Genomic DNA, 70,850 nt, shown 5'->3' with positions numbered 1-70,850 from the left:
TCAATCCATCTAATTTTTATGCAGCTCAAAGTAAATTGCAGATATCAGTATACTTCCCCTAAATACTTTAGTATGCTTGTTATTACCTAGTATATATTTGTTCACAGTTTTTTCTTTTGTGGAAAAATTTGTATATATTGAAATGTACCTGTTTTAGACATATACTTTTTTTTTACTTTTAAACTTGCTTAAATCAGACTTTCATCCCCACCATTCCAACAATGACCTCCATGTTGCTAAATCCAATGGGCAATCCTTAGTCCTTGGTTTACTGATCTAACACAGGCAGCATTTGACCTGGTTGATTACGCCCTCCTTTCTTTACTTGACTCTCAATACTTACCTTTTTCTCTTATCTTACCAGTCACTTCTCAGTCTTTTTTGCTAATCTTTCTCATCAAGAGGTCTGGATCCTCTTCGCTTCTCATCTACACTCACTTCCTTGGGAATCTTTTTCATTTCTTGGTTACTACATCACCTTGATGCTACAACTCCCAAATTTATGTCTCCAGCCACGAAGCTCACTCCTGAGCTCCAAATTTGCATATCCAAGTGCTCACATCTCTCTTTGGATGTCTGATTGATAGCTCAATTTCTCCACATCCCAACCTGAACTCCTGTTCTCAACCTCTCCCTCTCAAACACCCAGTCTACCTGCAGCCTTCCCCCTTTTTCCCAGTTGATGGCAACTCTGTCATTCAAGTTGCTCAAATAAAAAAAAAAACATTGGAGTTGTCCTTGACTTTCCTCTTCTTTCACACTCACAGTCAATTGGTCAGAAATCTAATTTCCTCCGTCTTCAAACTCTATCCCGAATCTAACCACTTCTCACCATTGACACTTCCGCCACCTTGTCTGAGCTGCCGTCGTCTCTCGCCTGGGTTCTTGGTGCTAGCTTCCTGATAGGTCTTCCTGCTCCCATCCATGTTCTGCACATTCTCAACACACCAGCTACAGTTAAACTTTAGAAATGATTCTCATCTCATGTCTCTCCTCTACTCAAAACCCCGCAGTGACTCCCAGCTCACTCTGAATAAAAGCCAAAGTCCCTACAGTGGCCCACAAGGCTCTCCATGAGCAGCCCTGTTATCTCTCTGACCTTCTCCTATTGCTCTCTTCCCTCTCACCGCACTCGACACACTGACTCCCAATTCAGACCGAGGGCCTTTGCTCTACCTGTTCCTTCTGCGTGGAATTCTCTTCTCCCAGATACTGACTTGCCTTTCAAGTCTTTGCTGAAATATCATCTGCTCAATGACGTCTACCCTATCCTGTTCGTTACAACAAACTCTCTCCTCCATCTTGTACTTCTTATTCCATTTATCCTTTTCAACATACTATATAATGTGTGTATTTATTATGTTTATTGTCTTTTCCTCATTCTACTTGGATGTCTAATGACATCTCAAACTCAGCATGTCCTGAACTAAACTCCTGTCCCCCGACTCCAGCCACAAAGCCCATTCTGCCTGCAGCCTTCCCAGAGGGCAGGTATATCTTTGTCTCTTTGGTTCACTTCTGTATCCTAAGTGCCTAGAATAGAGCCGGGCCCATAGCAGGTGCTAAATATTTGTTTATGGACAGGTTTCTATAGCTCTGTGTGTCTCTGCGGTAGACCGTGTTTTTCTCTGGCTTTTGAACAGCCATGACCTTCCCTGTCCTTTTTGCTTGCTGGCAAAATGCTAAATTACGAAGGGTTAAACAGCACAGAAGTTGTGTTAATCCGCTAGGATTGCCATAATACAATACCACGATGGAGTGGCTCAAGCAACAGAAGTTCATTTGTTCAGAGCCCTGGTGGCTAGACGGCTAAGATCAAGGTGTCACTAAAGTTGGTTTCCTGATGAGGCCTCTCTTCCTGGCTTGTAGATGGCTGTCTTCTCACTGCATCCTCACATGTCCTTCCCTCTGTGCACGTGCAGGGAGAGAGGGCTCTGGTGTCTCTTCTTCTTCTCATAAGGACACCAGTCCTGTTGGATTAGGGACCTATTCCCATGACCTCATTTAGCTTTATTACCCCCCTTAAGGCCTTATCTCTAAATACATTCACATTGGGGTTAGGGCTTCAACATATGAATTCGGGACGTGCATAATTCAGTCCATAACAGAAACTTATTTTTCTGTCCCATGAAGTCTTGATTGCTGATCTGGGGATGGTATGACACTCCACAGTTCAAGGATGTCCTTCTTCTTCCTCTGTCTTTACTGGCCTCCATCTTCAAGTTCACCTTGTACTCCAAGTTGGCTTCTCAGGTTTGCATTTCATCCTACAGGAAGGAGGAAAAGGAAGACAGAGTGCACTGGTCCCGCCACTAAGGACACTTCCCAGAAGCTGCACTGACCAATTCTGCTTACATCTTATCGGCCAATCCCACAGCCACTCCTCTCTGTAAAGGAGGGTAGAACATTTAGTCTTTATATAAGAAGCCGAGTGCCCAGTTACAATCTCAGTTTTATTACTATCACTTACAGAAACCTGATCGAACGAATAAGGCCTTTACTTGCATGTAACCTTAAGAAAATTATTTAACCTCTTTTCTGAAAAATATAACAGAAACTAGTTTGTGACAGACACACGGTTTATTTATTTTTCCAGCAAATGTATATTGAGCATCAATTATGAAGCAGTCCAAGGGTGAAGTATTAAGGACACAGTGGTGAACAAGAAAGACACAGTCTGTGTTCTTGGAGACAGCAAATAGAGAAAAATGTCAGTGGTGAAGGTAATAAGGAGAATTAAAACAGGATGACATGGTTGTAAGTGACTGGGTGGCTATCTGGATTGGGTGGTCAGGAAGTGAAAGTTATATTGAGATCTGAAGAAATTGAAAGTGTTCAGTCAAATAGTAGCCATTGTTTTTTAGCTATTCCAATGAAGAAGGAACTGAATCACCACGAGTCAGTAGATCTAGGTCTGTTCCTGGCCCTGCCTTCGCTTGCTTTGTGTCCTTGAGCAAGCTACTTAGCTGGTCTGAGTGTTTATTTTCTTGTCTTAAAAAGAAAATTGTTACCCTCCACGTTCTTTTCTTGAACAGATTAGTTCCAAAATCACTGTGTAGGGGAAAGCAAGGTAGGTGTCTGCGCTGGAAGGAGGTGGGGTGGGAAGCTTCTATGACCTGGAGTCGGGTAGGAGGGGTGTCCACACACTGGTGCAGCCTGGCACAAAGAACCCAGAGGTCAGTAAAAGGAGAATATTTGTGTGAGGTATGACCCGGTGTGTGTTGTCAGAGCCCAGGCGGGGTGAGACGGATACTCTATCGTGGGGTATCAGAGCCTAGCGGGGTGAGGGGCATATCTGCACAGGGCCGACGTGGTGGCATGCTTGGGAGATTTGTGACATATGAAGACTGACCAAGTAAATAAATATTAATTAAAAGTTAAAAATTATGAGACCAAGTTGATGTCAGTGAAAATGTCAGAGTAAAGGCCGCTGAAATTCCTTCCCTTTATAAAAGTGAAGAGAAAACAGGCAAAAATAGTCAGAATCCATTCTTTTCAGAACTCTGGAAATTAACCAAAGGCTTTCAGCAGTGCAGGGAGCATTTACTCTAGAAAAATGGCTACATCTTGGTAAGAACAATCAGCTTTGTGGTATTTTAATGTGTGAGATTCCCACCAGTCTCTCCAGCTCTATGGCAGCCTTGAAAGTTAAGACAGTGAAAACCAGCAGCCAGGCAGCCAGTGGAGAGGCACAGTGGGGTTGGAGATCCCTCGAAGTATTGCCCTCAGAGAACTGTCATTATTTGACTTGTCTGATGGTTAACTGGAAGACTTCATTTGCAAGGCTATTTTTATTTGCCCTGACTTGCAGCTCACCCAGTTTGCAAAGCCTTTTTTTCCAAAGGCATTTGTCAGCAACGTTTAGAGGGAGTTGTTTAACGCTGAGGCTGCCTGAGGTAGTGGATAACATTTGGTGTAAACAAAAGGTTAACCAAAAAGCTTGAAAGGAGAAGTTGGAGAATCAAATATTCACAGGGTCTGTGAAAACCTCTGGCATATTCCTGGGAATCCTAGAAAATCACATGCATGTGAGGGCTGTGAGCATGTGGAGGGTTACACGTGTGCTCAGGAAAAACCTGGGAAGAGATATCACTTTGCATCCGCTAGAATGATTACAATTAAAACGAAAACCTGACAACTGTTTTAGGGGGGAAGATGTGGAGAAATCGGAACCCCTCTACATGGCTGGTGAGAAAGTAAAATTATACAGACACTTTGGAAAACACTTTGGCAGTTCCTCAAAACGGAAAACGTAGAATTACCAAATGATTCAGCAATTGTGCATCTAGGTAGATGCTCAAAAGAATCAAACGCATGTTCACCTAAAAACTGTAAATGAAGGATCATAGTAGCATTTTACTTATAACAGCTGAAAAAGTGAAAACAACCCAAATACCCATTTACTGGTAGGTTAATTTTTTAAAGATGGAGGTACTGGGGATTGAACCAAGGACCTCGTGCATGCTAAGTGTGTGCTCTACCACTGAGCTATTTCCCTCCCTGCCAAATTTCTATTTACTGGTGAGTAGATAGACAAAATGTGGAATATACATACGATGGTGTATTATCCACCTGCAACAGTGAACGAAGTAATGACACACTACAACACGGGTAATCCTGTGCTAAATTAAAGAAGGCAGGCAGAAAAGGTCACATAGTATTTGATCCCATTTATAGCATCCAAAATAAGCAAATATGTACAGTCAGAATGCAGGTTAGTGGTTGACAGAGGATAGAGAGATGAGGGGTTTGGGGAGCGACTGCTAATGGATTTGGAGTTTCTTTTTGGGGGGTGACGAACATATTCTAGTCCTAGATAATGATGATGGCTGCACAATCTTGCGAATATTCTAAAAGTCAATCAATTGCACATTTTAAACTGGTGAATTTTACAGTATATGATTTACATCTCAAAGAAAATAAGATCTAATTTTTCACTGTTAGAGGAGAAAGATACAAGTATGGAAAGGGAGAAAATTGGAATAAACTCTGAGGTTTTGGGTTGGAACTGGAGGTCCCATGTGAGCTCATGGCTTTCAGTACATACAGATGAAAAGATAAGAGACATAAATATAGGTCTCAGTGTGTGTGCATGTATGTGCGTGTACGCGTGTGTGTTTGCACGCACATTCCTTACCTCTGTCCAATCAAAGGGCCTGGGAGCAATGATGTTCTCGTAGCAATGAGCACAACTAGCCAACTCAGATCTTGGTTTCTAAATATCGTTCTCCACTAAGGACTTTGCTAAGGAGTCCAAGGGATAAGGACATGTTGAGAAATGGCTGATTCCAAGGCTGGAGTGGAAAGACTACAAGCTGAGCCTGGAACATCGTGTGCCAGGGAGGAAGGAGGTGCTCAAAGAAACAATGTCCCACTGTCCAAATCAGCGACAATTTAGCATTAAAATAAGCAGTGATAATAACAGATTCAAATCCGTGAAATAAAATAGGAAACCATGAGTCATCCAGGTCTAAATCCATCACAGAAGAGCTTGAAAATGTCCTGAGAAACAGGATATGGACATAACTTCAAAGTACCTCTCCATGCAATACTTACCAATTACAAAAGGGAAAAAGAATAACCCCATGGTGGGAAAGCCTGGCAGACACCACTTGAATCAAGGGATTAAAGTGAACATCAATAATGGATGGAAGTAAATGATGCTCCCCCAGTAGGGGATAGGATTGCAATGGGAAGAACTCAGCGCTGCTTCATTAGCTTTCCTGCCAATGATGAAAACCTAGATAGAATCACGAGGAAATATCAGTCAAATCCTTAGCGAGGAACACTCTGTGAAATAAATGGCTTGTAATCTTTAAAAATGTCAAAATTATTAAAGTCAAAGAAAAACTGAGGAACTGTTCCAGAGTTAAGGCGTTGAGAGAGACCTGCTGTCTCAATGCAACATGTGATTCTGAACTGGATCTTTTTTGGTCTAATTGTTGGGACAATTGGTGAAACTTTCATGGGGTCTTTGGATTACAGGGTGTTCATTTCCTGATTTTTATAGTTTTAATGGGGTTGTGTAAGGGAATGTCTGAGTTTGTGGGAAATATATCCTTAGTATTTGAGGGTGATGCATCAGATTGGCAACTTATTCTCAAATGGTTCAGGAAAAAAAGTTGTCAGTGGTGTGCTGGAGATCATATGCTTATATTTTTTCAACTCTGCATTCAGTAACATCATGCTGGTAGCTTGAAATTGACTGGTGCATTTACACCACAGAAATTAGCAAATGTTACAACACAGACCTTTTTTTGCCCCGGGGAGCCAATTGTTGAACATTTATCAGCATACCATTCTTTATAGCATCTTTCCAACTTTTTTTGGTGAATATTTTTATGGTTACAAAAATTATCAAATTAAAAAAAGAGAAAAGATTTAATAAGTTACTGTTTCAACCCCTCCTTTGAGCAAGACTTGCCATAAATATAGAAGGAGCATTTGTATAGTATTTTATAGTTAACAGAAGTCTATTTCTATACTTTCACTTAATATTCCTGACAACATTGTGAAGTAGAAATTGTCACACCCATTATAGAAACAAGTAAATTGAGACCTAGATTAGTTACGTCCTTAAACTTTAGGACAATGACTCTTTTTCTTCATCTATGTACACTCAGCGCCTGGCATATTCCTTTGCGTATAATAGTTGATCAATAAATGATGGCAGAACATCTCCAAGTAGAAAAGACAAGTCTGAAATCTGGAATTTGTAGCTCCAAATCTCAAGTACTTTTTCTGTTAAATTAAACTTTTAAACATGAAGTTTAATTACACAAGGATCGCATGAGTATATACCCGTCCTAAAACTTAATATACTACATGTAAGACCAACTTCTCCTTGGCCACTTTACTGTCCCCTCCGTGGCCCCCATCCTATCCCCTCTATAGGGGCAGCCTCTTATCAATTTGTTTCCCTCCCACAGACCTGTTTCAATACATTTGTGTCTCCTCTGAACCACACCGGATAGCAAATTCATGGCTATCTTTGACAATCCTGGAGCATTTATGTTTTCCCTGAGATTAAACTCTGCCTGCTTTTTCCATCTCTTTTTTCTGCTGAACTTGATTTTCTGTCTCTCTTTCATTAAAAAAAAAAAAAGCATTAAGTTATCTTGCCAGTAATCAAGCCACCCTCCTCTGTACAGAGGCCTCAGAAAAATGTATTTCCATCTCAGAGTAAAGTCCTGGTTTGTAGTCTTGGCCCCAGCACGTCATAGGAAAAATCACCAGGGTTATTCAGCTGTTCCTTGACAATGACCTTGTGTTCTAAAATAAATGGCTGTGATCCAAAAACAGGAAGAAGGAGAGACGGAATATTTTTCAAATGTAAGAGTATGAGGGTGAGAGGGGGCAAAGGGTGGGGGTTTGGAAAAAATCTCCTTTCTCTGTTTGCCTTCTGTGGGGAATGTCTTCACACTGGGATCAGTGTTGCCTATTCATCTTCAAGGAATTTAGCTGACTCCTAAAACAACTGAGCCAGCAGCTAGGGAGACCTTCGTCCAGTTGGTGTTGGGACTGAGGTCAGAGCACGTGGTCGGCAGTGTATGTTTTCTGCCAGTGGTGCAGTTTGCTTGATTACAAATGGATCTTTTATTGGAAATAAAGTGAAGCTCAATCAGAACAACTCATCTTAAATCCTTGTGTAAGGAGTATAAAGGATGTACTACTGGTGTGGACACGATCGCGCCTTCCTTTTCTGGGTCTGAGTCTCCGTCCTGTGCCTGACTCCCCTTGGTTGCTTCACACACAGTTCCTGGACTCTCCATCCATTTCCAAATAGGAAATAAGATAAAATTGAAAAAGGAATCTAGGCTGTATGCCCCTGAATCCCAGCTTGAATGTTAGTAACTGCCCTCTTTTAAAGTCACCCCAGGAGCAGATACTCAGTTTTGACTACCATCTTAGAAGCATCATTATAATAGAAGCTCTAATTCTTACAGCTCAGTGTCCCAAAGTGAATCCCGTGGGATGTTTTGCAAACAAGGGATTCTACTATCAAACAGCTTGGGAAACGGAGTGTTAAGCCAAGTTAAACAGAATTCGAGTCTGGTTTCTTTTATTATACAAACACATGTTTTTGAATTGTCAAGGGATGTACAGGTAGATGTATATGACATTGTCTCCCAAACTTATTTGATCATCAAACCACCCCTCTCTCTTTTAAGAACATCTTCCAGGACTAGGATTCAGCAGAATATGGTTTCAGAAACTTGGCTGAGGTTTCATTTAGTTGAAGACTAAATGTGCGCCCATGTGTGCCTGCAACCACCACCAAAGTGAACCTTGTCTCTGAAAATAGCAAAGGAAAACGGAGCCGATGTGCCTTCCCTCGCAGGAAAAGCCGCTTTCTTCACACGCAAAGATGATGGAGTTTCATACGCAAAGATGACAGGTCACTGTTGGACACTGCAGCTTCAGGGTTGTGAGTGATGATCGGAGCAACCTCTCATCTTACAGAAGGGAAAACTGAGCCCAGGAAGGGAAACCAACTTGTCCTCGATCACCCAGCCAAGACCACAGTCCCTGCAGTCCCGATGTCCAACATCAAGGGGTTAAACGGCATTGAGCTCCAGACACTTAACACACTTTGTCTTGTTTCACTTTTTTAAAAGGTATGTGCACAGAGTTCATACACTTTTCATTCACGGCACCAGTAACTGTTTGTAAAAGGTGGGATTGCCAGAGTAAATTCAGGACAACCAGTTAAGTCTGACCTTGAGATAAATAACAAATAATACTTGTAACAAAAAACCTGTTCATTATGTAACTGTATTTTTACTTGCTAAATCTTCCAATCTTGCATGAGTTCAAAGTCCTTAGGGAACTTTTAGCTAGTGCAGTGGGAAGCATGAAAAAGTTTTGATATTAGGTTCACATCCTAATTTGGCCCCTTACAGACTCTGTGACCTGGGGCAAGTTGCTTAACCTCTCTGAACTGCAAAGAGTTGTAGTAAGAGTTAATTGAAAAAAGCATTTGGGAAGGTTCCTAGTAGGGCCTGGCATGTAGTTGGCACTCAAAAATGGCAACTATTACTATTATTATCATTTGCTTAGAATAATGCCCTTTCTCAGGCTCTTGTCCTGGCCAAGAAAGCATAAATGTGGATGCTGGGGGATTTAGTTGGAAATGCATACTTGACTTGGACAACCTAGGCACTCACTTCACTTTATCACCCACTAAAACCAGAAAAATTCAAAGCAGAAGGCAGAATGTGGGTTTTGACATGTGTGGCAGGCACTGCGAGATGCCTGCCAGGGATAGATGCAAGTTTTGTGGAACCTGAAGTTTATGCAATTTGGGAGGTGTGCTGTTAAGAAAAAAGAATATAAAGCTAAATATATAAAATTAGGTATAGGGCACTAGAAGGGGAGCGACAAATGAGATACCATAAAACTTCAGCTACATTAGCTCTTCAGTAATCTATTCTGATGCCTACACAATCCCATTCTCTACTTCTTATTTTTTAACATAACTTAAATTTTGTTCAGGCAGTGCTATGGGCTGAAGGTTTACATTCCTCCAAAATTCATATGTTGACACTTGATCCCCAATGTGATGGTATTTGGAGATGGGCCATTGGCAGGTGATTAGGTCATGAGGGTGGAGTCCTCATGGATGAGATTAGTGCCCTTAGAGACCCCAGATTGCTTCCTAGTCCCTTCTGCCTTGTGAGGACATAGTGAGAAGATGGCCATCTGTGAACTAGGAGGCAGGCTCTCACCAGATACTGAATCTGTCCATGCCTTGATCTTGGACTTTCCAGCTTCCAGAACTGTGGGAAATAAATTTCTATTGTTTATAAGTCACCAGTCTATGGTACTTTGTCACAGCAGCCCCAACAGATGAAGACAGGTAGACATGGTCTCAGATGAAAAAATAACAGCTTCCTTTTCTAGATTCTCTTGCAGCAAGGCATGTCCATGGGACCTACTTCTTGCCAAGGAGATTTAACTTGTAGAAAAATAATTGTTTTCCTGATTAAAAGGCATAAATTTAAGTGACATACTCCTTAGCCTTTGCTCTTTCCCTTTTCCCTTCTACTCCTTGGAATGAGGACAGATTCTAGGAGGTGCAGCAGCCACGTTGCAACCATAAGGACAAAAGCCACACATTAATATGACTGATCAGAAGGATAGAAGACTCCTTCATCCTTGGTGGCACCATGGCACCACCACTCCTGTACTGGATGGTTTGTCTCTAGGATTCTTGGGATTCGAGAAAAATAAGCACCTTCAGCCACCATAGCCTGGCTTTTGTTATATGGAGTCAAATACAGTCTTAACTGGCACAGCATCCGACATACCTGAGTGGATTCAAATCATAATCCCAACATTTACTATTTGGGTGACTTTGGGCCATTTACCCAAATTATCATCATATTTTTAAAAACAAGGGTTATGGTGATAACTAAATATCAGAACAGAGAATTAGAAAACAGATTGTATATATGGGACATTGATATATGATAGACGTGTCTTCACAAATGAATGAAGAAAGAACAGATTATTTAGTAGGTGGTGTTGGGGAAATCAGCCCACTCTATGAAAAACGTTGCATCTCTGTTTCCTACAATATGAAAAAAAAAATTCTCCAGTGGATTTAATACCTACCTATGAAAGATAAAAATTATAAAGCTAATAGAAGAAAAGTGCCATTGTTTATCTTGGACATATTGGCGTGGGTATGGATTTCAAAAACAAGAGCATGAAACACACACTTTAGAAGGAAAAAAATGGATCCAGCTACATGTAAATTAAACATGTTAATGTTTTTTAAACAAAGGGCATCATAAACAAAGTTAATAGATGGATGAACCAGAAAAAGATGTTTTTAATCTTAAACCAACACAGAACTATGAAGTAGGGTCTAGAATCTAGGCTTGCACTGTTCAATATACCACTAGCCACATGTGGCTATTAAGCACTTTATATGTGGCTACTAGAAATTAAGATATATTATAAATGTAAAATACATACTGGATTTCAAAGACCTAGCATATTCAAAGGAATGCAATATATTTCAATAATATTTATGTTGAGTACATGCTGAAATGATATTTTAGATATATTAAAATAAGTATCTTACCAAAATTAATTTAATCTGTTCCTTTTTACTTGTTAGTATTAGAAAAATTTTAGTTACATATGTGGCTTACATTCTATTTCTATTGGACACAACTGTTCTAGACTGTATGAGAAACTCCTATATAGCTGCAGGAAAAAAGAGTGGAAACCCAAGAGAAAAATGAGTACAAGTTATGAACAAGCAATTTGTAAATTTACCCCCCAAATGGGGAGAAGGTATCAACAGGAATTTACAATGAAACCAAAATGGCTAAAAAGTGTATGAAGAAGTGTTCAGCCTTACTAATAACCAGAGAAAAACAAACAAGTGTAACAATGAGAGTAACTTGACGCCCATCAAATCAGCAAAAGTCAAAAGTTAAATAGTTTCAAATGGGGACAACATGTGAGAAAAAAAAAAAAAAAAAAAGAGGACTTCATGCACTGCTGGTGGGAATGTAGACTGGCAGAGCTGTTCCTGAGTAAGTCGAGTGGCCTGATGAAATTATGTTTGTGGCTATTCAAGGCAGATACTCAGTTCGTGGGCACCAAGACGGCTTACGGGCAGTGTCTGTTCTGAGTGACCACTAACTGCCTGCATCTTGATGGTTGTTAAATATTGAATATCACACATGTGTATAACCTATAAACCAGCTGTCCCACTCCTAATGAGCCCCAGAGAAACTCTCTCTTGCATGTCTGTAAGATAATCAGAGAAATACAAATAAATACAACAGGATTGACTTGACACCTATCAAATGTGCACACAGTTTGACTCAGAATTATTTGTGGAACAAGGAGGTAGAAGCTACCTAGGTGCCCACCACTGGGAGTCTGTTAGTTAAAACCTGGTCTATGCATTCAATGAAATACGATATAGAATCCAGAACTAATGATCCAGTGGTATATGTAGCAACATGGATAGATCTCAAGGAGAAAGTGTTGCGGAAACAAATAGGAATAGAGTAAGATTATAGTATAATTCCATTTGTATGAATTAAAAAATCGATAGGATACAACTGACTATAACTCAATAAAAAAAGAAAAAATCAAAAGGATACAGTTTCAAATTTATATTTATATCAAAATAAACATATGGAAGGTAAATTAGATGGATTTATCTTAAATAAAATCAATTTGGATGCCTATAGTGGGGAATAGAAGAAGAAATGGAAGATGAAGGGAAAAGGAAAAAATAGAGTAAAATTTAAAATGGGGGCTTTAACTAGGGTTGCTCCATATTTCACAAATGAAAGTACAGGACACCCAGTTAAATCTGAATTTCAGATAAAGAACAGATAACATTTTAATATAAACATGTCTCCATAATTAGACATATGAGTATATCTATAATGTTGACAGTGGTTAAATAAAAAGTTAAACTCAGATTCAACTGGACATCATGGGTTTTACCTGGTAGTTCTAGACTCAGTACATTGGTAGGTTCTCTCCTCTGCCTAGCTGAACCGTCCAGGCAATCATAAAAGTATATAATCAGATTAGAGTTCTTGGCAGCTTGGTTTCTGCTTCCCACAGTGGAAACCCTGGGTGGACCCTAGCACTGCCCACACCTTTCCGGTTGGATCACTGGATATCACAAAGCTATCTCCTTGGCAGAAAGGCAGAATGAATCAAGAGTCTCTGGCTGTTTATAGCAGTCACCATACGCTACACGGGTTTAACCCTTTTACTGTGTTAAACGCCTGTCTTTAGGACCCCCTGGGAACTTTCAGTCCATCACTCCTCACTCACATCCTATGGTGAAGAAAATCTGGGAAGACAGAGAGACGGAGAGACAGAGAGAGACAGAAAGAGATGAATGGGCAAAATCATAGGCATTACTGCCAGACTAACCTTGACTCAAATCCCAGCCCTGTCATTTAATTAGCTCTGTGATCTTAGGCAACTTACCTCCTGAGCCTCAGTGATTTCATCTGTAAAATGGAAGAATAAGTCAGATACCTCACAAAATTTTGTGAGAATTATAAGAAATAAGAGCGGGAATAATGATAATAAGAAAACATAAGTAAAGAATTTAGCACAACTGTTGGAAATATTTATGTATCATGTATAGAAAAAAAACTTGGAAGGAAATCAGAAATATGGGCAGTGGTTAGTTAAGTAAATGACTAAATGAGGCAGATCCTGTAAGGTGCTGAACACGTGACAGTCACTCAAAGAACTGTTAGTTATCATTTTCTTTTACTCTTTCTTGGTGATGGGCTCATGAATGGTGGTTATTTTTTCCCTTTATACTCTTCAGTCTTTTTTGCCTATTTTCTACAGTGAAAGCATAACAATGTTTGAAGCAACAAGTGTTTGCGGGGCACCCACCATGTCCTGGGCACTGTGTTGGTTGCTTGGCATAAATTCAGAACAGATGAGGTCTTAGTGGAAAATCCAGGCTGAGGTGACGGGATGGTATCTTTACTGTTGCTGTTCTCCCTCCTGCCCTTTTGTGTTGCACTGTTTGTAGACTAGATACAATGCATGGAAAAGCAACATAGCCTCACGGCCTTAGCATTTTCATTTAGGCTTTTGGATCACTCTTCACCATCACATACCCTCTTTCTTCTTCTCCCCCTACTTTTTTTTTTTTTCACTACTTTCCCATAGTAAAGTACTAGAAAAGGGCATTAAAAATCATCTAGCATTGCCCATTAACTTTACAGATGGAGCATCAACCTGCAGCTTCTCTCCTCTCTCACCATCTTTTCAATTTCTTCTGTTTTCTTTTCTTTTCTTCTCCTGCCACTCCATTTCCACTTTTCTCCTAGTTATACACATTCTTGATGAGCCTGTGGTGGTGTAAGATGTGTCTGGTTGGTGCTTGTTCCTCTTACTGGCTTGCTGTGTGCTCTGTCTCCCCAGGCTGCAGGGAATCTTGCGTGGAGGTGTCTACTACCTCTCCGTCAGTGTTCTTGCTCTTTAGGAGACAGAGTTGGGTGGTATTAAAATACTCTAGACCAAATACTAGGAGTCTCCAAGTTCAAGTCCCCACATACCAATAACACCAGCTGTAATACATCCTGCAATTGCTCTGTGCCAGGCTCTGTACTGAGCCCCTTTGATATGCCTTCTTGCTGATGCTGAGACACCCAGAAAGATGTCTGAAGAAAGACAGCTTCACAAAGTAGTTTATTCTAAAGAATGAATGAATACTAGCGAGGCCAATCACCTGAATTCACTGGTTTTAAAAACTGTTTAGGTAGACTGTTCTAGGAGAACATTTTTGAGATGTATGTCAGATAATGTTTTGCCTATATTTTCTTCTAGGAGGTTTATTGTATCTTGTCTTATGTTTAAGTCTTTGATCCATTTTGAGTTGATTTTTGTGTATGGTGTAAGGGAGTGTTCTAGTTTCATTATTTTACATGCTGCTGTCCAGTTTTCCCAACACCATTTGCTGAAGAGACTGTCTTTATTCCATTGTATATTCTTGCCTCCTTTGTCGAAGATTAGTTGACCAAAAGTTTGTAGGTTCATTTCTGGGCTCTCTATTCTGTTCCATTGGTCTATATGTCTGTTTTTGTACCAATACCATGCTGTTTTGATGACTGTAGCTCTATAGTGTTGTCTGAAGTCTAGGAGAGTTATTCCTCCAGCGTCTTTCTTTCTCATCAGTAATGCTTTGGCAATTCTAGGTCTTTGATGGTTCCATATAAATTTTATTATGATTTGTTCTAGTTCTGTGAAATATGTCCTGGGTAATTTGATAAGGATTGCATTAAATCTGTAGAGTGCCTTGAGAAGTGTGACCATTTTAACAATATTGATTCTTCCAATCCAAGAGCATGGGATATCTTTCCATTTTTTAAAGTCTTCTTTAATTTCCTTCATCAATGGTTTATAGTTTTCTGTGTATAATTCTTTCACCTCCTTGGTTAGATTTATTCCTAGATATTTTATTACTTTGGGTGCTATTTTAAAGGGGATTGTTTCTTTACTTTCTTTTTCTGTTGATTCATCGTTAGTGTAAAGAAATGCAACTGATTTTTGAATGTTAATCTTGTAACCTGCTACCTTGCTGAAATAAAAGCAAGAATAAACAAATGGGACCTAATGAAACTTACAAGCTTCTGCACAGCAAAGGAAACCATAAGTAAAACAAAAAGACAACCTACGGAATGGGAAAAAATTTTTGCAAATGAAACCGACAAAGGTTTGATCTCCAGAATATATAAGCAGGTCATACGACTTAATAAGAAAAAAATAAACAACCCAATCCAAAAATGGGCAGAAGACCTAAACAAGCAATTCTCCAAGGAAGACATACAAATGGTCAATAGGCACATGAAAAAATGCTCAATATCACTAGTTATCAGAGAAATGCAAATCAAAACTACAATGAGGTATCACCTCACACCAGTCAGAATGGCCATCATTCAAAAATCCACAAATGACAAATGCTGGAGAGGTGTGGAGAAAAGGGAACCCACCTTCACTGCTGGTGGGAATGCAGTTTGGTGCAGCCACTGTGGAAAACAGTATGAAGATTCCTCAAAAGACTAGGAAAAGGCTTACTGTATGACCCAGGAATCCCGCTCCTGGGCATATATCCAGAAGGAACCCTACTTCAGAATGACACCTGCACCCCAATGTTCATAGCAGCACTATTTACAATAGCCAAGACATGGAAACAGCCTAAATGTCCATCAACAGATGACTGGATAAAGAAGATGTGGTATATTTATACAATGGAATACTACTCAGCCATAAAAACCGACAACATAACACCATTTGCAGCAACATGGATGCTCCTGGAGAATGTCATTCTAAGTGAAGTAAGCCAGAAAGAGAAAGAAAAATACCATATGAGATTGCTCATATGTGGAATCTGAAAAAAAACAAACAAACAAAGCATAAATACTAAACAGAAATAGACTCACAGACATAGAATACAAACTTGTGGTTGCCAAGAGGGCGGGGGGTGGGAAGAGAGAGACTGGGATTTCAAAATTGTAGACTAGATAAACAAGGTTATACTGTATAGCACAGGGAAATATACACAAGATCTTATGGTAGCTCACAGAGAAAAAAATGTGGCAATGAATATATATATGTTCATGTATAACTGAAAAATTGTGCTCTACACTGGAATTTGACATAACATTGTAAAATGATTATAAATCAATAAAAAATGTTAAAAAAAATTGTTTAGGTACAAAAGCACCTTTAGTCATAGTGCTCTTTTGTGGAACATTATAAACTTTTATATATACTGCCTCCAAAGAACAAATGAATACAACTATGCTATATGCTCAAGTCTTTAAAAAAAAAAAGAGAGCAAGAGATTGGATAAAACATGGCTTTCTTTGAGCCTTCTCTTTAATTTTAGGCTGCTACTTATTTATTTGTTTAGTCACTTTTGAGCATTTATCAGACAGTAAACAGATACTATACTTATTGGGGGTCAGATTCTCAGCAGACAAATGGTAGTAAGTTCCAAAAGTCTGGGAAAAACATCTTTATGTGAGAAAAAGATTAAGATTCACAAACATTTAGAAGCCTTCTGGGAATGTTTGCATTTTGAAAGAGGTTTCACTTCTTATCCCAAAAGCTTGACAGCTCTAATTGTGAAACGTAAGCCAGTGTGATGTATCAAGATAAGACGTCTATTTGGAGGCAGGGATACGCTTCCAAGGCCACTCAGCTCATGCAACTGACACAGCACTTACCTTGTCTTGGAGAGGCCTTTCCAATGCGTGGGCCTTGGGTACCAAAACATTCCCCAAGCTTTATCCTAAGATAAGACGGGAATAGGGATCCTTGGGCTCCCCCTTGAAGGGACTTGATCTTTGTACAACTCTGAAGAAGTGAGAAGAGAGCAACGACTGAAAGAGCATGACCCAAGTGCCACTTGCCCCATCTGGGTGGTGGAGCAGGTGTTTCCAGGTGTGTCCAGGTTGCCATGTCAACAAGCACGTCAGTCTGCACCCACCCTGCTGTTTTCAGAAACCCTCTCCTCTTCCTGGTGTCCTTTGCTCTGGGTTTTAGCTGCCTCAGCCATGACTCTGAGTGAACCTGGGCCCCAGAAAAACTCTCTGTCCCAACTCTGTCTGTCAATATCTAGAAACACATCTGTAGATGGAGAAGGAGAGGCTATGGAAGATCACTGACCTCAGAGTGTTGAACCAAAGGCCTGCTGCTTCCTAACCAGATGGCTGTGACAAGTGTCCTAACCTCCCCAGAATTCAGTTTTCTAATCTGAAAGTGAGGATCATGATAAAATCTTCATCACAAGGTTGTGTGAGAATTAAAATAATGTACGAAGAGGCTTTAACACAGTGGTGATGCTCAATTCGTAGTAACTTGGATGGTTATTAATGTCCTGAAAATTCAACATATGGGATCATTCAGCCCTTTCGGAGACTCACGGACCCAGCATCCCTCTGCCTGGCAGTCCAGAGTCTACTTTGCATATTTCCTAGAAGACAAGTGGCTTTCTCTTTGAGAGTAAAGTCCCCCAGGGCAAGAGAGAATTCAAGGGGGTGGAATGGAGCGGGTGTTGGATTCTGATCCCTGTGGATGACTCACCTGCTTTGACTTGAAACCTGCATTTGCAAATGGGGACAATAAAACATTTTCCCCTTCACTGCCTCACCCTTGTCTCCTAATGTATGAGGCTGACGGGAGCATTGATTAGCCTGTAAATTGTCTGGTCTAACCTGGAGAATAACATCTAACAGAAGCGATGAAGATGGTTGCAGTTTACAGAATTGAAGACTTGTTTTCAGAGCACTACTTCCTGATACCTGGAACTGAAGACTTTATTCTATGTAGACTCAGGCATGTGTAGGTGGAAATAGCATGGAGATTAATATTGGAGAACCAGTAGTCCTAGGACTGATATTTGTTCCTGAATCAATATGGTAGGATAAATGATTCTCAGACCCTTGGCAAAAGGGAAGTTTTACTTAAAACCTCATGGTTAGAAGCACATTCTGGAGTTGGCCTCTCAGGTTTGAATCTCAGCTCAACTCCTGCTAGCTGTGTGGCTTTGGGCTAATTTACTTAATCTCTCTGTGCCTCAGTTCCTTTATCTGTAAAATGGGAATAATGGTAGTACACAACTCATAGGATTGTTGTGAAAATTGAATGAGTTAAAAATCTAGTTTTTAGAACAGAGTGTCTGACAGAATAGGGGCTTGATACATGTTAGTATCTATCTGTCAATCTATCTATCTATCTATCTATCTATCTATCTATCTATCTATCTATCTATCATCTATCTATCAATATCTTTATCATCTGGACTGAGCAGTACAATGTAGAAGAAAGAATCTAGGATTTGAAACAGATATACCTTTTGTTCCAGATATACCTCTTGTCCCTGCCTGTACTACTGAGAAGTTTTGTGATCTCTAGATACTTAACCATTCTTAAGTTTCTGTATTCAGTAATGGCTGGAAGCTGGAGATACTTACATGAGCTGTATAAAATACAGAAACATCTTAAAACTAGTAAATAGCTAACAAGATAGTGAGGAGAACCGGTTGAGATCTGGGAACACCTAGGATCCCAGAAAATTCGCCTTACACTCAGGGCCACTTTTGCTCAAGAACATTTGCTGATATCAAATAGGCAGCTCTTTCAGAGATAATAGAACTAAAGGAGGATTTTGGGTCTCATCAAGGGTAATGATCCTGGTAATTTTCATTTTTAGCTGGGACTCAAAAGCACTGTACCCCAGGAGAAGGGATGAGATGGAAATAAACTAGCTCTTGCTCAGACTGTAGCCAGTCTTTGAGTTATCAGGGCGGTCCAGAAAACCTCAGTCTTTTGAGTTTGGTTGGTTAAATCATCCTGGACAGTTCCTATCCTCAGGTATTTAGTAGAAGCTAATGAAAAGTCTCTTTTGGGAGAACATAGCATCTTGCTAAGCCTCAAATTATTTTAGCAAACATATTTTAAAATACAAAATCCAACAACTAATTAAAGATAACCAAGCACACTAAGAGACAAGGCACCATGAGCAGAAGTCAAGAAGAACAACAGACAAGGGAAACAGATCCATAAGGATCACTGCTGTTGGAATGACCAGAAAACAACAATAAGACAACCACACTCACTATGTTCAAAGAGATTCACAGAAAACTGGAAAATTATGTCAGGAAACAGGAAGTGACAAAAAGTGACACAGCAGATTTGAAAAAAGAACCAAACAGAGATTCTAGAACTGAAAAACATAAGAACCAAAACTAAGACTGCAATGGATGGTTTTAACATCAGATTTGACCCAGCTAAAGAAAGAATTAACATCAGAAGCTGTAAGACAGATAAAAAGAAAATCTCCAGGAAAAAGCATAGGGAGTCAAAAGACATGACCTATGGAAGAGAAGTGACACAGAATGTCCAATTTAGGATTAACTGAATTTGGCTTTTCCAGAAAAACATTATTTTTCCCAGAAGAAAAAAGCAGAACAGAGCACAGATTATATTTGAAGAAAATAACGGAAACATTTCCAGAGATGAGGGCACATCTTTTCAAAGACACAAGAAACCCAAATATTTCTAGGCAGAATAAACAGAAAGAAATTCACTTGGGAACATCTAATGGTAAAACTGCCTCAGTGGTTCCCTATTCCTGGAACCTTCTTCCACAAGGCCCATTCTAGCTAAATCCTATTCACAAGTCACATTTTATTTTCTGTCTAATGTAGATTAGAACACTTCATGTCCATCCTCCTTCCCCCGCTTCTGAGTTAGGTGGCCCTTCTTCTTTGTTCCACAGCATCCTGGGCTTACTCAGATTTTCTAACTTATACCTGAAATTGCCTCGTTCTCTGGCTGTCTCTCACACCAGGCTGTGAGGTCCATGAGCTGGAGGAATGTGTCTATGTTGCTCATTGGTGACCCCAGCACCCCAGCACAGAGCCTGGCACACAAAAAAGCACTTAAAAATGTGTGTCAGAAGATGAAAATCATCTAAACTCTTTGAGCTTCTGTTTTCTCATCTGGGTACAAATGGGTACAATGATACCAATTTCACGCAGTCTGCATATGGTTATAAGAATTAAGTTAGATAAAACAGGTACCAGACCTCGGTTGATGCAATAGTGCTATATATTTGAACTCCTTAAACCTCTGTTTTCATATTTGTTCAGTGGGAAAATAGTATCAGTTAGTTCATTTTTAGCATAAGCTGAGACAAGCTATCAATCACGTCGTAGTTGACAGTGAGCTAACGGCAGTTAAATGAGCCAAAAGAGGGCCAAGCCCACTTGTTAAATTCCTACCACATGCCATTTGCTGTGCTAGGAGCATCATATTCTTTATCTCATTTCAAGGTGGATGACAACATGAGACATACAGTTCTCTTCCCTTTTAGATACTCGAGAACTAAACGCCTTGCAGAGATCACATCCGAGAAGTTTCTTAGAGGAAGAGGAAGGAGAGAGAGAGAAAAGATGCTTTAGATCTTGGGGAAGCTCTTGATTTTCAACTTCCACTGCAAACTCTGAGCTTGAGGAGGAGAGAGTTTACTTTGTTGAGCAAGATTCTCTCCTCCTGCAACCCCAGGCAATTAGAAAAACTTTTTTTGACAAATCAGCAAGGTCCTAGGATCCTAATATTCCTTATCTTATAGTCACTAGCCTTCTCAGAAATAAATATCCAGTATAGTAAAAACCATCACCTTCTGGAAAGGTGAGAGGGACAAGGGGTCAAAATCCCATGAGGCTGATTTCAAAGGATTCAAAGGATTCAAAGCCCTGGAGTCATGTTCAGCCAGCAAGCACTTGGAATAAGCACTGCATGACAGACTCATCCAATCTTCACAATGCTTTAAGATTGCATTAGTTAGTATAATCCTACTAGATGCTATAACATGTTTTTTAAATTTTGTTTTATGAGGGGAGGTGATTGGGTTTATTTACTCACTTATATTTGAAGGAGGTACTGGGGATTGAACCCAGGACCTTGTGCATACTAAGCATACGCTCTACCACCTGAGCTATATACCCTTCCCTCAGATGCTACAACAAATAAAACCTAAAATTTCAGAGGTTTAACACAAAGTTTGTTTTTTTCCCTCACTTAACAGTCCAATGAGGTTATTTCTGGTCAATGTGTGGTTTTCCTCCATTTGGTGACTCAGGGACCCTGGCCTGGAAGGGCCACACATCACTTCTGTTCACATCTCAGAGGGAAAAATTTGTCTTTGGCTGCATCTGGGTGCAAGATGGGCTGGAAAATGGAACCTATGGAAGAGGAAGCATGGATTTTTGGTGTAGAGCTAGACATCTCTTCTGTAAAAGTGTCATCATTATCATCATCATCCCCATTTTTGGATGGGGAAACTGAAGCTCTGGTACTGAAATAACCTACCCAAGGTCTGTAGCTGATAAGTGGCAGAGGCTGGATTTGAACCTGGGTGGTCCATTTTCAAATCCCGTGTACTTGCTGTTGTAATCTGCTAGCTCACAGTGATGAAAAAAAGAAAAAGAAAATGTCAGACACACCTTTGGAATTTTATTTTCAAAAATAAAACACTTGAAATAAACTCAATAAGCACTTGAAAAGAGTCACTCAAAGTAGCTCAAATGACACCATCTCAGAGAAGCCTTCTCTGCTCTTCTTTTCTTCCAAACACCCTGCACCCCCAGGCACTCTGTTTCATGTAACCTTGTGTATTTTCTCCACAGTGCTAGCACTGTTGGAAATCAGGCACATGTTTCTTTCCTGTGGATTGACTAACTCCCTGACTAGAATATAAGCTTCCTGGAAGCAGGGAGCTTGCCTGTCTTTGTATCTCAGTTCCCATCCCAGAGCCTGGTACACAGCAAATACTCAATAAATTTTTTGTGAATTTAATGAGTGGGCGTATCTACAAAGTGCAGATGCATTCATTTTCATTCATTCTCGCATTCATTCACTCATGTATTACTCATTCATTCATTCGTTCATAGACTCTTTCTCAAATGACAGAGCCTAATCTGAAGATAGAGAGATGGTAGTCCTTGGTCTAAGGGTAACTTGTGAAATCCTGGAAGGCTTCCTATAGGTGGTGGTATTAGAGCTTGAGGGACTATTTAATTGTAAGCTGAGAAAGGGGTATCGTATTACTTGTCTTGACACTTTTACATTTTCACTTGGTCTGTAACCAAAAGCATTTCTCCCCTGGGCTTTGTTCACTACCATTGTTCAGCAAAGACACCAGCCTGGCCACCACTTCATGACTGCAAAGCTCCTGAACATTATAGACAATAAAAAGAGTAGAGAATGGACTCACAATGGGACAAGGTGGGTACCAAGGCAGGTTCTAGGTTCATAGCAAAGGGCTGGCAGCTTTCTTTAGCCTATAAATAAAATGACCCAGCCATCCACAAGATGGCCAGTCCATCTCAAATTCTGATGCCACAGCAATGCCAATGTCACAGCTGTAAGCATGAGTCCCCAAGGAGAGGTTTTCATGTTTTTCTTAAAAATCTGAGTTCCTATTCTCCAGTTTTCTTTTTGGGTAAGCCACGCCACTGGTATGGTAGCTACTCCATTCCCGATGCAATGAATATGCTTAGACAACGTCATGGGTGACATGCCTGGCATGAATCAAAGTTAGAGTCAGATGCTGGAGAATGATGTATTTGACCTTTCCCCATAAGAGGCTGCTCCAGTCCTGGCACTGTGAGTTCTGTTGCCCTGGGAAGCTTTAGGGAACAGGATACGAGCAAAGAGAGGTGTTCCAAGGACTACTCACATCTTTTGGGGGAATGTTTTTCTTATTTCAATGTCCGAAAGCCAGAAAAATACAAGCATGCAACAATGCAAACAAAAGGAAAATAAAAATCACCTCTAGTTTCAAGGGCCTAGAGGTAATCAACTTAGCATTTTGATATCTATTCTTTCACTCTTTCCGTGCATGCTTTTTTTTTCCCTCACGAAAAGAAGATCCTTATCTCTTTGCGAACTGCTTTTTCACCTAATAACACATTGCGTACATTATTCCATTCCATTTCATTTGATCGATCATCTTCGATAAGACTACTTGGAATGGCTACAGATTTCTATGATAGGACCACATCCTAGTTTATTTGGAAAATCCACTATTGGTGGGTATTTAGGTTGTTTACCATTTTCCCCATGATAATGCTGTAATGATTATTTTTGAGGCTAGACATCGAGTCAAATGGTGTGTGCATTTTAAAGGCATGATTTGTTCTTCACCAGCAAAGTGGAGAGATCCCAGCCGCTCTAGCTGAACAAATTAAAATAAAGGCTGATTTAAATAAAGTATGTGTGTGTGCGCGCGTGATTAACTGTAAATACAAAAATTATATGCTCATTTCTTTGAATAGATCTACTCCAAGGGGGTCATTTTGACCCCAATTCCTTTTTCATCTAACTGGGAAAAAAAAAAAAAGAGTTATTTGCCTGGGGATGAGAAGGTGTGGTGGAACCACCAGATTTTTTACCTCCTTTCAGGATGCTTCTGAGTTTGTGCTTTTGCACCTGGAGATTTCACAGAGGGCTCTTAGGTGAGCTGGGGACACTGAGTTTTTTGGAGACTCTCTCTCTAGGTAAGGATCTCTCCTGAACTTTCCTGATACACACCCTTTGATTCCCTCCATCTTCTCCAAGAAGAGAAATGGACACAGAACCGAAGCCAGCCTCCTGCAGTGTCAGAGATGTACCTTCTTCAAGGGACAGACATGTTCTTGAGGAGGGCTGAGGACAGCTATTTCCAGCACCGGTAGCTGGCAGCAGCCGTCACTCCGAGCTTCTGGGTTTTCATAACCATGTCCAGTTTCAGGTGTCAAAGGCAGTTCCCTGCCAACCCAGCCTGCCAATAAAAGTCGCTCCCATTTATAGAACTCTTGCTGTAGATCAGGCAGTTTAGACCCATCAACTTGCAAGGCGGGCGTTAAAATCTCTATTCTGCAGATGAAAAGACAGAAATCGAATGGTTAGCTAACTCACCCAGCATCACACACTCAGGAAGTGGGAAAGTCAGGATTCTAACTCCACTCTGTCTGATCCCAGAGCCCCTAAACTCTTGCCGCTATGCCTCATTGTTACTCTGCTTTATTGTTATCCTTGGGTTTTGCAGTTCATTTTACAGGTAAACTTTAAACTCAGTCAGGGCTAGGAAGATTTTGGCTACTAAAGGAACTGGATTTTTTGGTTGCCTGTGTTATAAGGCTCCACCAATGCCATTTCCTATCAAACATAAATTGTGATTGTCTGAAAAAATTGGAGATAAATTCTCAAAGAATCCTGAGAACATGTCAATGCTTTTATCTGAAACTGTGGGCTTTTGGTTGCCATGGTGACAGGGACCCCTCTTTCAGGAATAGACTCAGGACCCTCTGGAAGCTTTGCCTGATGCTCCTGCTCTGCCCCCTGACTTCTGGATGGGATGTCCTAGCATCCTAAGTCTGGCACTAGAGAGGTGACATCACAGTGAAATGTTCAGCTTTGACGTCTGGCTTTCCCAGACATGAGAGCCTTTCCATCCCCAGTGCTCTCGGGTACCCAGCAAAAGGAGCCTGGGCTTTTCTAGCACAGTAGTCCTCACTCTTTCACTTCCTGCATTTTTCCTTTAATGGACACTCAACACCCATTAATGGAGCCTCTAACGCCATAGATAACTAAACCAGAGTTCCAGCACGGGAGAGCCAGTCTAATGGAGAGAGGCAGATAGCAACTCTGAATATTTAATAGCAAAAGCTTGAAAACGAATCAACAAAAGCTACACATATCAACATAGATAAATTAAAAATATATAATATTCGGTAAACAAGTCACAGAATGATACATTCGCCTTGGTATCATTTGCGTAAACTTAAAAATGCTAAACCATACTGCATGTTGTGTGGTAATACAAATCTGTGCATGGTAAGCACCAGATTTATGAATGTGGTTACCCCAAGTTACTAGGGAGGGGGCAGCTGTTGGGGAGCAGTGTATGGGGGGCTTCTGTAGTACATGCCATATTTTATATCCCAAGAAAGGAGTGTTAGTCATGTTAGTGTACAGTGCATTATTCTTTATCCATATTTGTAATTGTTAATATTTAATTTCATTTTGAAAGTAGTTTTACAAACTGTGGTTACCCAGGGGAAAGGGCGGGGGGTGGGGGAGACGGACTGGGAGTCTGGGAATTGACAGATACACATTACTATATGTGATAAGAAGCAAGGACCTACTGCACAGCACAGGGAACTATATTCAATTTCTTGTAATGAGTTGTAATGGAAAAGAAACTGAAAAAAAAAAGTATGTATATGTATAACTGAATCACTTTGCTGTACACCTGAAACTAGCATTGTAAATCGACTACACTTCAATAAAAAATAAGAATAAAAAAAGGTAGATTTAAAAAATACACACACATATGCACATATAGTCCCATCTCAATTTTGTATTTAAAAATGGACTTATGTTCATGGTAGAGAAAAGATGGGAGGAAACAGTAGGTTAAACCACAAGAAACTATCATTTGTGCTGGTTAAAAAATGCTCGATTATCAGCAATATATGGGTCAACCTAACACACTAAAATGGCAACAATCACTGTCTCCGAGAGTGGGATTAAGGGGAATTTAAAAAAATTCTTTCAAGTCTTTTCAGATTTTCTCCCATGCATATATTTTTCATATTAGAAAAATTTCCCTGCAGATTGTAGAAGGAAGAGAGAAAGCTGTCTTTCTGCTGCCCCCTTGTGTGCCCTGCAGCACAAGGCTCCCCTTCCCTTCACCTGCCGGCTTAGTTAATCTGCACCGCAGGGTGGGGTCCCGGCATAGGTGCCCATGGTGCAGTTGCGGGTGGTTTACGCCGGATGTCTGTAACAGCAGACACTGTGAGCAATTAGGATCTTTCGCACAGAGGCACCAAACAAAGAAATGGTTATGGAGCTGTAAAGACAAACCCTGCAGCTCAAGGACTAATAAAAGTCATTTTGAATGAGTATAGGCATTGAGATCAGGGACAGGAGCCCCCATTCCCTTAGGCAACACTGTTTTCTCTCTTCAAGGGTCATTGATGAAATGGAAAAAAATCAAGTGAGGGTCACATGAAAACAAAAACTGATGTCTTTTATTCCGCTGGAGAGCAGGGTGATGTGCTAGTCAGTTGCTAGAGAAAGTAACAATGGAGGATATTGAACTATTCACTTCACCCATATAAATAATTTGGTATATGTAATAGATTTCAGTTTTAGAGCCATTTAAGGGAAAGTGGGGAGAATGGGCAGTGGTGAGGTAGAAAATAAGGAAGTCAGGGAGAGAGGAGGAAGGAAATGAATATTTATTGAGTCAGATACTTGGTTAGGGTCATGATATCAATTCCCTAGAACAACTCTGAGGAGTCATGATTGCTTTCATTTCTCAGACAGGGAAACTGGAACTTGGAAAGAGCATGGGAAATACTGCTGATCATAGAAGCTATGGGCAGCAGAAATGGGATTTGGACTTAATTCAACATGACTACTCCAAAACTCTTTTCTTTTCGGTCCACCATATGCTGAGTGGGTGAAACCAAAGAGGTGCTGGAAATCCAGAGAAAGAGGATAAGAGGGAAAGCAGGACAGACTGGGGTACATAGTGGGGCCAACCAGCACCAAGAACAGGAGCCACAAATGAAGAAAGTGATGGAGAGATCAAGCTTCACGTGTGCGTGCATGCACATATGCAAACACACACACACACAAATACACCCCCCCCCCCAACAGACACAGAAACAGAAAATGCCTGAGAGAGAGAGAAATACTTTTGGTGACTACCATTCTCCCCTGTGGTCTACTAGGAGATGACACAGAAGATAACTAAACCATGTTGCATTCTCACAACATTGGATACAAATGATGTAATCAGACGTGGCCTTGGTACTCCCTGCCCTGAACTTTGCTTTCTCAGAGACTCTCAGCCAATTAACTGCACTGAGCACCCACCCAAGGGAACGTGCAGAGTGGGTGTGGGTGGTGGGGTGATGTGATGCTCTTTGCCCTGAGTGTTTGACGTCTATGTGTGTGCTTTCTGCCCATCAAATAGAACGACTTATCATTAACTCAAATTTCCTACTACGGAATCTGTGATGGTTTAGACACAGCTGTGTTGATATTTAATTTTGCTTAGGAACCCTTGCCCTCCCCGGAAGAGCCAATTAACAGTAAAACAAGACTGATCCGAGAGTGATAAGGTGAGAGAGGCAAGAAAGCAAGATGCCAAGAACTCTTTTCTTTTCAATTTTAATTGGAGTACTGTCAGTTACAATGTGTCAACCTCTGGTGTACAACATAATGTCCCAGTCATGCATATACATACGTATATTCATTTTCATTTTTTGAAGAACTTTTAAAGACTTAGGAAATACTTCTTGGGAAAAGCAATATGCTTATTACAAATTTGTGTTAGCTGATAAAGCAGGTCCCCAAAAGAACTCTATGGGCTTCAATTTGCAGGAAAGAATAGATTTTATTAGTCTAGTAAAAAGAATTATATTAATTTTGTTATATACACAATACATTATCATATTGCCCTCATGAAGAAAATATGTATAAAGGTAAGTTCACTTTCACTCTTTCTTCCCTCCCCATTCTTACCAATTTGGTGTTTATCTTTCTGGACCTTTTCCTACATATGTGAGAACAGTTGATCCTCCGTATCTATGGACTCCACACCCACAGATCCAAGGTTGGCTCAAGCACAATCCAAGGTTGATTGTATCCGTGGATGGGGAATCCTGAGTACAGAGGGCCAGCTGTACTACACCATTTTATATAAGGGACTTCAGCATCCATGGATTTTGGTATCTGTTAGTCTTGGAACCAATCTCCTGTGGATACCGAGGGGTGAACTGTACACACTGCAGAAAACATACAGTTCTTCTGTCTTGTTTTATGTTGTTGTTGTTGTGTTTTAACCTAAAGTCTACATGGAATAGATCTCTTTGCCATGTGTTTTTTCATTCCCCCTCACATCCAGGAGAGCTTTCCATGTGAGCTCATCTAGACCAACCTCATTTCCCCTTCACCATTCTTTGAAACGGTTGCCTAGTATTTAACAAATGGCTCTTGCATAATTGAAGAAGGCGTTTTCCCATTGATGGATACTCACACTATTTCTAATTATCAGCTTTTACACAGCACTATGCCTTAAATACCCTTGGAAAGAACTCCTAGTGCATGAGTGCAAGATTTGTTTAAGATAGTTAATAAAATGAGGTATTTCTGGGTCACTGGGCATTTAAAATGTTACCAGGGACTGCCCAAATTGCCCTCCCAGTGGCCAGACTAGTTTACCTCCCAGCAGCAGTGTGTGAGACTTCTCATTTCCCCACACTGTCATTGGTATGTTCTTGCAAGTCTTAAAGACGCATTTATTTCTTCACGAAAGTTCTACTCATCACGCTTTTTTACTAAATTGAACTTAATGCCGCTCATTGAGGTTTCATGATTATTTTAATGACTTCTGGTGATGCTGGCAGAGCGTTCATTTAATTCACAAGTACTCCTTCCTTTTGGCCTTTAGATGTAATTTATAAGCAGTATTGATTCGCACTCAAAGGGAGACATTGTTCAACACAGGCCTCTGATGACAGAAGAGAAACTAGCTCATTCAAGATTCTGGGCATGGCCCGACGGGCCAAGGGCTTATGAAAGAAAAGATTTTAACAAGAAGGGCAAGTGTTTGCATTTCTGTCAATATTTCCACATTTTTAAAATCGAAGTATGGTCAGTTTACAATGTTGTGTCAATTTCTGGTGTACAGCATAATGTTTCAGTCATACATGTATGTACATATATTTCTTTACATATTCTGTGTCATTATAGGTCAGTACAAGATATTGAATATAGCTCTCTGTGCTGTACAGTAGAAACTTGTTGTTTATTTATTTTATATATAGTAGCTAGTATCTGCAAATGCCAAACTCCCAACTTATCCCTTCCCACCCCCTTCCCCCCTGGTAACCATAAGTTTGTTCTCTGTCTATGAGTCTGTCTGTTTTGTAAATAAGTTCATTTGCATCTTTTTTTTTTTTAGATTACACATATAGGTGATATCATATGGTATTTTTTTCTCTTTCTGGCTTACTTCACTTAGTATGACAATCTCCAGGTCCATTCATGTTGCTGCAAATGGCATTATTTTATTCTTTTGTATGGCTGAGTAGCATTCCATTGTATATATATGTACCACAACTTCTTTATCCAGTCATCTGTTGATGGACATTTAGGTTGTTTCCACGTCTTGGCTATTGTATATAGTGCTGCTATGAACATCGGGGCACATGTATCTTTTTGAATTAAAATTTCCTCCAGACATATGCCCAGGAATGGGATTGCTGGATCATATGGTAAGTCTGTTTTTAGTTTTTAGAGGAATCTCCATACTGTTTTCCATAACGGCTACACCAAATTACATTTCCACCACAGTGTAGGAGGGCTCCCTTTTCTCCACACCCCCTCCAGCATTTATCGTTTGTGCCTTTCCACATGTTTTGTGGTGACAAACCCTTCTTCCCCGGTTTCAGAGCCCAGGAGTTTTCCACAATCAGAGGAATGATTCGCACAACTCCATTAAGCTGGTACTTACCGCTGGCCTGGAGTTTTATATTTTTATATAATCTTTACAACTCTCCCTCCCATCCTTATGTTACCGTAGTCATTTTACAGAACAGAAAATTGAGGTTCAGATGTTAAATAACTCACCTGAAATGAAACCAGGATGGAAACCCAGGCCTATGGGCTCTAAAGCTTTGTGATCCACTTTAATGCAGGGACAGTTAACTAGAAAATCAGCCAACAGTGGTATGTGACAACAGACATGGTAGGAAGGTGTATCAGCAACAAATATGGGCAGTGTAAAGGAGTTCATCATGAAATAAATTCAGGTACTTTATAGGGTACACTGCATAGAGTAGTTTATGAAAAAAATTATACATGTAGTATAACATAGTGGTTAAGAACATCCACCCTGAAGCCAGATGGCCTGTCTTCAAATCCTGCCTCTGCCACTTTCCAGCTGTGTGACTTTGGGCAAGATACTTAACCTCTCTGTGCCTCAGTCGTCTCGCCTATAAGGTAGGGATTAAAAATAACACATATTTCCTTCCATTGTCATAGTGATTAAGTAAGGTAGTATTTGTAAAGCAATCAGAATAGTGCCTTGTACACAATAAACATAGTAAAGGTTTTATTATCATCATTTTTATTGTATTTGATCTTCACTGTTGTTACTCCCATTTTACAGATGAGAAAAAGGAAACTAGGGAGGTTAAGTAACTCACCCACGATCATGGAATCAGTCAGTGATAGGCTCGAACCAGAACCTGGGTCTCTGCCATCCTGTTCAGAGTTTTTTTTCACTCCTTGCACTGCCTATCAACTTAACTAAATACAAACAGAGGGGTTGTTGCAGGCCTGGCAATGTCTGTGCAGGAAAAGGTGGTGGCCAGGCATAATTTACACACATTCTTTCTAAGCAAAAAATATGGCTTTGTAGAGGAGGAATTTCAGGAACTTCAGAGAAGTAAAACATTCCACAGTATTTCAGTCCAATTCTGTTTCCTGAACTTTTCCTAGCATGAGACTCTGTTTTTCCAATCTACTTCTCTTCCCTTCCATCCCAGACCTGGCATCACCATCCCCATCTCTGTCTTTGGATGGCTACAGGAACTTCCCACCTGGCATCCTGCTTTCAGCCCATTCTCCTAACTATAGCCAAAGACATATTTCTAAACATAAGCCTGCTCATGCCATCTCCTGATTGAAATTCTTCCATGGCTCTAAGGACTTTGGCAAAAACCCTTCATATGGCCTACGAGATGGGGCCAGAGCTGGACTTTCCTTCCATTTCCCGTCTCATAACTCAAGCACCCCCCCCCCCCCGCTCCCATCAGAGTGAATTTTCTTAAATACCGATCTCTGCTTTTGGACACACAATCCCTTCTCTCTTGACTGTCTTCGTCTGGCCAAGTCCTACTCATCCTTTAAGCTTCAGCTTAGAACTCAGCTCTTTCGGGCATCCTCTTTTTGCATTTTTCACTCCACTTTTTGCTCCATGGCACCCTGTACCTCCTCCATCATAGCATTTGTCATGCAATATCATAATTGCTGTTTCCTTGCCTGTATGTCCGACTGGAATGTGGGCTCCTTGAGGGCAACTGCCATGTCTCCTGGGTTCAGTGTCACATCTGGCATCTAACGCAGGGCCTGAAACGAGAGTTATTTACACCATGAAGATAAATACACACACTAGTTGAAATTGAGGAAGTGGAGCGTCAGAGTCAGAGAGAGAGGGAGACAGCTCACCATTTTTGGAAACCTGCAGAATGAGTCCCCAGATAGACTGAAGCTTGCTTTTATGGTGCAGGCTTGGTATTTATCCCCACGGGTAGGAGCTGATTGGTGGGTCCTTACGCAAATGAGGGATACTGAGAGGTAAGTTTTGATTGGTGGGTATACAGAAAGTGAAAGGGGTGTGTCTGAAAGAGAGAGGGCCGGGGATGAACTTTCCCGCCAGTAGCTTTCACTCAGGTCTCTGGAGGCGGAAGTTGCTATGCAGACGAGGTATGCCGAAGGGTAAATCCTGATTGGTGGGTTTTACAGAAGGCGGGAGTTGTTACTTAGGGTCCACTGGGCTTGTCCCGAAATAGTGGCGGATCCGGGAAAGGAGTGGTGGATCACGAAGGGGAGGTTGGTCGTGTCTATCATGGAGGCTGTTCCCAAAGGGGAACTTGGAGATAGGGTGAGAAAATAAGATTATTAAGGGCAGAAATGTTAGCAACATCCCCATAAATGGTGAAAGAGACTGGTTTGAGGAGCAAGAGGTGGAGGAGACAGTGGCATCCTTGTGGGAAGAGAGAGAAAGAGGGGTTTACGGCAGGTGAGAGGGGATTACTGATGGAGTTAGTTTCCAGGGTAGGTGGATGTGGATTAGGGTTACCAACTACCCCGGTTTGCCTGGGACTGTCCCCATTTTAAAAGTAGAAGTCCTGCGACCCAGGAGAACGCTTAGACCAGGTTGAATCAAGATTACCAGAGGAACCAGTGGTTTTGGGCAAGGACTACCTCTCCCTGAGTTAGGAGGGAAGGTAGAGAGGTAGAGAAGGGGAGGAGTAAATAAAGTGTATGGGCTTTGGAACTAGGGCTCTCTTTGACCTTACCCTGCTTTGTTCTCTCTGTCGCACCAGCCCCTCACTTGGAGTACCACCCACCGCTAGGGGGCGGAGTGGATCAAAGATCGGTGCCCCTCTAGCTCTGCCAGGTGCACCCTTTATGGCGCCTGTCAGCCGAGCCTGGCGGAGGGGGCGGGGTTCCGTCACGTGACAGGGGAGCTCGGCGCCGGCGCAGGCGCGGTGGCCGCCTCGCCGTCGCCGGGCTCGGGCTCCCGCGCCGCTCTTCCTTCTCGCCGCCCGGCGGTCCTGCGGCTTTCCCTCCTGCCGCTGCGGGCCGCGGGGCCAAGGCCATGTCCCGGAAGCAGGCGGCGAAGAGCCGGCCGGGCAGCGGCAGCCGGAAAGCCGAGGCCGAGCGCAAGCGGGACGAGCGGGCGGCGCGCCGGGCCCTGGCCAAGGAGCGGCGGAACCGGCCGGAGTCCGGCGGCGGCGGCGGCTGCGAGGAGGAGTTCGTCAGCTTCGCCAACCAGCTGCAGGCTCTGGGGCTGAAGCTGCGGGAGGTGCCGGGGGACGGGTGAGGCGGGCCCGGGAGCGCGGGGGGCGGCGCCGGGGGACGCGCCGGGCACGGCGATCGTCGCCGGTTCTCGTCCACCCCTTCATCGGGTGGTCCTGAGCGCCAGCCGCGAGCCAGCCGCTTCCCAGTGCAGGAGGTCCGGCGGCGAGCGAGGCGGCCAGGTCCTCCCCTCGAGACGCTTGAGTAACCCCCAGTTCCTCTAATCGTGGCAAAGGCCCCAAGCAAACTGTGAAAGGGTCCTCAGAGAGAATAGTGGAGCAGGTCTCCCTTAGATCGGTGCCCAGGAAGACCCCCTGAAAGGTGACATTTAAGCTGAGACCTGAAGGAGTGGGATGGAGCCGCTCAGTGGAAGAGCAGGACGGCACGCAGAGCTGTCACAAGGACGCTCAAATAGAGGCATAAGCCCCACTTGGTATAACGCTTGGCCTTCTTTGAGTCCTTTCTGTTGGATATTGGACTCCTTGTACACTTGGGAAATTGGGTCTGTGAGGGCCTGTTGTTTGCTGAGCTGAAGGCAGCTTCTCTAGTTCTTACTTCCATGGGCTTCAATTTCTCCTCTAAGCAACGGCGCTTACCCAAGCTTGCTTGGGGCTTAGTCTGGAATCTAGATCCAGCTCTTTTAGGGAACACGGGATGGGAGAGAGTGGGGTGGGAGGGAGAGAATGGGTGAAGGGAAGGAAAAATGGCCTCGGGAAAGGGGGTATGGATCCAGGAGCATGGAGGAAAGAAGGAAAAGGGTAAGGGAGAGGGGAGGAGATCAGTTAGCATCCCACTGCAGGGGTAGGTAAAAGGGAGTCTGATTGCCAGGGTTTGTCCCTCTAGAAGAGACAGTATTAATAACAGCCTTGCCATTGTTGTTCCTCCCTTCATTTGGGGGATCAGATAGGGCAGAGGGAAGAAAAAGATGAAGCTAAAGACTGTACAAAATTGCCTTAGGTATTAATGGTAGAAGAGGGGAAGAAAATGTTTTCTGGATTTCACATGATGACATTGAAGCTTATTAGTCAAGACTGTTTCTGAACTGACTTTATTTACCTTTCCCACCTTTCCTATGTATGTGCAGTGCTTCAGGCAAATTGGATTTATAGCAATTTATTTACCATCACCCGGCACAGTGCCTGGTACACAGAAGGCATTCAGTGCATTTTTTGTTGAATGAATGATAAAAATATCATAGAGGGAGGCCAGCAAGACTCTCAGCAGGGCCTCTCAAAGGGGCATTTTCTGAGTGGGATTGCTACAGTTAAAAGCTTACTTTGCTGGGTCTTGCTTTTAGCCTAGTAGCTTGATTTTTGTCAAATATAGTTTATTAAATATTCAGGGACTTACTTATCCTAATCATACTCACAAGCACAAGACGTTGCTATATAAGCCAGAATACCAGTTGAGTTCTGTGAGATTGGCGTGAGGCTGGCAGTTCCTTGCAAATGATTGGATTGCTTGTGTCTGCTAAACCGGGTGTGATATTCCCACTGTCGGCGTGTCCAGGAAACTAAAAGTGCTCAACAGAAGGTTGCTTATGAGCAGGAATGGCAGCATGGGGAGTTGTAAAATCCTGAGGGGGTTTTCATGATGTTGTGGGAAACTTTGGGAGTACTGCCTCTACTCTCCTGCCCCCAAAGAGAGCATTCTTCTTTGGTTAATTCAGCGAACATTGGTTGAGCAACGTGCTGGGAATACGTTGGAGACTTAGGTACTTAAGGAGTTCATGGCCTAGTAAGAAAGAAGCTTGATGGCAGATCTCAAACATTTTGGTGTTAGCTCCCGTTTACACTCCTAAAAGTTACCGAGGACTACAAAGAGCTTTTGTTTATGTGGGTTCTAGTTATCAATGTTTACTATATTAGGAAGTAAAACAAAAATTAAAGATGTAATACACAAACACACATTCCATTAGCTTTCAGAGTGATAACATCATACATATCAGGTGGCCTCTGGAAAACTCCACTGTACCCTTGTGAGAGAATGAGAGGGAAAGAAATGAGTAACATCTTAGTTTTGGACTCGTGGATTACCTGAGAGGGTCTCAGAGACCGCCCCCCCCCAAAACTGGGCCACACTTTAAGAATGGATGCTATAAATAATTAAAATTCAGGTTGATATATTCTTAACAGTGACTGATTATAGCTGTACTATTGAGAAGGAAGTGGCCAACACTCCCTGAAATGGTCAGGGGAACCTCATTCATCCAGCAGATGTTCACTGAAACCTACACCATGCCAGGTGCCTCTCAGAGGAGGTCACACTCAGACTGGGTCATGAACGAACAACAAAAATATGCCAAGAGAACATTCCAGGCTGAAGAGTAATGAATGTAAAGGCACAGGAGCACATTATTTTTGAGAGACCTGCAAGTTGTTCAGGGCGACAGGAGTGCAGGGGGCCAGAGACCAGAGGCCACCGTGACTACAATGCTCATGTCTCTCACTTCTGAGGTCCCTGTCCAAAATAAATGATAATGATAATTCCACCTTTGTAGGCTCTGTGAAGCTAATCCCTTCCTGTTTACAAACTCTTCCCATGGGTGCCATGAGGTGGACTGTTCAGCCCTCTTTAGCGTTGTTGCTCTTTCGGATATGGGGAGACAGGTTTTATCACTGTGCAGTGGATGGTGTTTCCTGTGTATGTTATGGGTTAGTAGGTATCAACAGATTCTTTGTTAGTAGCTTATTGACTACTCTTGGTGAAATATAAAATTGTGGCAATAAAAAGAAAAGTTGACCATCTCCACTCTTCCATCTTTCCATTCTTTTCTGATCACAATATTGTATAGCCGGAGAGAGCACCTCACTATAGGTATCCATTGCTGGTAGTATATGATACTTGTAGCATCCTGGAACCTTTGGGTGCTTGGGAATAAATGAGCAAGTGTTCTCTAATGTAACCTTTGCATGAGTTGAAACAGTGTAGCATAGATTAATCAGGGAGTTACTTATGGGTCTTTGTAATGCATCATCGCCTTCATATTTGTTGTATTGTCTGGAGGGTAGACCCACATAAATTGGATTCAATTTCAAAACAAGAAAGAAATATTTTAACCTTGATAAATTGTCCTTAAAAACATGATTGGCTGTGTCGTGAAAAGAATCTCGAATTGGATTAGGCAGTACAATATTAACATCTCTCTGAACTATATCCATTTGTATCTTACTAAATGTAGCCTCAAATTACATTACTAATTAGTAGTGTTCTAAAATTAAGACATTAAAGAATCACTAATTTTAGCCATGTATTTTTGTCTCAAACAGTTTTATTTTTAAATTTTTATCTTATTTTTATAATTGTAGAATCTTAGTGATGGAAAGGCATTCACACGTCATCTTGTCTAATTGTCCACTGGTACCTGCATCCCTGTACAGCAGCCTCATTTTTTGTGTCTCGCTCAGTGGTTTTCAACCTTGAATCACATGGGAAACTTTGGAAAAATAAAGTGCCTGGGCGCCCCCCCAGATCAGCCACACCAGAATCTCAGGCAGTGGGGCCTGCTTATTGATCTTTTTAAAAAATGTCCACGTGTGATTCTGATGTGCAGCCGCAAGTGAGAACTGCTGATTTAGAGCCTGGAGTCTCGGCATACAGCAGAATCTCCGGGAGGACTAATTAGACACTTGGAGGGACTAGATTGCTGGGTCCCAACCCCAGGGTGTCTGACTCAGTAGGCATGGGGTGTGGCCTCAGAATTTTCATTTTGAGCAAGTTCTCAGGTGATGGTGATCTTGCAAGTCACGAATCATACTTTGAGAGTCCGTGATGTAGACCAGTGCTGTCTAATAGAGATAAAACGGGAACCGCATTGGAGTTAGCCAAGCCGCAAGGTTTGGGGACACGGTTTTACACGAGACTTCCCTGACTTCTGACACCAGCTGCAGTTTGTGGTTTCCCAGAATCACTCTCAGGTTTGATAATTTGCTAGAAGGACTCAGAGAACTCACTGAAGGCTGTTAATACTCACAGTTACAGTGTATTACAAGGAAAGGATACAGATCAAAATTAGCCAAAAGGTAGAGTCTGGGAAGATTACACAGTGCACAAAGAGGGTTGTCAGCCAGGCAACCTCACCCAAACTTCAGTGTCCAGAATTTTTATGAGGGCTTCATTATGTGAGTGATACTGAATGACTGCCTAAGTGGCTGAACTCAGTCTCCAGCTCCCCAGTCCCCCAGGTCTTTCTGATATCACATGGCCACATGGATTAAACACAGTTAATACATAAAAAGTATTTAGAACAGTCCCTGGCTAAGTGATGGGGGTTTCAGTGCTTTTTCTTTGCATACATTTGTGTATGTTTCTCCGCCTATGTATATAGTATGCAGATGAACACGATTGAGCTCATACAGTGTACACAGTTTTATACCTACTTTTTTGGCTTACATGGAGAACATTTGCCCATTACTGAAAGCATGTTACTTTCCGTAGAACAGCATTTTGATATATCAAATATAAGATAACTAAAAATGCAACTTTGTGCTAAATCATACATTCTTTTAAACTGGATTCAAGAATAGACTAGTGGTGGCAGATGTTAAAGGTTTAAGAAAAGTTTGAGAGAAACACTTAAAATTGAGAACATTTTCTCCATTAGCTTACTTCTTTTTACCCTTGTGGTTGGAAAAAAGGCTGCTATTGTTAGATATTTAGCAACAGACATCCCATTCTAGTGTATAGAACTATTATGTTCCAAACTCTTCTAGAATCTTGCCCCAGATTGATAACAGAGTTTCTTGGATTCTAGTTTATAGAATCAGTCGTCTTTAAGTTCTCTTCTTCCTTCTGCAAAAAAAGGTATAAATCCTTATACGTTTGAAGAGATTCCTGCCCCTCTATAATTTTCTATTGAAAACTCACTTTTCTGAGTTGAAAACTGAAAATCCTCCATCATCTACACATTTAAGTATCCGAAGTCTTTCCAGAAGTGATGAGTTTGAATTTTGGAATTAGAATATCATAGATTTTCATTTAGAAGAGTAAACAGTTTGGTGCAAAAGTGGGCTATTGTTTGGCTTCAAAATGGCTGTTTCCTTGGTTTTGAGGTTACCAGATTGCGCTTGTCTTGTTTCAGTCTCTGTGTTTCTGGGCCCTGTATTTGTGATATAGTTCGGAATTTTAGAAGCCTTTAAGGGGTTTGAAAGTAAAGATAACATTTAAAATTTATTACCAGCATTTTAATTTTTGAAACAGAACAAAACAAGAAGCAAACTTGCAAAGAGTTTATTTGGCAAGAATGACAACAGCACTGTGGCTCCTCAGGTGAGAGGTGAGGAGCCATGCAGGGAGAGGATGCTTGCGCGGGGCACCTTGCACCTGCCTGTTGTCCAAGTGCTCTCCTTCCGTGCCTTTCTCCACTGTGCTCTTAGGACTCAAACAGGATGTTAAGTTCAGTTATTTCTGTTGGGAGCTCTACAGATTGCTGTCTTTTGGGTGCTCTTTGTCAGGTGAATGACTGGTTAGCTGGGCAGCTGGAGTGAAAAGGGTCTCAGAAGAGAGGCAGTAGATACAATTTATCACTTTGGAAGGGGGTCTGGGAGCTACGGCCCCCAGGCGTGAAATGGCCAGTAGTGTCTGGACCCTGTCTGAGGTGGACAGTTATCACCAGCTTCACCTGTTGAAGCAACTGAGACCCAGAGAAGTCCAGTAGCGCTCCTGAGTCAGCCAGCTGGCGAGTGGGGAATAGAATCCTTGTTTGCTGCCTCTCAAGAAAGTAATGTGGTTGAACATCTGCCCTGGTGCTCTCCCCCTAGTATCTGGGAAGAATCCTGGGCTGTCCACAGTCGAGGCTTTGTCTTGTCTCTGGGTGAAAGCTTTCCATGGGTGGCCTAGCAAGAAACATCACTATTTTAGATGAACCAAGTTCATTTCTAAAAGGCCTTGACCAGTGTTTCTGTTTCAATAGCAATTGCCTATTCAGAGCTCTTGGTGATCAATTGGAGGGACATTCAAGAAATCATCTCAAGCACCGACAGGAGACAGTGGACTACATGATAAAGCAGCGGGAAGATTTTGAACCCTTTGTAGAAGATGACGTTCCTTTTGAGAAACATGGTAGGTTCATCGTGGGACACCGGATCCTCCAGGAGTAATGCATTGGGTAATTAAATCCATCAGCATCCCCCACCTTCCCAGCCAGGGATTGGATTACATCAATTATAACGTTCATTTATTCAACAGATATTTATTTGCCTGCTCTGTAATAGGCAGCATGCTAGACAGGTCAGCAGTTTACATATTAAATGTGGGTATATGGTACCCATTTTGTAGTTTAGTGCTATGTAAAATGAGTTGTGTCATTGATCCAGTTAAAACATTTTAGGTGAAGTGAGTTTTTAGTTTGAGACTTGAAACTTTGAATATCTTCAGTGTAGATCATGTGGTAGATCTGGGGGTATGGCAGGACCTTAGACGTACAGTGGGAAGGTGTTTCCATGAAATGTCACTGCCGGCCTGATGGTTGGTTGGTGCTGCGGAAGAGTTTGTATTTAAGAAGTGAGAAGTGGCTCTGACAGCAGAAATGAAGAGAAACCTGGAAGTCTGCTCGTGCTACTTGTGTGCTGGTTGAAGACTAAGCTTCCTGCATTTATCACCCTTACCATTATGTGTCCTTAATGTCTGTCTGCCGTGTCACACCATGAGACGCTTGAGGGCAGGGGTTCTGTTCCCCAGCGTGGCGATGGCTGGGCACATGGTAGGCACTCATTTTTGTTAACTGAATGAACGAATGGCTCACTTAACTCCTCAGGACCTCGTTACCCTTGAGTCTGGCTGTATCTTTCAGGATGATTCCTTTCCTTTAGACTGTGGCTTTGTAGAATCAGCACCATCTTTTCCCTAACTATGCAGATACCCAGATCAGAAACCTGAATGTTCTTCATGCGTTCCTCCTCATACTCAGTCATTCAGTAAGTCTTATCACTTCTACTGCAATACTTTTTTTCTCGTTTCTAGTACCTCATCAGATCAGGCCTCTATGGCCATTTGCCTGGATTTCTTCAGTACTCTTTGGGCTGGTCTCATTGCCGCCTGGTCCCTTCTGTTTATTTTCCAAATTGCAGCCAGAGTAGTGATCTAAATGTATATCTAGTAGGTGTTCCCCTGCCTAGCGCCTGTAAAGTCCAAACTCTAGCCCTTTAAGATCTATGATTTTATTTCCCTACCCTCTTTTCTTGTCATTTCCCAATATATTTTCTTGCTCCCCAAGCTTGCCATCTCAGCATTCTAAGTTCCTGCCGATACTGTGGAGTCCACAGGCTCATCCTGTTCTCTTTCTCACCTCTGCTTGAAACATCATCCATTCTTCTGTCTGTCTCCTACCTGCCCTCTGGGAATCAGCGTAGTTGTCTCAGGTGAGAAACTTACCTAGTACACCTTATCTCCCTCTCCTCACTGATCAGACTGACTTACGTTCCCCTGCTAGAGTTAGCCAAGCTACAAGGTTTGGGGACACCAGCTGCCAGTTCGTGGTTTCCCAGAATCACTCTCAGGTTTGATAATGTGCTAGAAGGACTCAGAGAACTCACTGACGGCTGTTAATACTCACAGTTACAGTGTATTACAAGGAAAGGATACAGATGAAAATTAGCCAAAATGTAGAGTCTGGGAAGGTTACACAGTGCACAAAGAGGATTCTCAGCCAGGCAACCTCACCCAAACTTCAGTGTCCAGAATTTTTATGAGGGCTTCATTAGGTGAGTGATACTGAATGACTGCCTAAGTGGTTGAACTCAGTCTCCAGCTCCCCAGTCCCCCAGGTCTTTCTGATATCACATGGCCAGAGAGGTCCACCATGAGTTGCCTCATGCATAAACTTAGTATAAACTGTCAGATGTGCTGAGGGGCCCACTGTGGATAACAAAGACACCCCTGTCACTTGGGAAATCCCAAGAGTTTAGAGGTTATATCCCAGGAGCCAGGGGTAAAGGCCAGACCTCTCTTTGGGTAAGGCCGAATTCTTCACTACACATTTCTTTCTGAAAGCACTTACATATCAGCAGTGTCTGTTTTCTTGTTGTTTGTCCCCCCACTGGTTGTAAACTCTTGAGGGCAGACTGACAGGCTGTATAACGGAGTGGCCAGGAGCCAAGGTCTTAGAGTCAGGCTGCCTGGGATCAACTCAGCTCTGCTGTGTACTGACTCGTGACCTTGGGCACTGTTACAAAGTACCCTCTGCCTCAGTTTCCTCATTGATAAGGTGGTGTGCATGATAATACCTCTTTCAGAGAGTTGTTTTGAGAGTTAAAAGTGATTTATCAGAAGAAATTATAAAATCTGAATCTATGAGAAGTGAGTGAAGCAGTGCTGGGCACGTAATAAGCATTCATTAATGCAAACTATAGTGATTACTGTGGTAATTGTTACATTTCCAGTGTCTTTCAGAGAGTTAGGCATTTCTGAAACATTCAGAAATTATTTATTGAAGGAATAAATAAATGAATCCTTTCTTTTGAGTGATTGGTGCCCTTCCGAGTAGCAGTCTACGTATGGTTCAACCAGCTTATATTCCTAGACTCTGACAAAGCTAATGGACTTTTTCAGGTATATACCCTTGTTTCTCATTGTTTGGAGCTAAATAGATATCAAAGCGTGTTACTATTTGGATTTTTCCATTATAAAGACTTTTTTTTTTCACTCCTCTATTTTCATGCAGTGGCCAGTTTGGCAAAGCCTGGAACATTTGCTGGCAATGATGCTATTGTAGCCTTTGCAAGAAATCATCAGTTGAATGTGGTGATTCATCAACTTAATGCCCCTTTGTGGCAGGTAGGTCACCTATGCAGGAATTTATGTTAAGCTCTTATTTAGGAATTAGCTGTGGGGCTGTCCTAAGGTGATGGGGCTTGACTACTGAACTATGCAGGGTATCTGTGAGCCTAACCAAAGACAGGAGGCTTGTGGTGGCTTGGAATTAAATAAGCCCTACATTACAAATGGGGTCTGGAGTATAATTCAAAAACCTTTAAAATGCCAGAAATATTATTCAGCAGTCAGTTAATTGGGTAATTTGAGACAGAGGGCCTAATGGGGAAATAATTCAGATAATTTTGCAAAAATATCTAAATGAGACTTTAAAGGATTTGCATACAAATTCTAGTTTGACATTTACCTGTGTCATGGGTATGTTTTTAGTTTTTAGATGGAGGGAAACAAAGACTAAATTCACTGGACTAACCATTGCTAAAAAGTATGTTCTGAACAACAAAACTTACTTCATGGCCTAAGCTGTCAAGCTTTGTTTCTGTGCTCTGTCCAGCTGTACAGAGCGGTTCCAGTGGCTTTTCTGTAACAAATAAGATTCTACAACAGACGTTCAGTTTGTGCTGTTGGGCCGCCTAAGCCTTCCCTCCCCCTCCTCACCCCCACCCCCACCCCTTTGCCTCTGGTATTCTAAATTAACCTAATCTCCCAAATAATGCATCAAACCAAACATTGTGGAGGATGGAAGGTCAAAGGGCAGGTGAAAATGTGCACAGACTACCACCCGCTACTCTTCCTCAGTCCTCCGGGTGCTTTTCACATTGTGGCCCAGCTTCTAAAGACTGCTCGTGTGCTTGCTGCCAGTCCTCCCCCCTCCCCCTCCACCACTTCCCTGTTTCTAACTTTTCTTTTAATTGAAAGTAGAACATAATGATTATAGAACAGTTTGGAAATTCCAAAAAGCGCATAAAGGCAAATAAAATTACCCAGAGCCGCACTCCCCAGAGGTAATTACTGTTAACTTTTTAGTATGTATCCTTGTTATTCCCACACACTGTTAGCTGTAAAAATATTCTCACTTCACTGGGAAAAGATGTCTGGTGAAGTCACGTGTTTTAAGCACGTTTAGACACACAGATACATCCGTATGTATGTACACACTCACTTACCTATCCCTATGTATTATATTATTATAAAGGCAACAGTGGCCTTTTTCTCGTCATTCTCCTGTACCTACCACTTGCATTTATATTCCTTTGTAAATTGATTGTTCCTAGCCTTTGCTCATTAAAAATAAAGTCAACTTTATCGAGATACGATTTACGTAAAGCAAAATTCACCCTTCTCTGATGTACAGTTCTATGTGTTTTGACATAGCCACGTAAATACCAATATTATCAACATATAGAATATTTCCCCTATCCCAAAAACTTCCCTCGTTCTCCTCTGCAGTCACTAGTCCCCTCCCCATCATCCCCAGCCACTAATCTGACTTTTCTCTTACAGCTTTGCCTTTCCAGAATGTCATATAAATGGAAGTATATAGCTTTTTATGTCTGGCATAATGTCCTTTTAACAAAATTACACGACAGCAAAATAGGTTAGATACTGCATGGTTGGTGAGGACTTTTACCTGACAGGGACACAGCGAGCAGCATGGGAATGGTATCTGTGTGTGTTGTTCTTTGGGGCCTGGTACTGACACCAGGGAGAGCTATCATGTTTTTAGTGAGGCTGTCTCTGTCTAAGGATGTCTTTGAGTCGAGAATACTGGTTACCTCCTTTGTTGTCCCAGTTTTTGTCTTTAAATCTTTACTGCTTAGCAGAAGTCATCAAAATTAGCGTAAGTCATCAAAATCATTTGAATATACAGCATAATGATCCTATCCTTGAAGGAATGTACTCAATGCCAATTTAGTAATTGTAGCTCGCCTTTTCTTCCATTGATAACTTTCTTAAAGTTTCTTAATTATCTAGGTAGTTGTGGAAGATAATTCTACATAGTTAGAATTTTTTTTTCAGATACATGTATTTCTATCGTGTCCTCTTTCATGGATTGCTAAACACTGATGAATGTGTTTCCTGTAAACTGGCACTATTCACTAGGTTTCCCTCATCTCCCTCCACCCCAGTGAAGCATCTTAGTTTGAGAATTGAAACTGGATTGGTTGCTGCTGTCATGGGTAAGAGTGCTTGCATTAATAGTGAGTAGGTTTATATTCACAACCTACACTTTTCTAGTTACGAATGGAACATTTGCTTCTGTAAACAATATAGATGTGTGTAGCAGAGAAAGCGAAAGTCCTCTGTCATCTCCCTCGTCGTGAACTTCACGCTTAACAATTTGGTGACTGTTCCTCAAGTTGCTTTTCCTACTCATGATGTGCGCAGAGTGTCATTGTTATTTACGTACGTAAGTGTGCTAGCGATCATGTCATTGAGAGGTTCCTTTCCCTGGAGTCCTCCTGGGAGGTGAATGGGTCCCTCTGTTGTGCATGTGTCAGAACCCTCTGCACCTTGACACCTAGCATTCTCCCTGGAGAAAGCTCCCTCCGTTCTGACTTCTAGGCCTCTGTGGTTCCTGTTTGCTCCGTGGTTTTGCTGTGTTTTTAGACCGCAGTTATTGTTTAATAATAGTACCTTCCTGCCTATGACTTTCAGCAAAAACGAGAAGGAGGTGCTGCTATTTGGGGGTTTTAACAAAGAGACAGTTACTGGGCTTTCTGAAGGACCGATTAAGAATTACCTTGGAGTTTCTGTGGAGGTGGTGGTTTTGGGGGGTATACGCAGGTTCCACCTTACTTAGGGCATCTGTATTGCACAACTGCAGGGAGCACTGTTCTTGTTGGGCTGTGCTCCAGGGGGACCATTCACACAGAACAGCTTGTGAGTAGCACCTCCAGGCTTGTGCGGTGCAGTGGTACTGTTTGACTGTATATAATTTTGTTTTGAAATTGATACACGTGGGAGATTTTGAGTTTGTTAATGATTCTCAATATGTGGTTGATGAAGCATGCTATTTTTGTTTTAAGGACAGGGGTGAATTTACTGTGAAGCCAGGGAAGCATGTGTTACGTTCCTCTTTTTTATGGCCCCCTTTCAAGGGCTTGGGAGAGCTTCTAGCAATTTTGTATTTTTAATTTTATATTCTTTTTCTCAAAGAGGGTCCCAAATTGTTTGAACTTCAAGCCCAACAAACCTACGTCTGCCTCTGGCCTTCCCTCTTGGAAGGGCCTGTGCGTTTGAGGGGCTGAGAGATACTGACACTCCTGAAACTTCAGCTTATTTAAGTTCATTGTAAATCTTCCCCTGGTTTTTGAATCTGTATTTTCATGTGGATTTATTTCCATATAGTTGCAGATTAAAGCGCGTTGAAGCATATGTGCATGAGTGGGAGAAAGGTAATTCAGAAATTGCTTAGGACATAACCCAGTTATCTTCCTAGTCTGTCCTGTATAGAGCCCGTTGGCTGGGCTTCCTGGGCGTTCCAGGTGGCGGCTCCCTTCCGAAAGTGACAGTGTGCAGATCCTGGCTGGCATCTTCCCTTCCTCTGCCCGCAGATCCGCGGTACAGAGAAGAGCAACGTGCGGGAGTTGCACATCGCGTACCGGTGTGGCGAGCACTATGACAGCGTCCGGAGGATCAACGACAACTCGGAAGCACCTGCGCACCTCCAGACTGATGTGAGTGAATCTCCATTTTCTTCTCTATTCTCAGCCCCGCAGGAACCAGGTTGAGAGCCGAGTGCCCTGGAGCTAAAAACCAGTGATGTTTTTATAGAAAGTTGCCTCTCTTGAATCTGTAGGCTTGATTTTTTTTTTTTTTTTAACTGTTAGCTGAGAGCAACAGTTAAAATTGTTTGTCATTCTTTGGCTTTGCCTATAACAGCGGAGGCTTATGATTACATGAGTATAATTTATAAAAATATTTTAGATTACTTTTGTTTTAAAATTAATCCATGCTTCATATCTGAAATTTGGAAACTATAGAGAAGGTAAAGAAGAAAATAAAAAATACATAAAATCAGTAATTTTTGTTATTGTTTTGATACTTATGTAACTTTGTTTCCTGCTTTTTTTTCAATTAGCATGATTTCATAAGCCTTTTCTTACATTATTAGACATTTTCATAATTTAAAAAAATGTGAAAGTCACTCTCTCACCTTTGTTTTACTTTCCTGGATGCAACCAGTGTTGCTAATATATTGTAAAATTACCTAGAGATATTTTACATACCAAGCAGATGTGTGGGTATGTGCATGTGTTCCACTTTTGCTGGATTACATTCTCCCTGTGCACAGGGGTGGCATCCTCTACATACTGCTCTGCACCGTGATTTTTCAGTAGAACATATCTTGGAGTTTAATTCATAGCAGCACATAAGGAACTTCCTTAATCTTTTTAAATGTGCATAGTATTCTGTTGTATGGATGCATCATAGTGTGTTTGAATAGTCCCTTTGAGGGACTTTTAGATGGCTTTGCCACTTTGCTTTTGTAAATAACATGCAGTACGTATATGCATATCTTTTCACGCATATGTGAGTGTATCTGTGGAATAAATTCCTGGAAGTTTCTTCTTACACATCAGAGGATGCGTGCATGGTAATTGTGGTAGGGATTGCCACCTCGCTCTCTGTAGAGGTTTCCCAGTCTACACTCCCACTTGCGGTGTGTGTCTCTTCCTGTACCTTTGCCAGCACAGCGTGTTACCAAGTTTTTAAATCTTTGTCTCTATTAGGGGAAAAGTTGTTTTCTTAACATAGTTTTAATTTGTATTTCTCTTATTAGTTAGTTTATGCATCTTCTGTGTCTAAAACCTTTTTGTATTTTTGTGTGTGAACTGTATGCATTTTCTTTGTCCATTTTTTTTTCCTGTTCAGTTTTCTTAACGATTTTTAGGAGATCTTTATATAGTAGGGAAATTAGCCTCTATCTGTGGTATAAGTTGCGAATTTTTTTCACAGTCTGTCATTGTCTTTTTATTCTTTTCCATATGGTCTTTGCTATGAAGGAATTTTAGATTTTTATGTGGTTAAGTTTATCAGATTTTCTTATGTGTCTTCTGAGTTTTGGGTCATAATTAGGAAGCTGTTTCCCACTCTGAGGTTAAAAAAGAATTCTCCCATAGTTTATTTTAGTACTTCTATAGTTTCATTTTTAAAAAGAGAATTAGATCTTGTCTCTATTTGGGATTTATAGTCACATAAATGTGTGAGGGTATGGATCCAACTTTATGTCTTTCCTTGTGGTTACCTAGTTGTGCCCAAACTATTTATTAATTATAAATTTTTCCCCACTGATTTAAAGTGCTGCTTTTTTCATATAGTAAATTTTCATCTGCAGTTGGGTCTATTTCTAGACATTGATTGTGTTCCGCGGATTTCTCTGTTCATATGTTAGTGTGTTCATCATTTTAATTAAAGAGTATATTTTAAAATCTAGTAGTTTTTCACTCATCATTACTTTTCTTTTTTTATGATTTCCTGTATACTCTTGCTTTTTTTGTTTTATATATGAATGTTAGAACAAGTTTGTCCAGTTAAAGAGAAGTCCTGTTGATTTTTGTTTTTATTGGGATCTCATTAAATTAATAGATTAACAGGCAGAAATTGATATCTTTATGATGTTGAATATTCCTAGCCAAGAACCTGATAAGCTTTTTATTTGTTAAATTGACTTTTTTGGTCTGTAGGAGCATTTTCTTCATATAGATCTTTTCTCATTTTTTTCTGAGTTTATTTTTAGGTGTTTTGTGTTTTCTGTTCCTGTTGTAAGGAAAGGATCTTTTTTCCCTTTATATTTGTATGTATGAAAGTTGCTGAGAAAATGTTACTTATGTACATACCCAGCTATTCTCCAGAATTCTCTTTGTTTTTAATTGAGGTAAAATTCACATAACATGAAATAACCATTTTAAAGTGTACAATTCAGTGGCTCTGAGTATACCCACCATGCTGTTCCGGAACACTTGCAGCACCCCAGGAGGAAACCTGCTTCCCATCAAGCAGTCATTCCCCATTCCTTTTCTACCCCTTCCACCACCAGCCTACTTTCTGTCTCTATGGTTTCACTTATTCTGGATGTTTCTTTTAAGTGGAGTCCCACAACTGTGTGGCTTTTTGTGACTGCCTTTCGTTAGTGTGATGTTTTCAAGGTTCATCCATGTCATAGCATGTCTCAATACTTCGTTCACTTTCAAGGTTGAAAATACTCCATTGTATTGCTCTACCACTACTTTTGTGTATTCTTTTCATCTCTTGATGAGCATTTGGGTTGTTTCCACTTTTTGGCTATTGTGAATAGTGCTGCTGTGAATATGTGTGTATAGTATTTATTTAAGTACCTGTTTTCAACCTTTTGGAGATACAGTTGACCCATGAGCAACGCGAGGGTCAGGGGCACCGACCCGGCACAGTTGAAAATCTAAGTATAACTTACAGTTGGCCCTCTGTATCCGAGGTTCCTCCATATCTGTGTCCATATCTGCAGTTCCACATCCTCGGAGTCAGCCAGTCGTGAATTGTGTGGTACTGTAGTATTTACAAATGAAAAAAATTTTGTAAGTGGACCTTCCAAAACCCATCAACTATATACCTAGAAGTAGAATTGCTGGGTCGTATGGTAATTCTATCTTTAACTTTCTGAGAACGTGCCACACTGTTTTCCACAGTGTGTAGCTGCACCGTTTTACGTTCCCACCAGCAGTGTATGCGGGGTCCACTTTCTCCACATCCTCACCAACACCTGTTGTTTTTCTTTCTTTCTACTTAAAATGATGGCCAGCCTCCTAGATGTGAAGTGGCGTCTTGTGGTTTTGATGTTCATTCCCTAAAGTTTAATGATGTTCAGCATCTTTCATTTGCTTATTGGCCATTTGTGTATCTTTGGAGAGTCTATTCAAGTCCTTTGTGTGTGTTTAATTGGGATATTTTTGATTTGGTTGTTGAGTTCTGAAAGTTACGTATTTTGGACACTTGATTCTTCTATAAACACATGATTTGCCAGAGCTCTTTTTGCTTGGAGTAGTTTTTTTGTCGATCCTCTCTTTTTTTAAGGTATAGAATTCTATTATCTGCAAATAGGCAAACTTTTCTTCTTCCTTTTCAGTGTTATACTTCTAATTTTGGGGGGGTGGCAATTGCATTGCTGTTACCTCCAAGACATTGCTAAATGATAATGGTGGCTGTGAAAATCCTTGCTGTGTTCCTTACTTCAGTGGGAACGAAGCGTTGTTCTGTGGATTTACCACAGTTATTTAACCATAGCCACGCTGTGAAACCTCTAGGTGTTTCCAGTTATTCACCACTGTTAGTGGCACTGGCATGAGCACTTTTACATACATCGTTTCTACCCTTGACATTCTTTCCTTTGGATGAATTTCAAAGACTCTTGATACACATAGCCAAATTGTTAGGGTAAAATTTTAGAACAGGTTGCTTTATATTAACATTCTAAGGCATATACCGCACATTGCTGGATTCCACTTACAGTTTTACATACAAAAAGTAGAAAAGTCCTTGCTCATTTCCCATCTCCCTGCATCAATAGGAAGCAGAGGGAGGAAGTGGTTGGGAGCCACAGAGGGATGGTTTTGGCTGTTCTGAAATGGGCTTAGGTTGTAAAGGCCTGTGGATACCAAGTGAGCTGCTCTTCACGTTTTTAGAATTTGGATTGGCAGATCCCCTTGGGTGTGGAAGCACGGGAGGTTGGATGAGTCATGCTCACTGCGATAATCTGGTTGGGACAAGATTGTCAGCACACTGAGCTTGCTGATGATCAAACAGGATCTAGGGAGCCAGATGACAGTGGTATACCGTGTTTATTCAAGACACGCTGTCCGCTGAAAAAGCCCATCGGGTGCCAGTGCCAAGGACTGATTCTGTTCCTAAGCTCACAGCCCTGGAGACCTGCTGAGACAGACGTGTGCTGTCCGAGTCAGCAGTCATTGCCACAATGTCGGTATCTAGAAACTGTCAGTGCTCTAATGCCGTTTTCACTGAAGAGTCTATCCCATGTCGTGGGCCCTTCTTCTTAATACTTCAGCTGTGGCCTGTAATCTCAGTGTCTGGATGAAATTTAGCCTGGTGGTTGCCATTCCTTTAAGATTGTTCCTGGAACCTTTTCCCATGTATTTGAATGTTTTTGAGCTTAGAGTGTCTCCCTATGTTGAAGATTCTGAACAGAGTTTGCTAGAGTTCTGTGATTCTTCCTCTGCATCCTTTAGTTTCAGATGCTTCATCAAGATGAATCAAATAAAAGAGAGAAGATCAAGACAAAGGGAGTCGACTTTGAGGACGACCTGAAAGATGAAGTAGAAGACGCTGTCCAGAAAGTCGGCAATGCAACTGGGTGTTCAGTTAGTGTCTGTCACGCAGCAGCAGTGGTTCACAAACTTGCTCTGCCTCGTTTACCTGCTAGCTTTGTGCCAGCACTCTTAGCGTGCCAGCACCCCATGGGCCAAGATAGGTCCAGGATCTTTAGAGTTTGATTAGGTCATGTGATATGACTTAATGAGAGCAGTTTATTCATTTCTCTCTCGTTTGCCAGACTTTACCCAGTACCGTTCAAAATCCTGAGGAAGTATGTGAATTTATTCTTTTTTTCTGACTAGTGCAGTTTTATAAGAATTAATTTTATTAAATGGTTATTTCAGATGACCAGTTTTACTGAAAATTAAGACATTTTCTAAATGGAAGGTCTTGAAACCTTACCTCAATTCTCACTATCGCATCCTTTTGTTTATAGCAAATTGCTGAAGCCGCGATAGGTAGAGAAGTATACGCAGAGTCTTGACGTGGTCCTTTGTTTCTTGCGTAGGATTTTAATTTGATAGTCCAGAACCTGGAAGCTGAAAATTACAACATTGAATCTGCGATAATTGCCATGCTCCAGATGAACCAGGGGAGAAGAAATAGTAAGTCCATGGTTAATATGGAGAAGCTCTCAAAATGGATGTGTTGGTGACTTTCCAAATATTTATTTTTAATCAAGTGACAGGTAGCAATTATGTTGTCACCTATTCTTTCAGCAGTTGTTTACTGAGTACTTTGTATGTGCAGGCGATTTTACCAGGTGCTAGCCCTGCATTAGGGAGGGGATAGTCTGGGGGGGGGGGGCAGGGGCGTGGTGGAGAGTCATAAGTAAATTAGTGTAATACGTAATGGAGGGGGTACAGGATGCTAGGCGAGCGCATGAAAGGGCCTCCTAGCCCAACTTTGGAAAAATGGAAAGTGTCAGGGAAGGCTTTATCCTTTTAGAAATTACATCTCATTATAATACAAAATGGATAACTGACAAGGAATGGAGAGAAAAATTATTTTTCTCATGGAAATATTTAGATTACTAGCATCTATCAACTGGTGATAATTCGGAATTTTTTTGCTTGAACTGAATTTAATTCTGTGATTCAGAGGAGGGAAAAAAAGATGTTAACATCTGTTTTCTCAAGTTACTTATTTTAAATGGTTTCAGTACTTCTTGCCAGGCATTATGTGCCAGGCCCTGTTCCTGGCATTGTAGTTTTCTGATGGGGTATTTTATTTTCCTCTTAAATGTTTGCTGTCCAGTATCTGTGCTGTCCCGTATGATATGTACTTGACATGTGGCTGAGACTGAGGAGCTAAATGTAGAATTTTATTTAACTTCATTTGATTTTAATTTGGCCACATGTGGCTAGTAGCCACTCTGTTGAACAGCACAGCTTTAGAGCCAGTTTCCTTTCTAGTTTTTGGGTACAAGTGAAAGATTTCCCCATAAAAATTCATGTTAAAAAATGGTTAATCTAATAAAACACTCTTCTGGTGGGAAGCTGATGATAAGACTGGTCAACAGGTTTTTAAAAAGTTTATCTTCCAAATTTTACCAGTTGTTTTTTTCCCCTGTGTTCACCACTTACCGGCTTGATATTAGAATATTATGTCTTAAGGAAACTTGCTCTTCAAATGGCAGTGATCTAGGGACCCAGGTAGTTTTGGAGTCATTTAACAGTAATTGCATTGTGTAACTATCTTAGGTTTTCGATTTTAATAAAATGCTTTTCTTTGGAAGATGCAGAGGAGAACCTTGAGTCCAGTGGCCGAGTCCTGAAGCAGTGTGGTGGCCCTTTATGGGAGGAGGATGGCAGTGGCACCGGCATCTTTGGGAATCAGGGCTTAAATGAAGGCAGGACTGAAAACAATAAGGCACGGGCCAGCCCTACCGAAGAAAACAAAGCAAATAAAAACCAGCTCCCAAAGGTAGGGAAGATGGGGTTGCCAGGGCGAGTGGTGGGGCTGCTGTAAGTCGGGGGCAGTGGAGGGAACCTGGAATGCAGTTTAGTGTGCAGTTTTCTTGTGATTTATAAAAGTGGTTATTGTAGGAAATATGGGGCGTGCATGAGGGTATACTGTGAAGCAGAGCGAAGACCTTGCGTGTCCTGTTTGGAGTCTGCAGTGATGACTGGAAGGAAGCACACCCTCAACTCCTGCTCTGTCCACGTGGATGGGCCCCTTTTCCAGCCTCACCTTACTGTGTGCGTGGCTGCTTTCCATGCGAATCCATGTGACAAAAACCCCATTTTGTATAAATGCCATCATTTTCGGTGAACACCTTTGTGTATAAACTTTGTATTTTGCATTCTTTGTTTGTCTAGAGTCCCAGAAGAGGAATTAATGGGTTAAAGGGCATGGATATTTGAATCTTTTTTAAGGCCTTTTGGTAAATTGTCAAATGCTTCCCAGAAGGGTTGTACAGCTCCCTCTCTGCCTCCACTCTTAACAAATCATATGTGGCACCATTTATTTTACTGAATTTGGAACTTATTTTAAAGACTTTCACCAAGAAATTCTGAGCTCAAAAATGCAACATCGTGTAAAAAGCCACAGAGGCTAGGATGCAATAAGCTTCTGAGGATTTCTTTAGGATGGCCTGGGACATTGAATTATGTCCAGAAAGGCGTCCTGTGCATGTTTGAGTGTTGTCTCCTGCTGGACTGGGGTTCATGTTTCTTTAGGTCATTTTGAATTAGTTTATGAGGGGAGTGGAACTGATTTTGTTTGCCATTTAAGTGTGAATTTGAGCAGTAAGGAAAGTAAATCATTTCTGGTCTAGTAGGTGGCTATTCCCTGTTCTTGCTGAAAGGCTGCCTGTGCCCCTTGCATCTGTCGGGCCCGCGTCCCCCTGGAGCTGGTGCAGCGGGTGCCGGGCCGGCGACTCAGCCGGCAGTCTTCTCTTTCAGGTCACAAACAGGCAGCGGCGCGAGCAGCAGCGGCTAGAGAAGAAGAAGCGGCAGGAGGAGCGGCATCGGCACAAAGCCCTGGAGGGCAGGGGCAGCCACGGGGACGGCAGCAGGAGCGAAGCGGATGCGAGCGCTCAGGTCACCTTGGTGAAGACCTTCGCAGCTCTCAGCATCTGACTCAGGCCTCCCGGGAGACGGGAGGGGCGAGGGGAGAGTGGAGTGGACCGGCTTTCCAGCGAGGCTGTCCTTTTCCAAAACGGAACTCATCCCACAGTATCCACACGGCCGCTCCCACACCGAGTTAGTGTCCTTCAAGCTGCCTCTTTTTTGTTCGAAGTTTTGTTAGTGCTGTGTTTTATTTAATGAAAGTGCAGTGAAGCCATTCATGTTCTGTAATTAAAGTATCGAGTTTTAGGGCTGGATAGTTAGGTCAAGAAAAACTTTGTAAGTGTGGTCTTTTTTGCCCTAAAAATCAGAGTTCAGTAACCCTGGGATCTTTCCTGAACACTTAGGGTGAGTTTTGCTGTAACTGGTCATGAACTAGTTTAGATTAATTGCTAGGAATTGAGAATAACAAGTTTCCTTTGTTTTGCTTTCATTCTCAAACAGATATTAATATGCAGGATAGTCTATAAGCGATCTCCAACTCAGGTACCTGTTCAGAATTAATTTTCTTCTAATCCAAGTTAATGAGAAAATAATTCAGGAAGTGTTTTCCCAAAGTAATATGATACACAGGTTGTGGCCTGTAGTCGGGGTGGAAGTTAAGTTACTGCATTTTTCTTCTGGATTCTGATGTTATTTCAGATGGGATGCAGGTGCTGTTAGTTCGTTTGCTCTCAGGCCATATGATAAATGGGCCTGACTGTTACTTAGGCCTGGACTTTGCTGGAAAGTTGATAGTGTTGCTGAGTTTTGGGTACTTGTTTCTTGACAACGAGAAGACGGCATGTTACGGCTTCTGATGGCAGTTCTGGGCTTCTGATAGTATGGAAAACGGAGTCCATAGTTGTAAAGGGAGGAATCAGGAGAGTCCTGAGTTTGTGCTCAGGAAGAGTTTTTATAGGGGGAGAGTGTCTGGAAGAATGTCTGAGGCTTTTCATGTTCCCATGTTAAGTAACTGTCTTTTCTTCCCTACCATTCTAGATTTAGAAAGATGCCTTCAGAGAAATAAAAGGTAACTTGACCTGTTACTCAATTTTCTTAGTATCGTGAAAATGAAATCCCATGAAATGCTGCACTTACCTCTTTTTATTTAAGCCCTGTTTGGGATTTTGATGTTGAAAAGCTCTCTAGCACCCTCCGGAAGCTGTCAGTGACTTAGGTCACACCAGCAGGCCAGAGAACGTACTTTGGCTGAGGCCTTTGAATGACTCCACAGTGCTGAGATAGGTGGACCCGGGCGGTGGAGAGATGTCACTCCTCGTACTGAATTAGGTGGGTGTGAGCTTTAGAACTGTAAGGTATGCAGTGGCCAGTCTTGGACAGTCTTTGCCTTTTGGGGACCTAATATTGGGAGAAATAACATATGCTGACTCAAAAGGTAAATTATTAGTTACCTCCCCCATCTCAAATTTCAAAATTTTAAGAGTTCCGAGACAAAAGGAAAATTATAAAAGGGTTTTGACATGTATACACATGTCAGTGTAGGCTGACCTTGGAGCCATTGGGTTGTCTTCATCAGGTGATTTGCTTTCTTCGGTTTTAATGATGTGTTTTAATTTTTTGTTTGGTGACTTTTTGTGGTTGCAGCATCAGTGGTCTCTTGGAATTGTTCTCAGGACATCCTGGAACAGGACATTGTAATATTTAGCAGATTTAGAAAGTGCACGGCGGTTTTTCTTTGCACACTGTGAAGTCCTGAGTGAGAGCCTCTAGTCCAGACAAGTGAAGGGTAGGTCTCTGTTGCCTTACTGTCTCCTAGGGAGTGAGAGCCAGTGCTTTAGGATCTGCTGTCTCGTGACTTTCCGCTCTGGGCACATTCTGACCGTGGCCGAGCATTTCTGAGGGAACACTCTTTCTCGCCTGCTTTGTCCTGTGAGAGTACCGGAGACTGGGTGCTCCCAGAAAGATCAAGATTGTGTAGCAGACATTCAGCAGAATTCAGCGTCAGAAACGGCTGAAGGGAGACCCATTACCCGAAGTAGTAGAGCTGCTTTATTGACTTGGTTAAATGAAGGTGGCCTTGGGCCCTGTTGGGTTTTAGAAGTTGCTAAAAAGTCATTAAAGAATATTGGGCACATTTATTTATAAATTACCTAATTCTGATGCTAGGCTTCCCACATTTCTGGGGTAAAATAATAGTGGTTTTAGAAACTAATCAAATGGCTTCAGTAGTTTTCTTTTATTACCATGGCATAGTTTTCCAGTTGTAATTGTCTGTGTTTGGTATGTTAACTGTTAGGAATGGGGTACATGTATCCAGTGTTAGTGATGCCTTCTAGCTAAAGGCACGAATTCAGACCTCGCCGCCTCAGCCTCACCTGGGTGTGAGGTGCGTGGGCACTTCCCTGCCCGGGCAGGCCCTTGAGGCTGACTTTCTCGACAGCCGAAATGGAGGCCCCGCGTGTGTAGTCCTGGGGTGGCCGTTGTCAGCGGCGGTCCCTGGTACAGTCACTCACATGCACACCGTGTCAGGGAGTGAGTCTCTCTTCACTTCCGTGGCTGTTAGAGGTCTGTTACGTGGGATTGTCTCGGTGGCTTTGATCAGGAGAAAGGGGATGGGGCAGTGGTCCATAGCTGCTTACTAGTCTTATAAACTGTATATAAAGGTTTTATGGATAAAAAAAGATTTTTTTAAAGGTCAAAATAAGAAATACAATTTTAGTGGCAACAGCTTTGTGCTAGAGAGTATTAAAACAGCATAGAGCCATGACTTCTAAATTAATATAATTGCCACCAGGAGATATTAGAGAGAGGGACTGTATATGTATATTTAATTTTTCAATAATAGAAAACATGTTTTCAGGAGCAAAGTGTGGTTGAAGAATTGTGGCAGAAAAAAGAATCATGTTAGTTGCAGTTGTCTATAGTTGCTTTCATAAGCTTTGAAAACACTTCTAAACCCATTTTGATTCCGAGGGCTTGTGAAGTGGGGTCTCCCTCGTGGGACAGCTAGAGCTGGGCTTCGAGGGGGCCTTTGTGGCGGCTCTGTCTAGCACCCTGCCCTGCTTTCCTGGGGAGCTTGGACGATGGGAAATGATATGGTCCTGGGTGGGAGGAGGGCCGCGCTAGCGGGGGAGAGCTAGCGACCAGATGGACTTGGCATTGAACTGTGCTCACAGTCAGTCCCTGCTGTCAATGTGCAATTTCTCTCATTCTGAGAAACTCTCTAGACTGCCTGGGTTTTACTGGGTCCACATAGAGTGCTGTCAGTTTACCTCTGTGAAATGTTCAACTCGAATGTGCAGTCGGTTGAAGGAAACTTGGACTCCCTGTCAGAGCTGACACTCACGCCGACCAGAAGGGTCTGCGAGGGTGGGCGACTGGATCTTCCTGGTTTCTGCGTCACATCTGTGGCCCTCTCTGACTCCCATTTTGGGTAGATGCGTAGCTCTTCACCTTTTTACCTCAAGGCTCTTGTCTATCTATAGCAAACCTTTTAGACTCAGAGTCCAATGCAGTTTTTTTGTTTTGACATTTTCACGATTCACTTTTATTCATCTCAGCTTTCAGAACAGGTGTTGCTCAAACTCTGGGGCCTTCCAACGGCTGTTCTGAGGAGATTTAATAATGGCACTTTTTACGAGGTGTGTTTTTCTGACTGTAAAGCAAATTGTATTTTTCCACTGATGTCGTTAAGTTGCTGATCTCGATGGCATGTTTAAATTATAGCAAACCTTCTGGCATCACATATCAGCAGGGGAAATGGATCGTTGATTTGAAGGGGAGATACTGAGCACCAGTCACGAAGTGCGTGCTGTGCGGAACTCAGAATGTGTGCCACAGAGCCGGGCCCCGGGGAGGAGTGGGGCTGCGTGGGCTGCCTGTCTCCCTTCTGTCCAAGGTCACGTTCCCTGTAAAAACCTCAGGCTCTTCACCATTTCTTCTGAGGGATTACTTTCTAGAGCCTCGCTGTTCTAGTTGGAACTAGTTTGTAGCTCGATTTAAATGTTTAGCATCCTTGCAAAGTTACTTGAGAAGGGGCTGGTACCAGTAAAGAGTAATTTCTGTAAAAGCATGAACTCCCCTTGGTGACTTTGTTTTAAGCAGGGCCTACCCGTGATCCAGAACTACTTCTGCTCACCGCGCTGGTGGTCATGGAAGGTAAGGACCATGGATGAAACCTCGGTGGTCTGCCCTTCTTCTTCTGTATGTCAGCATCCACCAGGTCACTGTCGCCAGCTGTCTGTGACAGCCGTTTGAGTTCAGTCACAGACCTCTGCCTGTGGTTTGATCTGCTCGACTAAAGCTTGAGGAATGCTGGCGTGGGCTCCTCTCATGTTCATCTTCCTTGGGGAGAAGGGCCCTCGGCCGCCCTGGCTACCCTCCCAGCATCCTCCACCAGCGCTGCGCTCAGTGAGAAGAAGGAAGGAGCCAGGAGTCAGACTTCAAGCTGCGTGTTCCTCTTGCTGATGTCGGAGTGCTGGGGGGTGTTGACCACCTCAGTGAAGGGGGGCGCTTGGGTCTGAGGGGAACGCAGGGGCCTCCACGGGCTCAGCCGCCTTCTCTATTCTCTAGTTGCACTATACATGTTCTCGCTGCAGTCTGGAGATAATACTTAAGACCTCCCTGGGGTCATGATCCGTAGACTTGGCAAGTCTTGCCTCGTCTATGGAGCTCGACTGTCTGTGGAGAAACGTGACCGTTGTCTGATGTCCGCAGTTCATTTCCCCTAGGTTGTTTCTTTCCTCAGATTGTGTTACTCTGAACCATTTTGTTTTTTATTTACTGAAGTACTGTACTTGGCTATTTGCAGTGTTTTCAGAACCAAATGTTTCTTTTTTGTGTTTTTAATCTCCAATACTTGGTGCAATAGAAGCTGCAAAGATGTGCCACTTTATCTACAAAATGGCATTTTGTATACCAATAAATTCTAGTTTAAAGACAAAGCTTCAAGTTGTTCCTGTCACTGTCTGACCACCGTTTGAGTGCACGTGTCAGAGAGCACGTGGGGAAGTGACCTTTTTGGAGATGTTCACGTGGAAGATGTGTATGTTCTTCTGGTTATGTAGCCGTTTGGGATCTTTCTGAGCTTAAACAGCTGATTGTAGCTTCCGTTCAGGTGAGTCCGGCCACCACACCCCCTGGCAGGGCCATTGTTACGATTGTGGCTTGATATCTAAGAACGTCTCTGATGATGGCTAATTACAGAGCAGCTGTCTGTTGGCCGCCACCTTGGGGTTTCTCTTGAACTCTGAGGGTTGGTTTGACCCCGTCCCAGGAAGAGCCACCTCCTCCCGACACACATGGGCGGCAGTGACTGCACGACTCACCTGAAGGAGGTCCTCGGGGTCCCTCAACGCAGGCGCCAGGGCTCCAGTCAGTCCCTGGGGCAGGATTGGTCTTACTGGCCTCGCTGTGTCCTCGTGACTGTGGCCTTGAGGTTCCTGCTCTCTCTTGTTCTGTTTGTGCTTATCAAGCAGCCTTTGAATTGGCTCTGCAGCACCATCCAGCACCACCCTGGATGAGAGAGGAATTCTCCAGCTACCGGCAAGGCCGTTCTCTCTCTGTCACTGGCCTCGTGTGATTTTTTTATTTTTGCCTCCTTCCGTCACTGAGAGACGACTGGGTGCACAGACACTCCAGCTCCTGAGCCCACGAGGCCCAGATTCTGGACCCTGTTAACCCAACTGAGACTCTGAGAGCCTCGGACCAGAGGACTAGAGGGCTGTCCCGGTTTACGTGTTCCCATCCCCAGCTGGAAAACTCACGGCCTCCTTAACTCCATCCCCGCAGTGATTCAGCGGAGGCCACGGCCGCCTGCTGGGCGGGGGTGTTCCGGGGCTTCCCTCCTGGGTCTTGGTGACCCATGAGATCAGATGAGTCTAAGGACAGCAGCGTCCTCAGGCCAGGCAGGGAATAATTAGAGAACGCAGTTAATTATTTACATTTTCCTCCAGGCTGCAGCCTTGCTTAGTCTGGGTGAGTGACAATTTATGATGCTGAAGACTGAGGTACCAAAAGGGGAAAAGTGGCTGTTCTGTGTCTCTCTTCGGTAACTGCTCGTGGTTGCCTAGGAGAAAACAGGGTTGCAAACCCATGTTTATAAAGTTTGCCAGACACCCCACAAGGCCTCCCCCAGTGCACAGAAAGTGTATGGTGGCCTTGAGATAAAACCAAAATTTGATACAAAAATGCTCTGCTCCAGTATGATTTTGGCTGGACTGCTGGACAGAATGGCCACTCTCAGACCATAGTGACGCAGCGATTTAGAGCTATTTTGATTGAATAGGATCGAGACCCATCCTACCAATTCATAGATTCTGGCTTGGCAGAAGGAAAAATTTGCCACCTTGGAGAAACCTGTCTTTATCTCCCCATGGTAGAGAGACTTAGATATCTCCAAATGTTCAGGTTTTAAATTTACTCACCAATCCAAACATCCGAGAATCCATTCATCATTTACTGAACAGATTCTGTCTAAGAGTCTTTACTTCTGGGCGTTGAATCAGACATGGACTCTGTCCTAGAAAAACCATTCAGTCCAGCAGTGACAGTGGCCACGTAACCATGATCCAAGAGAACACAGGCCATTGAAGGAGGTACTGATAGGAGGGGCTATGAGTTCAGAAGAGAAATCAAGGAAGGCTGGGTGGGGGAAGTGACATTTGAACAAGGCATGAAAGGGGAGACAGGAGGAGGAAATAGGGAGCTAAGGTATTTGGGCCTGAAGGGCCAGCATAAACAAAAGCCCAGAGTGGGGGAGTGGGATGCCCCACGTGTTTAGGACAGTTTATCAAGGGTATATCATTAGTTTGCAGAAAGACTAGGAACTCCTTTCTCAAGCACTTGCCACATGCTTTTTGCTTCTGGAAGAATAATGATGTGCTTGCTGAATGAATTCCGAAGATCAGGTGTGCCTGGTCCCTCATGACCGCATCCTACGGTGTCACGAATTGGCCTGTGTGTGCGTTTTGACCTTGGAACACATCCCCGGTAGCAGCCCTGCAGGAAGAGTGCTGCACAGCGTCTCTCTGGCCAGTTTTGCCTCATTGCCTGTGTGGGACCGCAGTTCAGGGTACTGAAAGGTAATCATTTACACTTGTCCATTCAAGATAAATGAGCACTCAGAGCAGTGAACCAGGGGGGCTATCAAATATATTAGTACAGTATTTATCACGTGTATGATGCCCGTCCCCTAAAATAATTGTAATTATCACGTATCCGTGGATTCAGTTGAACAGATAGCATCCACTTAATGAATTCAACAGGGCAGACAAAAACTCAAAGTGACCTAGCCAGGCCCTTTGAATTCATTGTCTCACTTAAACCTTAAAACCACTCCACGAGACTGATGGTCCCACCCCCCATTTTACACATGGCGGAATAAGTAATGGGTCCAAGATCACAGCTTTGAATCCAGGGCAGTCTGTCCCCACCATCTAGGAACCCAAAACAACCTAAATACTGCAGTTAGATTTTCCTGGGAAGGTACAAACATTGCTGGCCATTCAGAGGAGGGTGAAGTCTTCTCCAAGGGGAAAAGCATCTTGGAAAAGGTGGTATTTGAGATGTACCTTAAAGCACGTGGATGTTAACGTGATGAGGAGCCTGTGAGGGAGGCTTCTAGACTGAAGGAAGCTATTGCACAGAGGGGTAGAGACAGGTGGGTGTGTTCTGGCAGCGGTGAGGAGCATAGGGAAATATATATGGCTGGATGAAGGAGGCTGGGAAAGCAGATGATACCAGGCTTGAATGTCAGGGGTTGCTGGATGATGGGGAGCCACTGATGGGTTGGGGGCAGAAGAATGACATAACTGGAAGTCAAACTATGGGAAGGTGAAGCTGGCGCTGGTGGACAGGATGGAGAATAGGGGGCTGAAAAACTTTTGGTCCTGACAGCCCGATCTTAGCTCTATTATAACACTTCCTGGTGTGCAGTAACTGGTGTCTGGCTGCAGACTGACCACATCAGGTTTGTCTCTATCTCCAGCATTCAGCAAGGGGCCAGGAGCATAGTTTGTATAAAAGTGTATTGAAGGAAAGAATGAAATTTAATACAGTATTCAGTTCTCTCCCAGTGACACTGCCAACAACCCCAAAGAAGCAGACAAATATGTGTGAAATCATAATTGGACTCAGGTTAACTTGGGAATTCCAATGTGACTTGGCTTCTAATCACTTATTCAGCAAGTTATTTAATTGAACACTTGGTTAATAGCTTTTCTTAGGGGCTAAGTGGGAACAAAAGCAAAAACCATCCAAATCCTGTCATCCAAACTGGAGAGGCCAGCTATGAAACATTCAGGTAACAAAGTCCCTTCTCCAGCCTTGATTTAGTCCCCCTGCTGCATTCATTCATTCATTCATTCATTCACTCGTTTCATTCATTCAATGAATTAATAAACAAATCATTTAGAACAGTGCCTGGGGAATGCCAAAGGCTTAATAAATGTTAGCTACTATTGTCATGAAGATTATCATTCATTCATTTACAGGACGCTTGTGTGCTACGCGTTATTTTGTATACATTCACACATGCCAAATTAGTAAAACCTTGCTACAACCAACCTGCCAGGAAAATGTCATTGTTCCATTTGACAAATGCAGAAACTGGGGCTGTGGCCATTTTGCAGCACTTTTTGGATTGTAATGTGTGCACAAATCCCCTGGGGGTCTTTTAAACCAGCAGGTCTGGGGGCAGGTCCAAGAGTCTGCATTTCTAACGAGCTCCCTGAGCAGTAAGGTCTGGATCCCATGCACTTCTGCTAACTGGCAGAGCACGGAGCTCTCCCGGGAACCTCCGACAGCAAGGTCAAGGTTTTCCTTCCTTTTTTTCAGTTCTTTCCACCAAGTCTGCAGATGGAAATCAAGTGTGTATCCTACAGACACATACTCTGTATCAGGATTTAGACAGACTCATTCATTCACCGAACATTTACTGATGCCTGGGAAAACAGATTGCACCAGGGATTGTTCTTAAAGTTCTGATTTTCACCCTGTCAGGTGGTTAAACAGCTGTAACATCGCCGGGTACTCAGTCCATCGCTGCCTTAAATCCATCATGCCCAGAACACAGCCTCTCCCCATCTCTCCCAAGTCAGTTACTTTTTCCTTTATTTCTTATCAATGTAGTGGCACCATCACTCTAAGATGTTTGTAAGGACTTACTGATTATTTCTCAGCATATTTGTTATTGAAAATGGGAGGGGACAGATTTCACTAGCCCAGGAACACACTTTGTCCCCCATGAAGGGAAATCCAGGTTTAAGCCAGATTTGTTTCCTCCTTGTAGCTGAACAAAATAGACACCAGAGGGCGCCTCAGGACTACTCTTCCCAACAAACACCCTCTTCCCTGCAGACCCGCTCGTGCTTTAAGAACTGGTCTCCTGGTGCCTCTTCACGGAGGGTTTGTCAGTCACAGCAGCCAAGCATGAACATCTGTTGTCTCCTGTTTTTTGTTTTTGTTTTTTTTCCCTAACACAGAAATTCACCGTTTAAAGTTTATGATGATCATCCTTTTGATTGCCTCAGGCTCTTTCCTGCCCTCAAAGTCCTGAATGTTGTACACACGCCATGAAAAGGACGAAAGGAGTGGACATTTATTACCCGTCTGCGGTGAACTTCGCCTGTGCGATGCTTTTTTACACGCTTTATCTCATTGAATAGACTCATCCCAATCCTGGAAGATTTTTATCAGCATAGTACGGATACTGGAGATATTATATCCATATTTAGAAGGAGAATCTGCTGAAATACACTGCTTCTAGGGGAGGCTGCATTCCATTTGATGGGAATCCTTTGGTGCATTAAACTGGCTCCAGAGTTGGCCCCAGGATGCTGGATGCTGCCATCTTTCCTCTTCCCCTCCCTGTATCAGGAGCCTGACCTGGCCCGGGCATCCTTATGGCTGAACTTCCCTGGGTACTCTGGGGTGTCTGAGATGACAACCAGAGGGGCAGAGTGTCAGTGGCTGAGATTGACTCACGAAGAAATGGAGGCATCCTGGCTTGGGAGTGAGGACACCCTCTTAGGCAGAACTTCCGCTCTCTGAATCCCCAGATGCCCCTCTGTCAAAGGAGGGACTTGAATAAGATGATTCGAGAGCTTCTTCTTACTCTTAGCCAGCATTCTGATGGGAGGGATTTGAAGCCTGATAACATAGTGGGGACAATATTTTTAGGCTGATATTTCACATGCCTCTCAGATTACGCCATACATCCAGAAATGTTCCTTCCAGAGACTGCCATTGTTGTCTTGGATAAGACTGTAGAATGTTAGAAAAAGAGAATCCCCCAAACTTACTGTAATGGGAAATTAAAAGAGCAGAATGTTGGAATTGTGTGTTTGGGGCCACCCATGTCAGACCAATGCTGGGCCCCAGTGCTTAGCACTTTTTTTGGCACTTGGTAGGGGCTCAAAACACAAATGAATGAATGAAACTGTAGACTAGTTAAACCCATAATAGAGTCTGAGATCAGTACTGGAATAATGGGAAAACCTTATCACATTCAGAAGAGGAAACAGATCCCAGGGGTGGGTTACAGAGCCTTCTGGGTGCTGAAGGGCCCAGGGGGCATGGCGTTTCCTAGGGGGAGATGTGGCCTGGGAGGCTAGTGGCGGTCCTGGCCAGACAGAGTCTGGGAGCTCTCAGGGAGTGATGGGTTTGCAGGAAAGGAATTTTCCAGAGGGAGGGCCTTGGGTGCCAGTGTTCCTGAGGTCTGGGGCAACAGCCGCTGGAGGCAGGGGCCGCAGGGAGGAGGCCGGAACACAGACTTAGCAGGGCGGGGTGGGTCCAGTGCACAGCTTGTTGGGGTAATTGACATATTTGCGGTCGAAGGTGCCCAGGTTGTGGCGAAAGCAGAGCGCGGCCCTCTTGTCACACTCACAGGTCCATCGCTGGCAGGTGGTTCTGCCGGCTGGTTGGGACGAGGCGAGTCAGGGACTAGGCACCTCGGGCCTGCCACTCTCGGACCCACAGGGGACTGCACTGGGGTCCCTGTTCTCAGCCCCATTCTGCTGGAAGCCCATCCTCACCAGGGAGGGGCATGTTTTGGGGATGGGTGAGAGAAGGGGCAGGCACAGTAGGGCCTGCTGGGACCCGGGATGCTAGAAACCTGGAAGTTTGTCCTCACTGTTCCTTCCTCTCCCAAGCCCCCTCCGCTGCCTGTACCCCACCCCCCCACCATGGGGAGATCATCTTGTCCACTGGCTCTCCTCTGCCCCAGCCCCAGGTTGTGTGTGTGGGGGGTGCTTCTAGGCAACACCTCCCCCTATGTGATGCCTTGCTGCTGGTGGAGGGCGGCCATCAGTCAGAAAGGAAAGCTATGAAATGAAACCGCTCAGTCCCAGACGACCTGGGTGTGCCCCAGAGGGACCGAAGCTGGGGGCCTGCTTGGGCCCATGCCCGTCTCCCGCAGGGAGACAGAGCCCATTTTTCTGGTATTTCCCTGAGGGTCTCCCCTCCGCGTATGCGCCCACACCTGGCCTGGGGATCAGAGCCGGCGTCAGCTCTGCGGGCACCTGAAGCCCCAAATCCTCCTCTTCTCTCCACTGCGTCTGCTCTGAGTGGCTCTGGCCCCTATTTGTCCCCATGAGTTCATCCCACAGCTCAGAAATGTCCCTGTACCTCATGTTCTCTCTAAAAGCTCGGCCTCCAGCTCCCATCAGGGTTCTGCTCACACCTGCCCTTTCAGCAACACTCGGAGTTGGAAGGGGCCTAAGCGCCACGTCAGCTCCTTTGGGCGGCTCTTGCCAGGAGCCCGACTAAGCTGGGGAAGTGAGTGATCATCGCCATTTTCCAGATCAGGAAGCAGAGGCTTCTGAGGGGTTACATCCCTTGCCCAAAGTCACACAGGGGGTAGAAGGTGAACCCCCCAGCCTGTGTCTCTATTCACCTGGCACCTCCCCTCACTCATTCTCTCGATGCCGTCCCTGATAGGTGGCTGTCCCAGTCTTGCATGACCCTCTTCTCATGACAGGGAGCTCACTGCCTGTCAAAGCCGCCTTGCTGAGTGGATGGTGGCAGGAGACAGAAACTCTGAGCCAAAGATGCTCCCAGTGGTTCTGGTCCTTGCTCCAACGCTCCCCCAGATCAGGCCTGAGAGATCTGAGTTGAGTCGTCTTTGACCTTCCCAGCTCCTCCTGCTGTGCCCTGCACTGGGCCTGCCCTCCCTGCAGGCTGCTGCTGGTTTTGCAACAGGAAAAAGGTTGCATTCTCTGATCTGAGCTTCCACCACACTCTCGATTAGTTCAGTTAGCTTCCCTGGGCCTGGCACCAGGGAAGCTAATTGTCCCAAGTACCCATTGGACCTGGCAAAGAGGAGTCAGCCTGCGGGAGCAAGGTCTGCTGTCCCAAATCCAAGCTCCAGCTCTCTCTTGTCTGGGGCAGTGCTCTCAAGGCTCTGTCCTGGGGGCCTGTCTCTAGCTGCCGCCCCAGCCTAGGGGAGGCCAGTGTGAGAACACAGCTCCTCTGGCTCTCGCTCAGCTCTGCCCCCTTCCTTTCTCTCCCCAGAGGCTGGAGCTGGGAGGCCTTTGGGTCGGGGGAAGTGCCTGGGGCCAGGGCAGGAGCTGATGAGTCTTTAGACTGGGTGCCACGTGAGCATCTGGGTGGGTGGACAGGACTCTCCCCAGTTCCCTGATGATGGAAGACCCCACCCCTCCAGTCCAGGGTCTGACCCTGACAAGGCCCAAGAGTCACCACCAGGACGAGGTTCCTGGCTGAAGCTCTCCCCCTCCCAACATCTGGGGGTCTCTAGGGCTATTCACTCACCACAGAGGATTTTGTGCCTACTGACAGAGAAAAGATACTTTTCCAGTTTGGGTTCACATCCCAGCTTCTCCAGACACCCATAGCAGCAGTCATGGGCATGGCAGCACCTGCAAAGGTCATGGTCAGCCTGGAGGGGCCTGTGGGCCAGGCTGGGCTGGACCAGGGGCTGCCCAGGGGCCCGGGTCCCTTAAGAGCTCAAGTGAGCCCCCACTTTCCAGGTGTCCCCAGCTCCTCCTTCCCCAGGATGCTTCCCCAGCTCCTTCCTCTTCCCTATTCGCTCCCCCCAGCCCCTCCATCTCCCAGAGAGGCCCCGCTGCTGGACCACCTGCTCACCAGTCTGTCTGGTCCACCGGCCAGTGGGAACCGCCAACTCCACAGTAACAGCCATAGTCATTGTATTGCAGTGCAGGCTTCCCCGTCATCCTCTCAATCATCACCCCGAACTGGACCAGGTTCCCGCCAGCCAGGGCTACTGCGGGGAGGGAGGGTGGAGGACATCAGGTTCCCCGGGGCCCCACCTTCTGCAGCCAGCTTCCCCTGATGTCCCCTCAAATCTGAGTCAAGACCTCTCTAATTGTCTAGGTAATCTCACCTCCCCAGGCACCTCGCTCCCAATAATAACAATGCTAATCAATAATGACATCACGATAGCATCGCACCTCCATCCTGGAGTCCTCATCCCCATCGTGTCGGCACACTCAGCCCCCCTCCCACTCTCCTCCACCATCTCCCAGAGCACCCCCCACCCATCCTCCTGGCTGCTTCCCAGTGTCTCCCACGGGGTCCTGATCATCTCCCCAGCTGTCAGCCCCATGCCCCCAGGAGCACTCTGTCCCCGCCATGTCCCATAGGATGCCACTGGATAACCTTCTGAACTAACTGGATTTCCCTGGATTCCTCCAGATCCTGCTGATGCAGCAATGGGGGGTGGCCCACCCAGGCAGGTTGGAGCCCAAGCTCAGGTGATGGCTGGAGTGTGAGTGGCAAGAGCCCCATGTGTGCTGTCTGAGATCCCTGCCAGCCCCTCTCCTATGCCCCCTGGGGCCTCCTGGGCTTCAGTCGTCCCCCCTCTCTGCTGGCCAGTGTTTGCTTAAGCAGAACTGGCTTCAGAGGTCCCACCACGCCCTCCCCAGGGACCGGCTTAGGGACCTCCAGGGAACTGGAGCTGGGGCAGGGGAGGGGTGAAGGCAGGAAGGTTACTTACCCAGGAGGCAAAGTAAGGTCAGAGTAGGGGAAGGCTTCATCCTGGGGGGAGGGGAGGTGAACAGACGGCAGAGAAGCTGGGCTGCAGGAGAAGGAAGTGAGCAGGGACGCCTCTGATCTCAAGGCACTTCCCCAATTAGTTAAATACCTGGTCTTGTCCACTCCCCTTCATTAACCCCCATTGCCCAGTGATGCAACAGTACTTCCAGGTCTGACACTTGGGCCAAGTCCCCAAGGGAGGGGCCAAACTGGGGCCCATGCGCTTTGCTTTCAGGCAGTTTGGAGGAAGTTCGGGGGGTGCAATCTGTGGGCTTTGATCGCACTGCCTTTCCCATCACACCCTCCTTTCCCCAGATGGCTGCAATAGCTTCCGCCACGGAGCTGTGAGCCTAGGCTGTTTGGTACTCTGGACTCTTAGTATCTTTTTCTCACCCCCATTTTACTGATGCAGCTACTGAGGCCCAGAGAAGCTGAGAAACTTAAGTTCACATGGCCTGGGAGTGCCAAGTGCAAGTCTGTCCTGTTTCCATGCTGCTAGCTCCTTCAGCATGGCCCCTGCTCCCTGCCCTGCCCCTCAGCCGGCCTCTGGGAGGCCCACGGGGAGAACAGAGACGGCAGCCTGAGTGCACTGCAGGGCACCAGGGCCCGGGGGCCATTTGTCCGAGAACCTAGAGTCCAAAGGCTAGGAGCTCAGCCAGCTGAACTTAGGGATCTTTCCTTTTTGTTCTTTTCTGGGCAGGCTCCTGCTTGTTGGACTGGTAGCAAAAACACCCCCAGATGTGAGTTCTGTCTCCTTAAATCCTCGAGCAGTGGTGTAGTCTGGCTGCTGTAGAAATAGGCTCTGTCTGAGTCAGCTGGAAAAGCCACATTCCAGCATGGACTAGAAGCTTCTATCCTTTTAATGTCATCTTAGGGCCTAGAGAGGGGAGACAGTAGTCTCCTGGTCCAGCTTGGCCCCCAGAGAGAGCTGCTGTCCCCGAAGTCAGGTCAGAACATGGAGGCCCGGCTTCAGAGTGGGGCTGGAGGTCAGCGGGATGGAGGGGAGGGCCTGGCTCTGTCGTGCTCAGAAACGTCGAGGTCCCACTAGCCGTGCGCTCACAGCGGCCCCCTTGGCTGGTTGCTGCCCCCTCCCTGGAGTTCACTCAGGCAGAATAGAAGGCAAGACGCCCTGTCCTGGCCTGAGCCTTCCTGCTGTCCCTGCCCTCCCTGGTCCCGGTCTGCAACTGGGATAACTTGACCAGCCACTTCCATCAACACCCAGGCCTGAGAGCTGCTTGGTCTGTGGCCTCAAAGTCCTGATTCCAGGGCATACTACGTGGTCTTGGGCAGGTCCCTTCCTTTGCTAGATCCTCGGTTTTCCTGTCTCTGCTGTGGGGATAAGAAGGCATCCCGGCCTTGTCTCCTTCATGGGATGGATGGGGTGCTCCCCTGCAACTAAGCAGTACCTGTACCCAGTACTTACATGCGCCAGGCCTGTGCCAAGCTCTTCTCGAGCAAGATCTCAAGGAGCCCTCAAACAACCCCGTGATGCAGGAGCTGCAATCATCCCCATTTTACAGAGAAGCAAAGTGAGGCACATGGCTCAGTGTTTGGTGAGCTAGAATTTGGGCTCAGGCAGTTCAAAGGACTTAGCTAGTACCAACAGTATGCAGGGTGCCAGGCACCCATGATAGGTTTAGGGGCCCTCAAAATATTTTTTTTGAGGGGGGAGATAATTAGGTTTATTTATTTATTCTTTAAATGGAGGTACTGGGGATTGAACCCAGGACCTTGTGCATGCTAAGCAGGCACTCTACCACTGAGCTATACCCTCCCCCCAAATCCTTTAATTTCTTTAAAATCAGAGTGACTATAACCCAACTTGGATTAACATTTTTCTTCTTATCAATGTGGTCCTAACATTTGCTTTTCATTTTTTTTTTTTTAATGGAGGAAAGGGCCCACAAAAGCCCAAGCGGACAGAGTCCATGACAAAAATCATGCTGCGGCCTTGAGCTTGACCACCATGCCTAGGGCCTCCCCTTCAGGAGCTGATTCGGGGTCTGGCTTTGGCCTCCTTTCCAGGGCAGGCGGCTGGGTCTCACCGCAGACAGGGAGGATTTACAACACGACTTCCCCGATCCTACCCAGTCAGGGTTAGAGTCTCTGGAGAGGTGACACTGGGGTGGGGTGGGCGGGCTGGTAGCAGAGATTTGGGATTAAAGGATTTTTAGCACGCGAGTAAAGCTGGGTACACAGTGCAGCGTTGTGCTGTGGCCCTGCCTCCTGCCCCTCCCGGTTCCTGCTCCGCACCCCTCCTGGGACTCTTCATGCTCGGCTCTGCTCACCACTTTGGAGAAGACTTGGGGGAGGGGCCAGAGTGGTGAGTTCACCTGGCCAGAATCACCCAGCAGCGGTGAGTCATGGTGTCCAGAGAGAGGGGTCCCCTTTCTCACTTTTGCCTTTTGATTTTAACGAGGGTGCCTCCTGGCAGCCCCTGGCTCCTGGCCTGGGTCATGAGAGTCCAAACGGTGAGTCACTGAGAAATTACCTCCTAAACAACTGAAAATTAGCTTTGATTCCTGGGGAGGTTTGGGCCACAGCCCTTCCTCCAGCAGCATGAGAGTGTTTTCCAGGAAGAGCCAGGTTTCTGAGACAACCCCTTTGCTGACCCACTTTGAACTCTGGCCTGGCCAGAATGGGGCCCCTGTGAGCCCTGCCAGTGTGGACTTGCAGCAGAAAACCAACTACTGTAAGTAAGGCCAGAGCCAGGCAGGGAAATCCAGGCAGGCTTCCACGCAGAGGTGTCCTCAGCTGAGGTTTGAAGTGGGAGCTTTGGGAGGACTTGGACTTGGAGGAGAATTCCAGGCATTCAGGAAATGGGGTTAGCTTTTTGGTTTTTCTCGCCTGTGGCATGATGCAGCCAAAAACACTGGGTCTCCATCACCAAGCCACGGACTTGAGTGTCAGCTCCACCACTTAGGGGCTGTGTGACCTTGGCCAGTCCTGTCACCGCTTAAGCCTGGCTTTGTTATGTGTAATAGGGGGATAATTAGACCTCCCTTTTAGAGCTTGGGACCAGATGAAAAGGAAATGGAATGTTTAAAGCTCTTTGCAGAATGCCATGCCCACAGGAGGAACCCGTAAACACTGGGGCCCTCCTTTCCTCCCTCCTTACCTGGCAACACAGGAGGCAGCTGCTGTCCCAGAAACTCGAAGCCCTCCCTCCACTGGAGTAGCGCCTGGAGCTGGGTGGGCCCCCAGCATCTCAGTGGGATTATTGCCCCTACTTGACAGATTTTAACTTCCACGCTGGAGGAAGATCAGAAGGAAGAGAACCCAGTCTCTGCAATGTCGTCTTTCTCTTGGTGTAAACCAGTCCCTTGTAGTTTAGAAAGTATTCATTGCTGTGCAGTCAATAAAGTTGATTGAGGATGTACTATGTGCTGGGGCTGCACTGGGGAGGAAAACTGGACCTGATTCCTGCCCTCATGTGGCTGGCAGTCCAACAGGGAGACCGACATAAGGAATTATGTACTGAATGGCAACTTTTAAACAGGGATAGGTAGCTTGATAGAATGTTCTAGGGGTTATGAGAGTACTTAACGGGGGCGTCTGATTTGTGCAGGGGGCAGTGAGGGCTTCTCTGGGGAAGAAATGATTTAGCAGGGATCTCAAGAAGTTAATTGGGTGAAGAGGGATGTGGAGAGAGTTTAAGTGGAGGGACAGCCTGTGCAAAGGCCCTGTGGTCTGAGGGACATGGCACCTAGATGGGGCTGAAAGGAGTCTGCGGTAGCTGGGCTGGTGGTGGGCGGGCCTTGAAGGGTGTGATTCACTGGGAAGCTGACCGTGACCTCGCATTCACCTCACAGTAAGCCTTTTGCTTGAGCCTGATGGGCAGGTGGCCTAGAGCTTGCAGGAGGCTGGAGAGGGCCCGGTGGTCCCCCATGAGAATGAGGCACCTCTCTGAAAGAACTGGTGACGTTTTCATCCCAACAAGGAGCCTCTGTGAGTAACCAGAGGACAGGGAGGCTTGTCCCCCAGCAGGAACAGGCTTTGTGCAGCTGTCCTTCCACAGCTGGGCTCTCCCACTTGTGATGGAGGGTAAAGAGAAGCATCCTCGGTCTGGGTCTGTCGTCATCTTTTATAAGGTTGCCAGCATCCTTGTAAAATGGCACCGCCGTGTCTTGCTGA

At 43.9% G+C, this 70,850-nt stretch overlaps 2 protein-coding genes and 1 long non-coding RNA gene across 16 annotated transcripts; 1 reads left to right on the top strand and 2 right to left on the bottom strand.

Moving 5' to 3' along the window:
- Positions 1-32,377: 32,377 nt before the first annotated feature.
- Positions 32,378-57,652, top strand: OTUD3 (OTU deubiquitinase 3). Of its 11 annotated transcripts, XR_010383960.1 has the most exons (11): positions 32,378-32,697; positions 38,588-38,736; positions 41,336-41,448; positions 44,943-45,065; positions 49,608-49,739; positions 50,201-50,297; positions 51,431-51,618; positions 52,599-52,898; positions 53,208-53,249; positions 53,745-53,775; positions 56,811-57,652. XR_010383960.1 is itself a non-coding variant. In XM_031464239.2 (8 exons), exons 1-8 carry the CDS (start codon positions 32,477-32,479, stop codon positions 52,773-52,775), a joined length of 1,200 nt encoding a protein of 399 aa, XP_031320099.2. In that variant the 5' UTR covers positions 32,378-32,476; the 3' UTR covers positions 52,776-57,652. The 11 variants fall into 11 exon arrangements, 1 of the variants encoding a protein (XP_031320099.2); XR_010383961.1 differs by lacking the exon at positions 53,208-53,249; XR_010383954.1 differs by having other exon boundaries at positions 53,745-57,652.
- LOC135322906 (uncharacterized) lies at positions 45,001-50,227 on the bottom strand. Its single transcript, XR_010383964.1, has 3 exons — positions 50,095-50,227; positions 47,822-47,913; positions 45,001-45,137 (listed from the first exon to the last, which is right to left on the bottom strand). It is a non-coding gene; the product is annotated as an uncharacterized LOC135322906 (long non-coding RNA).
- Positions 53,986-66,806, bottom strand: PLA2G2E (phospholipase A2 group IIE). Of its 4 annotated transcripts, XR_010383963.1 has the most exons (5): positions 66,679-66,806; positions 65,808-65,946; positions 65,475-65,581; positions 58,034-58,773; positions 53,986-54,104 (listed from the first exon to the last, which is right to left on the bottom strand). XR_010383963.1 is itself a non-coding variant. In XM_010997641.3 (4 exons), exons 1-4 carry the CDS (start codon positions 66,716-66,718, stop codon positions 63,479-63,481), a joined length of 429 nt encoding a protein of 142 aa, XP_010995943.1. In that variant the 5' UTR covers positions 66,719-66,806; the 3' UTR covers positions 59,733-63,478. The 4 variants fall into 4 exon arrangements, 3 of the variants coding, with proteins under 3 accessions (XP_010995943.1, XP_064350048.1, XP_031320101.1); XM_010997641.3 differs by lacking the exons at positions 53,986-54,104; positions 58,034-58,773 and adding an exon at positions 59,733-63,621; XM_064493978.1 differs by lacking the exons at positions 53,986-54,104; positions 58,034-58,773 and adding an exon at positions 59,733-62,969.
- Positions 66,807-70,850: the final 4,044 nt, after the last annotated feature.

Source organism: Camelus dromedarius, chromosome 14 (assembly GCF_036321535.1).
Source record: "Camelus dromedarius isolate mCamDro1 chromosome 14, mCamDro1.pat, whole genome shotgun sequence".
In the NCBI taxonomy this organism is placed as follows: domain Eukaryota; kingdom Metazoa; phylum Chordata; class Mammalia; order Artiodactyla; family Camelidae; genus Camelus; species Camelus dromedarius.
The sequence above is the reverse complement of the archived record's forward strand: the minus strand, read 5'-3'. Positions and strand labels throughout refer to the sequence as shown.

Bases quoted from the DNA above. Each gene is read 5' to 3' on its own strand.
- OTUD3 (XM_031464239.2), top strand. From the start codon at position 32,477: ATGTCCCGGAAGCAGGCGGCGAAGAGCCGGCCGGGCAGCGGCAGCCGG. The intron at 38,737-41,335 runs GTAGGTTCATCG...ATTTTCATGCAG, and splicing joins CGTTCCTTTTGAGAAACATG to TGGCCAGTTTGGCAAAGCCT. The intron at 50,298-51,430 runs GTAAGTCCATGG...TTTCTTTGGAAG, and splicing joins GAACCAGGGGAGAAGAAATA to ATGCAGAGGAGAACCTTGAG.
- PLA2G2E (XM_010997641.3), bottom strand. From the start codon at position 66,718: ATGAAGCCTTCCCCTACTCTGACCTTACTTTGCCTCCTGG. The intron at 65,582-65,807 runs GTGAGCAGGTGG...TGACCTTTGCAG, and splicing joins CCGGTGGACCAGACAGACTG to GTGCTGCCATGCCCATGACT. The intron at 63,622-65,474 runs GTGAGTGAATAG...CGTCCCAACCAG, and splicing joins TAGGCACAAAATCCTCTGTG to CCGGCAGAACCACCTGCCAG.